Consider the following 72,089-nt stretch of genomic DNA (forward strand, 5'->3'; position numbering starts at 1 on the left):
GTGTTGGACTAGTAACCAGCAGGTAGCCTAGTGGTTAGAGTGTTGGACTAGTAACCAGCAGGTAGCCTAGTGGTTAGAGTGTTGGACTAGTAACCAGCAGGTATCCTAGTGGTTAGAGTGTTGGACTAGTAACCAGCAGGTAGCCTAGTGGTTAGTGTTGGACTAGTAACCAGCAGGTAGCCTAGTGGTTAGAGTGTTGGACTAGTAACCAGCAGGTAGCCTAGTGGTTAGTGTTGGACTAGTAACCAGCAGGTAGCCTAGTGGTTAGTGTTGCACTAGTAACCAGCAGGTAGCCTAGTGGTTAGTGTTGGACTAGTAACCAGCAGGTAGCCTAGTGGTTAGAGTGTTGGACTAGTAACCAGCAGGTAGCCTAGTGGTTAGAGGGTTGGACTAGTAACCAGCAGGTAGCCTAGTGGTTAGAGTGTTGGACTAGTAACCAGTAGGTAGCCTAGTGGTTAGAGTGTTGGACTAGTAACCAGCAGGTAGCCTAGTGGTTAGAGTGTTGGACTAGTAACCAGCAGGTAGCCTAGTGGTTAGAGGGTTGGACTAGTAACCAGCAGGTAGCCTAGTGGTTAGAGGGTTGGACTAGTAACCAGCAGGTAGCCTAGTGGTTAGAGTGTTGGACTAGTAACCAGTAGGTAGCCTAGTGGTTAGAGTGTTGGACTAGTAACCAGCAGGTAGCCTAGTGGTTAGAGTGTTGGACTAGTAACCAGCAGGTAGCCTAGTGGTTAGAGCATTGGACTAGTAACCAGCAGGTAGCCTAGTGGTTAGAGTGTTGGACTAGTAACCAGCAGGTAGCCTAGTGGTTAGAGTGTTGGACTAGTAACCAGCAGGTAGCCTAGTGGTTAGAGTGTTGGACTAGTAACCAGCAGGTAGCCTAGTGGTTAGAGTGTTGGACTAGTAACCAGCAGGTAGCCTAGTGGTTAGAGACAGGTAGTCTAGTGGTTAGAGTGTTGGACTAGTAACCAGCAGGTAGCCTAGTGGTTAGAGTGTTGGACTAGTAACCAGCAGGTAGCCTAGTGGTTAGAGGGTTGGACTAGTAACCAGCAGGTAGCCTAGTGGTTAGAGGGTTGGACTAGTAACCAGCAGGTAGCCTAGTGGTTAGAGGGTTGGACTAGTAACCAGCAGGTAGCCTAGTGGTTAGAGGGTTGGACTAGTAACCAGCAGGTAGCCTAGTGGTTAGAGGGTTGGACTAGTAACCAGCAGGTAGCCTAGTGGTTAGAGGGTTGGACCAGTAACCAGCAGGTAGCCTAGTGGTTAGAGTGTTGGACTAGTAACCAGCAGGTAGCCTAGTGGTTAGAGGGTTGGACTAGTAACCAGCAGGTAGCCTAGTGGTTAGAGGGTTGGACTAGTAACCAGCAGGTAGCCTAGTGGTTAGAGTGTTGGACTAGTAACCAGCAGGTAGCCTAGTGGTTAGAGTGTTGGACTAGTAACCAGCAGGTAGCCTAGTGGTTAGAGTGTTGGACTAGTAACCAGCAGGTAGCCTAGTGGTTAGTGTTGGACTAGTAACCAGCAGGTAGCTTTGGGTTAGAGTGTTGGACTAGTAACCAGCAGGTAGCCTAGTGGTTAGAGTGTTGGACTAGTAACCAGCAGGCAGCCTAGTGGTTAGAGTGTTGGACTAGTAACCAGCAGGTAGCCTAGTGGTTAGAGTGTTGGACTAGTAACCAGCAGGTAGCCTAGTGGTTAGAGTGTTGGACTAGTAACCAGCAGGTAGCCTAGTGGTTAGAGTGTTGGACTAGTAACCAGCAGGTAGCCTAGTGGTTAGAGTGTTGTAACCAGCAGGTAGCCTAGTGGTTAGTGTTGGACTAGTAACCAGCAGGTAGCCTAGTGGTTAGAGTGTTGGACTAGTAACCAGCAGGTAGCCTAGTGGTTAGTGTTGGACTAGTAACCAGCAGGTAGCCTAGTGGTTAGTGTTGGACTAGTAACCAGCAGGTAGCCTAGTGGTTAGTGTTGGACTAGTAACCAGCAGGTAGCCTAGTGGTTAGAGTGTTGGACTAGTAACCAGTAGGTAGCCTAGTGGTTAGTGTTGGACTAGTAACCAGCAGGTAGCCTAGTGGTTAGAGTGTTGGACTAGTAACCAGTAGGTAGCCTAGTGGTTAGAGTGTTGGACTAGTAACCAGCAGGTAGCCTAGTGGTTAGTGTTGGACTAGTAACCAGCAGGTAGCCTAGTGGTTAGTGTTGGACTAGTAACCAGCAGGTAGCCTAGTGGTTAGTGTTGGACTAGTAAGCAGCAGGTAGCCTAGTGGTTAGAGTGTTGGACTAGTAACCAGTAGGTAGCCTAGTGGTTAGAGTGTTGGACTAGTAACCAGCAGGTAGCCTAGTGGTTAGAGTGTTGGACTAGTAACCAGCAGGTAGCCTAGTGGTTAGTGTTGGACTAGTAACCAGCAGGTAGCCTAGTGGTTAGAGTGTTGGACTAGTAACCAGTAGGTAGCCTAGTGGTTAGAGTGTTGGACTAGTAACCAGCAGGTAGTCTAGTGGTTAGAGTGTTGGACTAGTAACCAGCAGGTAGCCTAGTGGTTAGAGTGTTGGACTAGTAACCAGCAGGTAGCCTAGTGGTTAGAGTGTTGGACTAGTAACCAGCAGGTAGCCTAGTGGTTAGAGTGTTGGAATAGTAACCAGCAGGTAGCCTAGTGGTTAGAGTGTTGGACTAGTAACCAGCAGGTAGCCTAGTGGTTAGAGTGTTGGACTAGTAACCAGCAGGGTAGCCTAGTGGTTAGAGTGTTGGACTAGTAACCGAAAGGTTGCAAGTTTGAATCCCCGAGCTGACAAGATACAAATCTGTCGTTCTGCCCCTGAACAATGCAGTTAACCCACTGTTAAGAATTTATTCTTAACTGACTTGCCTAGTTAAATAAAGGTAAAATAAATACATTTATTGAAAACTTATTCAGTTCTGTGGTGTAGTTACTCAGATCGCCACTAGAGGGAGGCGGGCCTCAGCTAAATCGTACACAGACGTCAAATCAACAGCAGCAGGGTTGAGAATCTCTCAGCTCTAGAGGCAAACCGTTTTAGAAGACCTGTGAGGATTAAAAAGGATTTCAGGTCTGCAACACAACACACACACACTCACTCACTCTCTCTCTCTCTGTAGGCTGCTGAGGGGAGAACGTCTCATAATAATGTCCTGATTGGAGAGAATGGCATTAAAGACCTGGACACCATGTGTTTGATGTATTTGATACCGTTCCACTATGCCGCTCCAGCCATTACCACCAGCCCGTCCTCCCCAATTAAGGTGCCACCAACCTCCCGTGACACGCACATCAGGCCTCCGCTCCCGAGTGGCGCAGCGGTATATCCCTTTCATACAAAAATAGACCAAAATCCCACTAATTTGCCTGCTTTTTGTATGTAGAATTCTATACTATACTGTAGTATACCGCCATCATGTGTAGTACTTACTATAGAATGTTATAGTACACTGTAGAATACTATAGTAAATACTAATGTATTATCCGCAAAAACACTACACTTTTTAAACTATGGTAAACACCACACTATTTAATTTACATATACCACTCCCCTTTTCCTTAACCAATGTATGCCACCCATGTGAGAAACATACATGCCAAGTAGAGACGATGTATTGAGTTCCCTGCAGATTATAGTAAAAAGCAGAAGTTCATAACTCTTTGTTCAGACCTATCTAACTACCTATCTAAAGTCTAACTAACTACCTATCTAATGTCTATCTAACTACCTATCTAACTACCTATCTAATGTCTAACTAACTACCTATCTAACTACCTATCTAATGTCTATCTATCTACCCATCTAATGTCTATCTAACTACCTATCTAATGTCTATCTAACTACCTATCTAACTACCTATCTAATGTCTAACTAACTACCTATCTAACTACCTATCTAATGTCTATCTAACTACCTATCTAACTACCTATCTAATGTCTAACTAACTACCTATCTAACTACCTATCTAATGTCTATCTATCTACCCATCTAATGTCTATCTAACTACCTATCTAATGTCTATCTAACTACCTATCTAACTACCTATCTAACTACCTATCTAATGTCTAACTAACTACCTATCTAATGTCTATCTAACTACCTATCTAATGTCTAACTAACTACCTATCTAATGTCTAACTACCTACCTATCTAATGTCTATCTAACTACCTATCTAATGTCTAACTACCTATCTAATGTCTAACTAACTACCTATCTAATGTCTATCTAACTACCTATCTAATGTCTATCGAACTACCTATCTAATGTCTAACTAACTACCTATCTAATGTCTAACTACCTACCTATCTAATGTCTATCTAACTAACTATCTAACGTCTAACTAACTACCTATCGAATGTTTAACTACCTATCTAACGTCTAACTAACTACCTATCTAATGTCTAACTAACTACCTATCTAATGTCTATCTAACTACCTATCTAATGTCTAACTAACTACCTATCTAATGTCTAACTACCTATCTATCTAATGTCTAACTAACTATCTATCTAATGTCTAACTAACTACCTATCTATCTAATGTCTATCTAACTACCTATCTAATGTCTAACTAACTACCTATCTAATGTCTAACTAACTACCTATCTAATGTCTAACTAACTACCTATCTAATGTCTAACTAACTACCTATCTAATGTCTAACTAACTACCTATCGAATGTCTAACTACCTACCTATCTAATGTTTAACTACCTATCTAACGTCTAACTAACTACCTATCTAATGTCTAACTACCTACCTATCTAATGTCTAACTACCTATCGAATGTCTAACTAACTACCTATCTAATGTCTAACTAACTAACTACCTATCTAATGTCTAACTAACTACCTACCTATCTAATGTCTAACTTACTACCTATCTAATGTCTAACTACCTACCTATCTAATGTCTAACTACCTACCTATCTAATGTCTATCGAACTACCTATCTAATGTCTAACTAACTACCTATCTAATGTCTAACTAACTACCTATCTAATGTCTAACTACCTACCTATCTAGTGTCTAACTAACTAACTACCTATCTAATGTCTAACTAACTACCTACCTATCTAATGTCTAACTTACTACCTATCTAATGTCTAACTACCTACCTATCTAATGTCTAACTACCTACCTATCTAATGTCTAACTAACTACCTATCTAATGTCTAACTAACTACCTATCTAATGTCTATCTAACTACCTGTCTAATGTCTATCTAACTACCTACCTATCTAGTGTCTAACTAACTACCTATCTAATGTCTAACCAACTATCTATCTAATGTCTAACTAACTAACTACCTATCTAATGTCTAACTAACTACCTACCTATCTAATGTCTAACTTACTACCTATCTAATGTCTAACTACCTACCTATCTAATGTCTAACTACCTACCTATCTAATGTCTAACTAACTACCTATCTAATGTCTAACTAACTACCTATCTAATGTCTAACTAACTACCTATCTAATGTCTAACTACCTACCTATCTAATGTCTAACTAACTACCTGTCTAATGTCTATCTAACTACCTACCTATCTAGTGTCTAACTAACTACCTATCTAATGTCTAACCAACTATCTATCTAATGTCTAACTAACTACCTATCTAATGTCTAACTAACTACCTATCTAATGTCTAACTAACTACCTACCTATCTAATGTCTAACTAATTACCTATCTAATGTCTAACTAACTACCTATCTAATGTCTAACTAACTACCTATCTAATGTCTAACTAACTACCTATCTAATGTCTAACTAACTACCTACCTATCTAATGTCTAACTAATTACCTACCTACCTAACTAATGTCTACCTAACTACCTACCTACCTACCTACCTACCTACCTACCTACCTACCTACCTACCTACCTACCTACCCAACTAATGTCTCATTAACTACCTATCTAATGTCTAACTAACTACCTCTATAATGTCTATCTAACTACCTATCTAATGTCTAACTATCTATCTAATGTCTAACTACCTACCTATCTAATGTCTAACTAATTACCTACCTAATGTCTAACTAACTATCTACCTACCTAACTAATGTCTACCTAACTACCTACCTACCTACCTGCCTACCCAACTAATATCTACCCATCTACCTACCTAACTAATGTCTACCTAACTACCTACCTACCTACCTACCTACCTACCTATCTACCTCACTAATGTCTACCTACCTACCTACTTACCTACCTACCAACCTAACTACCTAACTAATACCTACCTACCTACCTAACTAACTACCTAACTAATGTCTACCTACCTACCTACCTACTTACCTACCTACCTGCCTACCTAACTAATGTCTACCTACCTACCTACCTACCTACCTACCTACCTAACTAACGAACTACCTACCTAACTAATGTCTACCTACCTAATGTAACAGGGTTATATTGGTGGTTCCCCTTGCCACTTTATTGTTAAGCCAATGGGTTTTTGGTTTGAGTTTGTCTTGCCTTCACCTACTCAACATGGCATCTTATTGGCTGGTTTGCGTAGCCTGCTTACGAGGGGGGATGTTCCAGTTAGAATCGTCCCAGTGAACAAGCACCAAATCAGCGATAAGTTGTTGGTTGCAAAGCACTGTACGTCAAAAGTGATTTTTATACTCCCACGTGATGATTTAAATGTACAATTTATATCAATTTGTTTTTAAATGTTATTCGAACATCACACATAAGATGCAGCATTTTTGATGGTGCATATTTGTTATGCATTTTGTTGTAGAGAATTCCAGGTAATACTAGCTAGTAAATGATATAACTTTTGTGTTACTTGTTTATTTGCAATTCTAATGTATATCTGATATAAGTAGGGTGAGTTTTACAAGTGTACTAGATATAGGTTAGATTTTGACGTGAGGTTAAAAAAAAAAAAATACTTTTTTTTGCTATTTACATTTTTATTGGTGTGTTGATTTCCCATTGTTAAAATGGAAGGTGTTGGGAGAGGTTGGGGTTTCCTGTCATTTAATCTGTCACCATCTGTTGGGAGGGGTTCAGACAAAATTCCAGTTGCTTCTACACCTATGTCCAAACTGGAGGGTTTTGTTGATAGTTTACCCATAGTTTACCCATGGACATGGGTGTGCATGAAAGAGTTTTGCCAAATAGAGGGAGTGGGGAGGTCTCCATGGATTTCATAGCAGACATAGTACAGCAGATTGGTCATTCCATTGGGGAGAACATTATCTCCTGTTTGGAGTCGAAGGCAAATGTTGGACATGTTGGGGACAATGTTATGGGGAGTGTATGCAGCTCGAGGGGTATGGATGTGTCAGGACTGAACCTGGTATTGAAGTCTGATATCAGGGAACCGGTGTACTTTCGGGGGGAAGGCTCTGAAAAGTGCACAGTGCATGAGTGGGAGGATATGGTCATGGTTTACATGCGTAAGAGGGGCGTGTCTGTGATGGACCAGGCAGTTGAGGTTATGGGCAGGCTTATGGGAAGGGCCCGCGATGTTGTTAAAGTTGGCATATGCAGCAATCCCTCCATTGATTTATCTAAAGGCCCGAGTCCCATCTTTGACATACTGAAACAACATTTTAGTGACACTGTTCTTTCAAGCATGCCCCTCGCCGTCTTTTATGCCACATTACCTCTGACTGATGAACAACCATTCGACTATTGGCTCAGACTGAACAGGGCTATGGAGGTTGCTGAAGATTGTCTAAAGAGACAGGAAAAAAGTGTTGAAGACCCATCTCGTGAGCTCACAGTCATGTTCATCAGACATTGCCCTAATGCTGAACTGTCGCTTATCTTTAAGTGCAAGCCATTACAGCAGTGGACTGCTGCAGATGTTCATGAGAGGCTGGATGAATACAGGAGGGAGCGGAGGTACTCTCACTTATCGAAGTTGACCCCAGCCATCGCAACAATGAAGCAGGAAGTTGGTGCTGTCATGCCGATCACCATGCCCGCTGTGAGGCCCCACATGGAAGTACCCAATACATTGCCTTCCCCAGCCCAGACTATTCAGGGCTCAGCTGAGCCGATGGAACGTATCCTTGCAATGCTGGAGCGTGTGCTGGAGCAGAGGCCACAACAGTCTGACCATAAGTTCCATAAAGGGAATAGGAGCAAAGTGAAGTCTAATGGGCCATGTAACGTGTGCGGGGATGCTGGACATGATACTTACTTTCACTGCAGGGCCAATCACCTCTGCTTTCTTTGTCATGTAGCTGGCCACGCACGCTCTCAGTGCCCCAAGGCCACAGCTCTGAGCACAGCTGGTGGAGTCCCTACAGTAATCACTGCTCAGCTCCCGGAAAACTAGTATGCCTGCATGTAGAAGGGGAGAGTGTTGGGCCTTTTGTAGAGTCCCCATCAGTGAGAGCTGTTGATTTGGAGTCTGTATATAAAAGTGTTTGTGACGAAATGGAGACTGAGAAGAGTATCATAATGCAGAACACACAGAGACTTTCCCCGTATGATGATTTATTCTATGCCAAGGTGTTAATAGGAGGAGAAGTGGAAGTGAGAGCTATGCTTGACAGTGGGTCCATGGCTTGTACCTTGAGCTCTAGGGTCTTACCTGAACTGTTGCATGCAGGAGTGTTGAAAAGTCCAAAATTGAGTCCTACAGAGGTAGTCTTTGTTGGTTGTGGTGGGTTGAAGACGAGGCCTTTGGGAGTATGTGAGCTGGAGATGTAGAGTTGCCGTGCCTACACTGGTGGTTGAGGGCCAGTGTGATGACCTGATCTTGAGCAGCAATCTCCTAAAGCACTTGATTCGCCACCTGAAGAAGGATGGAGATCTCTGGAAGAGGGTTTATACTCCTGTGTGTGACGGGGGTGAGGAGAGCAAGCTAATCGATATGATGGCTAATGTGGAGAGATGGAGAGACAGTGAAGTACCTGACAAAGTTGGAACTGTGAGACTAAAAGGGGCTGTGACTCTAGAGCCTATGCAGGAGCACTTAGTCTGGGGCAGACTACGAAACACAGAATCTTTCAGCGGGCAGTGCTGTTGTCATTGAGCCCAGCAGTTCAAGGTCAACACCAAGGTCAATACTGGTAGGGAGGACAGTAGCTTTATTGCGGGGGGATGGGTGGCTCCATGTTAGAGTGATAAACCCTTCTCAGAAGACAGTGACATTGAGATGAAACGCCACTCTAGCCGATGTCATTCCTTGCATGGCTCTAGAGGATTTTGACTGTTCGTGTGTGAATGATGATTCACCAGCAGCTTTACAGCAGCAAGTGCAGAGAACGGCTGATATACTCACTGACTGCCAAGATGACTTGACACTGACTGACGGTTCCAGCCAACTTCACGATACTGACGGACCTGACAGTTCAAGCGATCCTGAGGTCTTACGTGACTTAGGGTTGACTGATATTGATGTCTCCTCCTGTCAAGCGTCTCCTGCTGGTAAGAAGAAACTCATCCAGCTCATAGCTGAGTACCAGTCTATTTTTTCCAGGCACAAGTTGGATTGTGGAAAAGCTTCCGGATGTCTTCACCGCATTCAACTGAATGATGAGAAACCCTTTCGGATGCCCTACCGACGCCTTTCACCAAATCATTATGAGATGCTCAAACAAGCATTGAATGAGATGGAAGAACGTGATATCATAAGGAAGTCTAGTAGTGACTTCGCCTCTCCCCTTGTCCTTGTATGGAAGAAGTCTGGAGACCTGAGACTCTGTGCTGATTTTCGTTTGCTCAATGCTCGCACCATCAAAGACGCCCACCCACTCCCTCACCAGGCTGACGTGCTGGTTGCTTTAGGTGGAAATGCCTTTTTCTCAACAATGGACCTTACCTCTAGCTACTACAATGTGGAAGTGCATGAGGATGACCGGAGATTCACAGCTTTTACGTCACCATTTGGATTGTACGAATACAATCGTATGCCACAGGGGTTATGTAATAGTCCTGCAACCTTTATGAGGATGATGCTAAACATATTTGGGGATCAGAACTTTCTTAGCCTGCTGTGTTACCTTGACGATGTCTTGGTCTATGCGCCCACTGAAGATTTGGCTATACAGCGTCTGGAAATGGTTTTTGAGCATCTCAAGGCTCACAACCTGAAGTTGGCGCCAAAAAAGTGTAACTTTCTGCAGAGGTCTGTGAAGTTTCTGGGGCATTAGTGCGGATGGTGTAGCTACAGACCCCGAGAAGGTGAGGGCCATTACAGGAGTAACAGAAGCGGATCTGATGGAAGATGGCACTGACATTCCATCTCAGAAGAAATTGAGGTCATTCCTTGGATGGTGGTGTATTACCAACAGTTCATTGAAGGTTGCTTGACCATCCCAAAGCCTCTCGTTGGATTGACTACTGGACACAAGGCTCCACGCTGGAAAAAGAAGCGATGCTCACCTGTCAGGAAGTTGACGGCTGCCGACTGGACAACAGAATGCAGACGGGCCTTATTCCAGCTAAAGCAAGCCTTACTGGACCAGGTTTTGTTGGCCCACCCCAACTTCGACAAACCCTTTCTACTCTCGGTGGATGCATCCAGCAATGGCTTAGGTGCTGTGCTATCTCAGGTGCAGGAACCGGGAGCTACAGCGAGACCTATAGCCTTCGCGAGCAAGTCCCTCAGTTATGCGCAGTCGAGGTATCCTGCGCACAGGCTCGAGTTCTTTGCCATGAAATGGGTTATCTGTGACAAGTTCCACCACTGGCTACGGGGACAGCAGTTCACGGTATGGATGGATAATAATCCCTGGACATACATTCTGACCAAAGCAAAGCTTGATGCTTGTGAACATAGCTGGTAACTAAGGGACTGTTGGTCTATCTGTAAATAAGTGGTAACTAAGGGGCTGTTAGTCTATCTGTAAATAAGTGGTAACTAAGGGGCTGTTAGTCTATCTGTAAATAAGTGGTAACTAAGGGACTATTGGTCTGTCTGTAACGTAACACATCGTATGTCTGAAATGGGTAATAAATTAGTTTCTCACACCGTCATGACTTCACCATGATCATCCCATCATCATCATCATCATCATGACTTCAGCCCAAATAGTGCACTACTTTAAGACAAGAGCCCTATGGGTGGTGCACTATCAAGGCAGAAGACCATTTGGGAAAGCAGCCATTAGTTTCCTCCTAGTCTCGTGTCCATCTCTGATGACATCACAGGAAGTGTGTTTTAATGGAGTCGTGGGCGTCTGCAGTGATGTGGAGTTGTAAATCTCCCAGAGTTCAACAACGTATTGCCTTACACAAACACACACACACACACGAATACATACACACTGACAGGGCTCTGTGAGGAATCGACTTCCTGACTGGCTGAGAGGGCTTCAAAGAGCTGAAAGTCCTTAAATAATCTACTGTTCACTAACACACTTTAGGGAAGGGCAGCTGTGTGTGTTTAGGGAAGGGCAGCTGTGTGTGTTTTGCCAAAAGGCCTGACTCCCTACTCCAAAGAGAATGAACTGACAGATACAGTACTGGTTCTGGGTTAGTGGGTAGAGGAAGACTTGAGAATACCTCTCCTAGCCCTCTCCTCTCCCCTGGGCCCCTCCTCTATTCTAGCCCTCTCCTCTCTCCTAGCCCTCTCCTCTCTCCTAGCCCTCTCCTCTCTCATAACCCTCTCCTCTCTCCTACCCTCTCCTCTCTCCTAGCCCTCTCCTCTCTCCTAGCCCCCTCTCTCCTAACCCTCTCCTCTCTCCTAGCCCTCTCCTCTCTACTAACCCTCTCCTCTCTCCTAACCCTCTCCTCTCTCCTCTCTCCTAACCCTCTCCTCTCTCCTAGCCCTCTCTTCTCTCCTAACCTTCTCCTTTCTCCTAACCCTCTCCTCTCTCCTAGCCCCTCTCCTCTCCTAGCCCTCTCCTCTCTCATAACCCTCTCCTCTCTCCTCTCCTACCCTCTCCTCTCTCCTAGCCCTCTCCTCTCTCCTAGCCCTCTCCTCTCTCCTAACCCTCTCCTCTCTCCTAGCCCTCTCCTCTCTACTAACCCTCTCCTCTCCTAACCCCTCCTCTCTCCTCCCTCTCCTAACCCTCCCCCCTCTCCTAGCCCTCTCTCTCTCCTAACCTTCTCCCCTCTCCTAGCCCTCTCCTCTCCCCTGGGCCCCTCCTCTATTCTAGCCCTCTCCTCTCTCCTAGCCCTCTCCTCTCTCCTAGCCCTCTCCTCTCTCATAACCCTCTCCCTCTCTCCTCTCTCCCCTCTCCTACCCTCTCCTCTCTCCTAGCCCTCTCCTCTCTCCTAGCCCTCTCCTCTCTCCTAACCCTCTCCTCTCTCCTAGCCCTCTCCTCTCTACTAACCCTCTCCTCTCTCCTAACCCTCTCCTCTCTCCTCTCTTCTAACCCTCTCCTCTCTCCTAGCCCTCCTTCTCTCCTAACCTTCTCCTCTCTCCTAACCCTCTCCTCTCTCCTAGCCCTCTCCTCTCTCCTAGCCCTAACCCTCTCTCCCTCTCCTCTCTCCTAGCCCTAACCCTCTCCTCTCTCCTAAACCTCTCCTCTCTCCAAACCCTCTCCTCTCTCCTAACCCTCTCCTCTCTCATGTCTCCTCTCTCCTAGCCCTAACCCTCTCCTCTCTCCTCTCTCCTCTCTCCTCTCTCGTAGCCCTCTCATCAATCCTCTCTCCTCCGTCCTAGCCCTCTCCTCTCTCCTAGCCCCAACCCTCTCATCTTTCTTCTCTCCAACCCCCCCTCTCTCCTAGCCCTCTCCTCTCTCCTAACCCTCTCCTCTCTCCTAGCCCTCTCCTCTCTCCTCCCTCCTAACCCTCTCCTCTCTCCTCCCTCCTATAACACTCTCCTCTCCTCTCCTAGCCCTAACCCTCTCTCCTAGTCCTCTCCTCTCTCCTAGCCCCAACCCTCTCCTCTCTCCTCTCTCCTAGCCCCAACCCTCTCCTCTCTCCTAACCCTCTCCTCACTCCTAAACCTCTCCTCTCTCCAAACCCTCTCCTCTCTCCTAACCCTTTCCTCTCTCATGTCTCCTCTCTCCTAGCCCTAACCCTTTCCTCTCTCCTCTCTCCTAGCCCTCTCCTCTCTCCTCCCTCCTAGCCCTCTCCTCTCTCATAGCCCCAACCCTCTCATCTTTCCTCTCTCCTAGCCCTCTCCTCTCTCCTAGCCCTCTCCTCTCTCCTCCCTCCTAACCCTCTCCTCTCTCCTCTCTCCTCCCTCCTAACACTCTCCTCTGCCCTCTCTCCTAGCCCTAACCCTCTCCTCTCTCCTAGTCCTCTCCTCTCTCCTAGCCCCAACCCTCTCCTCTCTCATAACCCTCTCCTCACTCCTAAACCTCTCCTCTCTCCAAACCCTCTCCTCTCTCCTAACCCTCTCCTCTCTCATGTCTCCTCTCTCCTAGCCCTAACCCTCTCTTCTCTCCTCTCTCCTCTCTCCTAACCCGCTCCTCTCTCCTAGCCCTAACCCTTTCCTCTCTCCTCCCTCCTAGCCCTCTCCTTTCTCCTCCCTCCTAACCCTCTCCTCTCTCCTCTCTCCTAGCCCTCTCCTCTCTCCTCCCTCCTAAAACTCTCCTCTCTCCTCCCTCCTATCCCTAACCCTCTCCTCTCTCCCAAACCTCTCCTCTCTCCAAACCCTCTCCTCTCTCCTAACCCTCTCCTCTCTCCTCTCTCCTAACCCTCTCCTCCTTCCTAGCCAAGCTAGGGGACCTGCCTTATCCCTAAAAAACTTCCTCTCCCCTACGTCCATCCATCTCCCCCACTCCCACTTCTACCTCTCCTCAACTCCCTACACTCTCCCTACCTCCCTCCACCTACCTCTCCCACATCTCCTTACCCCCTCACCTCCCTCAACTCCCTCCACTCTCCCTACCTCCCTCCACCTACTTCCCCCACATCTCCTTACCCCATCACCTCCCTCCACCTACACATAGATATAATACAGGGATAGAACACAGAGATAGATAACAGGGATAGAACACAGAGATATAACACAGGGATATAACACAGGGATAGAACACAGTGATAGAACACAGTGATAGAACACAGTGATAGAACACAGGGATAGAACACAGAGATATAACACAGAGATATATAACAGGGAGAGAACACAGAGATAGATAACAGGGAGAGAACACAGAGATAGATAACAGGGAGAGAACACAGAGATAGATAACAGGGATAGAACACAGAGATAGAACACAGTGATAGATAACAGGGAGAGAACACAGAGATAGAACACAGTGATAGAACACAGTGATAGAACACAGTGATAGAACACAGAGATAGATAACAGGGATAGAACACAGTGATAGAACACAGGGATAGAACACAGTGATAGAACACAGGGATAGAACACAGGGATAGAACACAGGGATAGAACACAGGGATAGAACACAGGGATAGAACACAGAGATAGAACACAGTGATAGAACACAGGGATAGAACACAGGGATAGAACACAGGGATAGAACACAGTGATAGAACACAGTGATAGAACACAGGGATAGAACACAGGGATAGAACACAGTGATAGAACACAGGGATAGAACACAGGGATAGAACACAGAGATAGAACACAGTGATAGAACACAGGGATAGAACACAGGGATAGAACACAGTGATAGAACACAGAGATATAACACAGAGATATATAACAGGGAGAGAACACAGAGATAGATAACAGGGAGAGAACACAGAGATAGATAACAGGGAGAGAACACAGAGATAGATAACAGGGATAGAACACAGAGATAGAACACAGTGATAGATAACAGGGAGAGAACACAGAGATAGAACACAGTGATAGAACACAGAGATATAACACAGGGATAGAACACAGAGATATAACACAGGGATAGAACACAGAGTTAGATAACCGGGATAGAACACAGTGATAGAACACAGTGATAGAACACAGGGATAGAACACTGAGATAGAACACAGTGATAGAACACAGAGATAGATAACAGGGATAGAACACAGGGATAGAACACAGTGATAGAACACAGAGATAGAACACAGTGATAGAACACAGAGATAGATAACAGGGATAGAACACAGGGATAGAACACAGTGATAGAACACAGGGATAGAACACAGGGATAGAACACAGAGATATAACACAGTGATAGAACACAGGGATAGAACACAGTGATAGAACACAGTGATAGAACACAGTGATAGAACACAGAATTAGATAACCGGGATAGAACACAGTGATAGAACACAGAGATATAACACAGGGATAGAACACAGTGATAGATAACAGGGATAGAACACAGTGATAGATAACAGGGATAGAACACAGGGATAGAACACAGAGATATAACACAGGGATAGAACACAGTGATAGAACACAGAGATATAACACAGGGATAGAACACAGTGATAGAACACAGAGATAGAACACAGTGATAGAACACAGGGATAGAACACAGGGATAGAACACAGAGATAGAACACAGGGATAGAACACAGGGATAGAACACAGGGATAGAACACAGTGATAGAACACAGTGATAGAACACAGGGATAGAACACAGTGATAGAACACAGAGATAGATAACAGGGATAGAACACAGAGATATAACACAGGGATAGAACACATAGTTAGATAACCGGGATAGAACACAGTGATAGAACACAGTGATAGAACACAGGGACAGAACACAGGGATAGAACACAGAGATAGAACACAGTGATAGAACACAGAGATAGAACACAGAGATAGAACACAGTGATAGAACACAGAGATAGATAACAGGGATAGAACACAGGGATAGAACACAGTGATAGAACACAGGGATAGAACACAGGGATAGAACACAGAGATATAACACAGTGATATTACACAGAGATAGAGAACACAGTGATAGAACACAGAGATAGATAACAGGGAGAGAACACAGAGATATAACACAGGGATAGAACACAGAGATAGAACACAGTGATAGAACACAGGGATAGAACACAGAGATAGAACACAGAGATATAACACAGGGATAGAACACAGGGATAGATAACAGGGATAGATAACAGGAGAGAACACAGGGATAGATAACAGGGATAGAACACAGAGATATAACACAGAGATCGAACACAGGGATAGAACACAGAGATATAACACAGGGATAGAACACAGTGATAGATAACAGGGATAGAACACAGTGATAGATAACAGGGATAGAACACAGGGATAGAACACAGAGATATAACACAGGATAGAACACAGAGTTAGATAACAGGGATAGAACACAGTGATAGAACACAGAGATAGATAACAGGGAGAGAACACAGTGATAGAACACAGAGATAGATAACAGGGAGAGAACACAGAGATATAACACAGGGATAGAACACAGTGATAGAACACAGAGATATAACACAGGGATAGAACACAGTGATAGAACACAGAGATAGAACACAGTGATAGAACACAGGGATAGAACACAGGGATAGAACACAGAGATAGAACACAGGGATAGAACACAGGGATAGAACACAGTGATAGAACACAGTGATAGAACACAGGGATAGAACACAGTGATAGAACACAGAGATAGATAACAGGGAGAGAACACAGAGATATAACACAGGGATAGAACACAGTGATAGAACACAGAGATATAACACAGGGATAGAACACAGAGATAGAACACAGTGATAGAACACAGAGATAGATAACAGGGATAGAACACAGGGATAGAACACAGTGATAGAACACAGGGATAGAACACAGGGATAGAACACAGAGATATAACACAGTGATAGAACACAGGGATAGAACACAGTGATAGAACACAGTGATAGAACACAGTGATAGAACACAGAGTTAGATAACCGGGATAGAACACAGTGATAGAACACAGAGATATAACACAGGGATAGAACACAGTGATAGATAACAGGGATAGAACACAGTGATAGATAACAGGGATAGAACACAGGGATAGAACACAGAGATATAACACAGGGATAGAACACAGTGATAGAACACAGAGATATAACACAGGGATAGAACACAGTGATAGAACACAGAGATAGAACACAGTGATAGAACACAGGGATAGAACACAGGGATAGAACACAGAGATAGAACACAGGGATAGAACACAGGGATAGAACACAGTGATAGAACACAGTGATAGAACACAGGGATAGAACACAGTGATAGAACACAGAGATAGATAACAGGGATAGAACACAGAGATATAACACAGGGATAGAACACATAGTTAGATAACCGGGATAGAACACAGTGATAGAACACAGTGATAGAACACAGGGACAGAACACAGGGATAGAACACAGAGATAGAACACAGTGATAGAACACAGAGATAGAACACAGTGATAGAACACAGAGATAGAACACAGTGATAGAACACAGAGATAGATAACAGGGATAGAACACAGGGATAGAACACAGTGATAGAACACAGGGATAGAACACAGGGATAGAACACAGAGATATAACACAGTGATATAACACAGAGATAGAGAACACAGTGATAGAACACAGAGATAGATAACAGGGAGAGAACACAGAGATATAACACAGGGATAGAACACAGAGATAGAACACAGTGATAGATAACAGGGATAGAACACAGAGATAGAACACAGAGATATAACACAGGGATAGAACACAGGGATAGATAACAGGGATAGATAACAGGGAGAGAACACAGGGATAGATAACAGGGATAGAACACAGAGATATAACACAGAGATCGAACACAGGGATAGAACACAGAGATATAACACAGGGATAGAACACAGTGATAGATAACAGGGATAGAACACAGTGATAGATAACAGGGATAGAACACAGGGATAGAACACAGAGATATAACACAGGATAGAACACAGAGTTAGATAACAGGGATAGAACACAGTGATAGAACACAGAGATAGATAACAGGGAGAGAACACAGTGATAGAACACAGAGATAGATAACAGGGAGAGAACACAGAGATATAACACAGGGATAGAACACAGTGATAGAACACAGAGATATAACACAGGGATAGAACACAGTGATAGAACACAGAGATAGAACACAGTGATAGAACACAGGGATAGAACACAGGGATAGAACACAGTGATAGAACACAGGGATAGAACACAGTGATAGAACACAGAGATAGAACACAGGAGAGAACACAGAGATAGATAACAGGGAGAGAACACAGAGATATAACACAGAGATAGATAACAGGGAGAGAACACAGAGATAGATAACAGGGATAGAACACAGAGATAGAACACAGTGATAGATAACAGGGAGAGAACACAGAGATAGAACACAGTGATAGAACACAGTGATAGAACACAGTGATAGAACACAGAGATAGATAACACAGGGATAGAACACAGAGATATAACACAGGGATAGAACACATAGTTAGATAACCGGGATAGAACACAGTGATAGAACACAGTGATAGAACACAGGGATAGAACACAGGGATAGAACACAGAGATAGAACACAGTGATAGAACACAGAGATAGATAACAGGGATAGAACACAGGGATAGAACACAGTGATAGAACACAGAGATAGAACACAGTGATAGAACACAGAGATAGAACACAGTGATAGAACACAGGATAGAACACAGTGATAGAACACAGGGATAGAACACAGGGATAGAACACAGAGATAGAACACAGGGATAGAACACAGGGATAGAACACAGTGATAGAACACAGTGATAGAACACAGTGATAGAACACAGAGATAGATAACAGGGATAGAACACATAACAGGGAGAGAACACAGAGATATAACACAGGGATAGAACACAGTGATAGAACACAGAGATATAACACAGGGATAGAACACAGTGATAGAACACAGGATAGAACACAGTGATAGAACACAGGGATAGAACACAGGGATAGAACACAGAGATAGAACACAGGGATAGAACACAGGGATAGATAGAACACAGTGATAGAACACAGGGATAGAACACAGTGATAGAACACAGAGATAGATAACAGGGAGAGAACACAGAGATAGAACACAGGGATAGAACACAGTGATAGAACACAGAGATATAACACAGGGATAGAACACAGAGATAGAACACAGGATAGAACACAGAGATAGAACACAGGGATAGAACACAGGGATAGAACACAGTGATAGAACACAGATAGAACACAGGGATAGAACACAGAGATATAACACAGTGATAGAACACAGGGATAGAACACAGTGATAGAACACAGATAGATAGATAGAACACAGAGTTAGATAACCAGGGATAGAACACAGTGATAGAACACAGAGATAGATAACAGGGATAGAACACAGAACACAGGATAGAACACAGGGATCAGAAACACAGAGATAACACAGGGATAGAACACAGGGATAGAACACAGTAACACAGGGATAGAACACAGAGATAGAACACAGGGATAGAACACAGTGATAGAACACAGAGATAGAACACAGGGATAGAACACAGGGATAGAACACAGAGATAGAACACAGGGATAGAACACAGGGATAGAACACAGTGATAGAACACAGTGATAGAACACAGGGATAGAACACAGTGATAGAACACAGAGATAGATAACAGGGATAGAACACAGAGATATAACACAGGGATAGAACACATAGTTAGATAACCGGGATAGAACACAGTGATAGAACACAGTGATAGAACACAGGGACAGAACACAGGGATAGAACACAGAGATAGAACACAGAGATAGAACACAGTGATAGAACACAGAGATAGAACACAGTGATAGAACACAGAGATAGATAACAGGGATAGAACACAGGGATAGAACACAGTGATAGAACACAGGGATAGAACACAGGGATAGAACACAGAGATATAACACAGTGATATAACACAGAGATAGAGAACACAGTGATAGAACACAGAGATAGATAACAGGGAGAGAACACAGAGATATAACACAGGGATAGAACACAGAGATAGAACACAGTGATAGATAACAGGGATAGAACACAGAGATAGAACACAGAGATATAACACAGGGATAGAACACAGGGATAGATAACAGGGATAGATAACAGGGAGAGAACACAGGGATAGATAACAGGGATAGAACACAGAGATATAACACAGAGATCGAACACAGGGATAGAACACAGAGATATAACACAGGGATAGAACACAGTGATAGATAACAGGGATAGAACACAGTGATAGATAACAGGGATAGAACACAGGGATAGAACACAGAGATATAACACAGGATAGAACACAGAGTTAGATAACAGGGATAGAACACAGTGATAGAACACAGAGATAGATAACAGGGAGAGAACACAGTGATAGAACACAGAGATAGATAACAGGGAGAGAACACAGAGATATAACACAGGGATAGAACACAGTGATAGAACACAGAGATATAACACAGGGATAGAACACAGTGATAGAACACAGAGATAGAACACAGTGATAGAACACAGGGATAGAACACAGGGATAGAACACAGAGATAGAACACAGGGATAGAACACAGGGATAGAACACAGTGATAGAACACAGGGATAGAACACAGTGATAGAACACAGAGATAGATAACAGGGAGAGAACACAGAGATAGATAACAGGGAGAGAACACAGAGATATAACACAGAGATAGATAACAGGGAGAGAACACAGAGATAGATAACAGGGATAGAACACAGAGATAGAACACAGTGATAGATAACAGGGAGAGAACACAGAGATAGAACACAGTGATAGAACACAGTGATAGAACACAGTGATAGAACACAGAGATAGATAACAGGGATAGAACACAGAGATATAACACAGGGATAGAACACATAGTTAGATAACCGGGATAGAACACAGTGATAGAACACAGTGATAGAACACAGGGATAGAACACAGGGATAGAACACAGAGATAGAACACAGTGATAGAACACAGAGATAGATAACAGGGATAGAACACAGGGATAGAACACAGTGATAGAACACAGAGATAGAACACAGTGATAGAACACAGAGATAGATAACAGGGATAGAACACAGTGATAGAACACAGTGATAGAACACAGTGATAGATAACAGGGATAGAACACAGAGATAGAACACAGAGATATAACACAGGGATAGAACACAGGGATAGATAACAGGGATAGATAACAGGGATAGAACACAGGGATATAACACAGAGATATAACACAGGGATAGAACACTGAGATATAACACAGGGATATAACACAGTGATAGAACAAAGTATATATATGATTTGGGATGCTGAGAAAATCACCAGGGATGGATGCCTTTCCCTTAGAATTCTATTCAACATTTTGGTGACTAAGTAGCCCCCCTCCCCCATTCACACAGAGGACAACACACACCACTCAATTCAGTGCTTCTAGTTCCACGTATCAAACTGTCAGTTATATTAAAACCAGGAAAATCTGGGGAGTCCCCTGCACATCATAGACCCATATGTTTATAATAAATTGTGATAATAAAATGATAACAAAGCTCATAAGTAATACTATGGCATAAGTCTTACCAGACTCTAGACAAATCAAAGTCTTCTCATGACTTTTTGATAAAGAAAAAAAAACACTTCTGTGAGTGGAATGTTTACTGTGAGTGGAATGTTTACTGTGACTGGAATGTTTACTGTGAGTGGAATGTTTACTGTGAGTGGAATGTTTACTGTGAGTGGAATGTTTACTGTGAGTGGAATGTTTACTGTGAGTGGAATGTTTACTGTGACTGGAATGTTTACTGTGAGTGGAATGTTTACTGTGAGTGGAATGTTTACTGTGACTGGAATGTTTACTGTGAGTGGAATGTTTACTGTGACTGGAATGTTTACTGTGACTGGAATGTTTAATGTGACTGGAATGTTTACTGTGAATTTGTTATGTTTATTATCTACTTCACCTGCTTTGGCAATGTAAACATATGTTTCCCATGACAATAAAGACCAATTGAAAAGGTTATTGAAATAAGTAGGAGAGAGGAGGAGACAGTAGGAGAGGAGTGGGGGGAGAGAGGAGAGAGTAGGAGAGGAGAGGGGAGGGGGGAGTGGAGAGGAGAGAGATAGGAGAGTAGAAAAGAGTAGGAGAGGGGATGAGAGAGTAGGAGAGAGTTAGAAAGAAGGAGAGAGACAGTAGAAGAGGGGAGGAGAGAGTAGGAGAGGGGAAGAGAGAGTAGGAGAGGGGAAGAGAGAGTAGGAGAGGGGAATAGAGTGTAGGAGAGGGAAGAGAGAGTAGGAGAGGGGAAGAGAGAGTAGGAGAGGGGAAGAGAGTGTAGGGAGGAGAGAGTAGGAGAGGGGAAGAGAGAGTAGAACAGGAAGAAGAGAGTAGGAGAGGGGAGAGAGAGAGAGTAGGAGAAGGAGAGGGGGAGAGAGTAGGAGAGGGGAGGAGGAGAGGGGTAGGAGAGGGGAAGAGAGAGTAGGAGAGGGAAGAGAGAGTAGGAGAGGGAAGAGAGAGTAGGAGAGGGGAAGAGAGAGTAGGAGAGTAGGGAAGAGAGAGTAGAGAGGGGAAGAGAGAGTAGGAGAGGGGGGAAGAGAGAGTAGAACAGGAAGAGAGTAGGAGAGGGAAGAGAGAGAGGGAAGGGGAGGAGAGTAGGAAAAGGGAGGAGAGAGTAGGAAGAGAGGGAGGAGAGAGGAGGAGAGGGGAAGAGAGAGTAGAAGAGAGACAGTAGAAAAGGGGAGGAGGAAGTAGAAAAGGGGAGGAGAGAGTAGAACAGGAGGAGAGAGTAGGAGAGGGAGGAGAGAGTAGAAGAGAGACAGTAGAAAAGGGGAGGAGGGAGTAGAAAAGGGGAGGAGAGAGTAGAACAGGAAGAGAGAGTAGGAGAGGGAGGAGAGAGTAGAAGAGAGACAGTAGAAAAGGGGAGGAGAGAGTAGTGGGCTGGTGTGGGGGTCTGGAGGAAAATAATGGGCTGGTGTGGGGGTCTAGAGGAAAATAATGGGCTGGTGTGGGGGTCTGGAGGAAAATAATGGGCTGGTGTGGGGGTCTAGAGGAAAATAATGGGCTGGTGTGGGGGTCTGGAGGAAAATAATGGGCTGGTGTGGGGGTCTGGAGAAAAATAATGGGCAGGTGTGGGGGTCTGGAGAAAAATAATGGGCAGGTGTGGGGGTCGAGAGAAAATAATGGGCTGGTGGGGGGTCTGGAGGAAAATAACCCAATCAGTCAAACTAACACATCTTCATGTCTCAGCCAAGGTTACTCATTACATAACCTTGCAAAAGGCCTGAACCCGCAACCTTACATGAATGATTCGCTACATGCGGTTTTTAGCCTGGTAATAATGATGAAGCTACTTATCACATGGATAGATCACCAAACCAACTCTGTTTATATGGGATGGACAGATGGATAGATCACCAAACCAACTATGTTTAAGTGGGATGAACAGATGGATAGATCACCAAACCAACTCTGTTTAAATGGGATGGACAGATGGATAGATCACCAAACCAACTCTGTTTAAATGGGATGGACAGATGGATAGATCACTAAACCAACTCTGTTTAAATGGGATGGACAGATGGATAGATCACCAAACCAACTCTGTTTAAATGGGATGGACAGATGGATAGATCACCAAACCAACTCTGTTTAAATGGGATGGACAGATGGATAGATCACCAAACCAATTATGTTTAAATGGGATGGACAGATGGATAGATCACCAAACCAACTCTGTTTAAATGGGATGGACAGATGGATAGATCACCAAACCAACTCTGTTTAAATGGGATGGATAGATCACCAAACCAACTCTGTTTAAATGGGATGGACAGATGGATAGATCACCAAACCAACTCTGTTTAAATGGGATGGACAGATGGATAGATCACCAAACCAACTCTGTTTAAATGGGATGGACAGATGGATAGATCACCAAACCAACTATGTTTAAATGGGATGGACAGATGGATAGATCGTTTTTATTCTTCCGTCACCTGCTGAATTAAAACCTCATATGGTCCTACTTCTGAAAAAGTTAATCGGGACAGAGATGCTGAAGTGGACCGGGACAGAGATGCTGAAGTGGGCCGGGACAGAGATGCTGAAGTGGACTAGGACAGAGATGCTGAACCATTAGCCGGAACCCAGAGAAATTAGATTTTTCCAGACCTGGGAAGAGCTCGGCCCATATGAAGCCCCCCATATGAAATCTGGGTTAGGCCTGGGTTAGGATGGTTTACAGATGGTCTCGGTTAGGCCTGGGTTAGGTTGGTTTACAGATGGTCTGGGTTAGGTTGGTTTACAGATGGTCTGGGTTAGGCCTGGATTAGGTTGGTTTACAGATGGTCTGGGTTAGGTTGGTTTACAGATGGTCTGGGTTAGGCCTGGATTAGGTTGGTTTACAGATGGTCTGGGTGAGGTTGGTTTACAGATGGTCTGGGTTAGGTCTGGGTTAGGATGGTTTACAGATGGTCTGGGTTAGGATGGTTTACAGATGGTCTGGGTTAGGATGGTTTACAGATGGTCTGGGTGAGGTTGGTTTACAGATGGTCTGGGTTAGGATGATTTACAGATGGTCTGGGTTAGGTTGGTTTACAGATGTCTGGGTTAGGTTGGTTTACAGATGGTCTGGGTTAGGTTGGATTACAGATGGTCTGTGTTAGGCCTGGGTTAGGATGGTTTAAAATTGGTCTGGGTTAGGTTGGTTTACAGTTGGTCTGGGTTAGGCCTGGGTTAAGATGGTTTAAAGTTGGTCTGGGTTAGGCCTGGGTTAGGTTGGTTTACAGATGTCTGGGTAAGGTTGGTTTACAGATGGTCTGGGCTAGGTTGGTTTACAGTTGGTCTGGGTTAGGCCTGGGTTAGGTTGGTTTACAACGGAATTCCTTTATTTCTTTCCACTCTTGCCTAATGTAGGACCTGGATCGTAGTGTGTACTGTGTCAGTCCTGAATCATAATGACTATGTCAGTCCTGAATCATAATGACTGTGTCAGTCCTGAATCATAATGACTGTGTCAGTCCTGAATCATAATGACTATGTCAGTCCTGAATCATAATGACTGTGTCAGTCCTGAATCATAATGACTATGTCAGTCCTGAATCATAATGACTATGTCAGTCCTGAATCATAATGACTATGTCAGTCCTGAATCATAATGACTATGTCAGTCCTGAATCATAATGACTATGTCAGTCCTGAATCATAATGACTATGTCAGTCCTGAATCATAATGACTATGTCAGTCCTGAATCATAATGACTATGTCAGTCCTGAATCATAATGACTATGTCAGTCCTGAATCATAATGACTATGTCAGTCCTGAATCATAATGTCTGTGTCAGTCCTGAATCATAATGACTATGTCAGTCCTGAATCATAATGTCTGTGTCAGTCCTGAATCATAATGACTATGTCAGTCCTGAATCATAATGACTATGTCAGTCCTGAATCATAATGACTATGTCAGTCCTGAATCATAATGACTATGTCAGTCCTGAATCATAATGACTATGTCAGTCCTGAATCATAATGTCTGTGTCAGTCCTGAATCATAATGTCTGTGTCAGTCCTGAATCATAATGTCTGTGTCAGTCCTGAATCATAATGTCTGTGTCAGTCCTGAATCATAATGTCTGTGTCAGTCCTGAATCATAATGTCTGTGTCAGTCCTGAATCATAATGTCTGTGTCAGTCCTGAATCATAATGACTATGTCAGTGTTACGGATACAGTTATCCTGTGTGTGTGTTTCTTTTCTCTCCTTGTCCCCTCACAGGTGAAAATCATCACTCCCCAATCAGTCAACAATCAATCATCAATCAGAAGACACACCTCCTCCTGTTTCCTACCCTATCACAGTTCCTTTCCCTTGGTTTAAAAACCCCATCAGTTGTTTGCTCTAGAGCTCAATCTCTCTGTAAATGCCATGTATGTAGATCTCTGTGTTTCACTCTCTCTTTGTGTCTTAACCTCTCTTTTGTTTGAGCACCTCCATATCACTTTGTCATCACCTGTGAGTGTTGTCTTTGGTTATGGTGTTTGTTTGATTGCTGGTGGGAAAAGGGGGAAACAAGACAAGTCGCCCATGGGCATACACTACCCGTAGGTGAACTTTGTTAAATACACTAGTTAGAACTGGGCGGACCACCCACTGTATTTTTGGTTAGTTAGTTAGCTGTTGTTAAAGTAGGCTAGTCTAGCTTAGGGGTGTGTTTGTATATTTATTGTTTCTTTCCTTGGGTCCAGCTCAGCCCCTTTTCCTGTCCCCCCCCATTACCGTGTGTTTATAAATAAACCTGGAGTTTGACGGTAGATTTCTGTTGTCGTGGTTATTTCGTTCACACTTTTACTTTGTCACAATAATAATTTGCATGAGATGTTACGGGTCTCATTACCATCCCCCCCTAGACTGTCGGGCCAAAAGGGATTCGTAACAGTCAGTCCTGTAAGGTAAGTTGCATACACCTGGTCTAGGTTGATTGGCTTCCATCTTCCTATCTGCCCTCCAATCAGCAGCTAGCAGGAAGTCAGCTCAGCTCTGCTCATCTTAAAATAAAAACTCCTCATTTTCCTCAAATACCCATTTAGTGCTGTGTCAGGCTGCTCTGTGTGTCAGGTTGCTGTATCAGGCTGCTCTGTGTGTCAGGATGCTGTATCAGGCTGCTGTGTGTCAGACTGCTGTGTGTCAGACTGCTGTGTGTCAGACTGCTGTATCAGGCTGCTGGTATCAGGCTGCTGTGTGTCAGACTGCTGTGTGTCAGACTGCTGTGTGTCAGACTGCTGTATCAGGCTGCTGTGTGTCAGACTGCTGTGTGCCGGTGCCAGTTCAACGATCTGTCATTGCTGTTTGGCGCCAGTGGAGCTGCTATCTGCAGGTCTGTGTAGTGAAGCCAACTATGTGCTACAGCTTCCATAGCAGATGAATAGCCCATAGAGACCGGCTGGACCCGGCCTAGACTGGATAGGGGGGAGGGAGGGACTCGGCACTCCATTTGCTGGATCCATGTGTTACTCTCCTATTTGACACACTCCTTAAAGCAGCTTTCCAGATGTTGCCAGCATTGTCTTTGATCAGAGGGAATGTACTGAAACTGTAAATGGGATACAATACTATCCAAGACTGTAAAATGACCAGTGCCCTATAGAACCCTATTCCCTACATAGTGGACTAGTCTTGACCAGGGCCCTCTGGGAAAATAATAGAGATTAGCTCTACAATAAGTCGCAGCAGGATTCAGTATTATTCTGGTCTTAGTTCTCATGTGGTCTGTTACCAGTAGTATTCTGGTCTTAGTTCTCATGTGGTCTGTTACCAGTAGTATTCTGGTCTTAGTTCTCATGTGGTCTGTTACCAGTAGTATTCTGGTCTTAGTTCTCATGTGGTCTGTTACCAGTAGTATTCTGGTCTTAGTTCTCATGTAGTCTGTTACCAGTAGTATTCTGGTCTTAGTTCTCATGTGGTCTGTTACCAATATTCTACTCAGTCTCCTCTCTCCATTACACGACCACTTTTCCAGTCCTGTAGTTCAGCTCTAACTGTGGTTATCATGTGGTCATCAGCCCATTACCAGATTATCCCTTAGAGTTATTTAAGCATGGATTTCACTTCCATATGCCCAACTCTACTATGGTATATTACTATGGTATTGTCCTGCTCCCAACTCTACTATGGTATTGTCCTGCTCCCAACTCTAGTACGGTATTGTCCTGCTCCCAACTCTAGTACGGTATTGTCCTGCTCTCAACCACAACATTACTCTCCTGCTCCCAACTCTAGTACGGTATTCTCGTGCTCCCACCTCTAGTACAGTATATGCCAACACTATTTTCCCACTCTCTGTTCTCCAGCTACCAACTCTACTACAGTATATGCCGACACTATTTTCTGTTCTCCAGCTCTCAGCTCTGATGTCGTCTGTGGCCCATTACTAGATTATCCCTCAGGTGGCCCATGGCGGTTGGTTCTCCCAGAATCCTCAGCTGTGGTGTGAGTCGGAGGCACACAGAGGAGACGGGGCACATGTTGCTGTTTATTTCCATTCTGTCATGTGTGAATGTGATTACAGGTCTCTAAGTCAATATTTATCTTCTGTGGACGCGTCGCCATGTTTTTTTCCCCGGGGAGAGAGGCTGGGCCACCCATTGCCACCCCAACATCACACACCATTTTATAAGAGTTGTACGGTTGTCTCACAGTCGTTGATGGTGAATAACAGTTTTTAGGGATTTCTTTGACCTCAAAGGGCCGATAACCAAAGATATAGGATACTAAAGAAAATGGCTCATGGTCCTAGTAATGGATAGAGAGGAAAGAGACATGGCGGATATTACATGTGCCGTTTAGCAGACGTTTTTATCCAAGCGACTTAGTCATGGGTGCATACATTTTATGTTACAAGCGCCATGCTCTACCATCTGAGCTACAAAGTACCATAGTACGTCTAAACCAAACAGTTCCTGTGTGTGTGTGGACTTAACTTTATAGACTTATAACCCTATACACAACTGTTAGCTGATCGCTAGACAATCATCAGTGATCAATTTGACCAACTTCCTTAAACCACCCGACCCTCGCATCCAACAACCACGGATTATACAGAGATCCAGGGGTGACTACCTGGGACACCACACCTGTTGTCTGTTCTCCTGTTTACCTGTTGTCTGTTCTCCTCCTGTTTACCTGTTGTCCTCCTGTTTACCTATTGTCCTCCTGTTTACCTGTTGTCCTCCTGTTTACCTGTTGTCCTCCTGTTTACCTGTTGTATTTCTACCAATGGAGGCTCCTTGGGAGGAGATGGTGTTACGGAGCTGGTTCAAGTCTGCAGGCTCAGTCGTGGCTAGTTCGTACTATCACGTTTCAGGTAAGACCCAAATGCAGAATGTGTTGAAGTAACAATGTTTATTACAGCAACGGGCAGGCAAACGACAGGTCAAGGCAGGCAGAGTGGTCAGGCAGGCTGGCTCAGTCTTGACAGGCAAGGGTCAAAATCAGGAGGATGGGAAAAGCAGGAGCCGAGACAAATACGCTGGTTGACTTGACAAACAAGATGAACTGGCAACAAACAAACAGAGAGCACAGGTATAAATACCCAGGAGATAATGGGGAAGATGGGCGACACCTGGAGGGGGTGGAGAAAAATGTCTGAGTGTTGGAGTGTTCCCCTGGCTAAAAACACAATGTTGCCGTCTGGTTTAATTTATGTGAGGAATTTTTAATTATTTAGACTTATTAATACTTAAGTATGAAAAGTAAATGTAATTGCTAAAATATACTTAAGTATATTTAAAACCAAGAGTAAAAGTATACAAACATAAGTAGTTTTTTACTTGGTGACTTTCACTTTTACTTGAGCCATTTTATATTAAGGTATCTTTACTTTCACTCAAGTTCGACAATTGGTACTTTTTTTCTCACGAGGATCACATTTAATTATCTGTAAAGTTCTGTCTGTATTCGTGTGAGGCTGTCGGTTGGCCGAGCTAACTGGTTGTTTATGATAACCTCCCCTATTTCCTGTAGTTAAGGTTGTTTGACATTAGAACCCTATGCTCAGCCTGCGCCTTGCTTTGTCTATGGGGTTCTGGTCTAATGTAGTGCACTACATAGGGAATAGAGCTCTGGTCTAATGTAGTGCACTATATAGGGAATAGGGCTCTGGTCTATAGTAGTGCACTATTTAGGGAATAGGTCTATAGTAGTGCACTATTTAGGGAATAGGGCTCTGGTCTAATGTAGTGCACTATATAGGGAATAGGGCTCTGGTCTAAAGTAGTGCACTATATAGGGAATAGGGTGCCCTTTGGGATGGTTTTTCTCAGGGTTATGTGGTTCCATTACATTGTGTTTCTAGTTCACTTTTTAGCAGCCACATTCTGCAGCAGTAATGTCACTTTTTCCCCCAAAACAGTCACACACACTAATTAATCTCAGACAAATTATTTTTTTAATATCGTACCTCTATACAGACTATACCGCAGCCAAATCAGTCTGGACGGGTTGAGATGGAACATAGAATTCACCAGATCCCAGTCTGGAATAGGGATTAACACCAGTACACTTCACAATTCTCCCAAAAAATTAATTGACAAGACCTGGGAAATTACAACATTTTCCGCCAATGTGACACTAATGCAAAAATCAGCAATATACACAATGCACAGCAGCAGATTGTTAAAAAATAAAAAGCACATTATCTATTGTCGCATGGAAGCCTTTAGCCTAGCATATTTACTTCACACAAAGTTGTGAATCAATATATAGCACACACCGGTGCAATGTCTGCTTCCAGCTCACTCTCAAACACATAGATCTTCTGAACGCAGCTCACTCTCTAGATCCCAATCACCTGAATTCTGATCACCTGTTCACACACCTGTATGTCATCATCACACACTATTTAGTTCAGTTCTTTGCACCTCATCATTGTGAGGTATTGTTTGTTTTGTGACACACTTCTATTCGTAGCTCTGTCGGTTCCCGTAATCTAAATCCTACAGTGTTTGATAGTTTTTGCCCGCCTCACTAACGACACCTTTTACCTATTCCCTGCCTGTACTTTAGCCTATTGGATTTCCTGTTATCAACCTATTGCCTGATCTCTCGGACGACGTCACTAGCCTTTTCCCTGCCTGTACTGTTGCCTTTTTGGACCCCCTGTGTATGACCTTCTGCCCCTGGACCCAGCTACTAGCCTCCTCCTGTGTATGACCTTCTGCCCCTGGACCCAGCTACTAGCCTCCTCCTGTGTATGACCTTCTGCCCCTGGACCCAGCTACTAGCCTCCTCCTGTGTATGACCTTCTGCCCCTGGACCCAGCTACTAGCCTCCTCCTGTGTATGACCTTCTGCCTGCCCCTGGACCCAGCTACCTGCCTCCTCCTGTGGTCCTTCACAAATAACCACCTACTGAGCCCTGTGCTTGAAACCAGCTCTCTGTCTCCCGTTGTGTTCATTACAGCTGGGCTCTGTCCCGGGCTCTGTCCCGGGCTCTGTCCCGGGCTCTGTCCCGGGCTCTGTCCCGGGCTCTGTCCCGGGCTCTGTCCCGGGCTCTGTCCCGGGCTCTGTCCCGGGCTCTGTCCCGGGCTGAACCAGGTGAGCTAAATCATGAGGTCCGACATGACAGAAAATAAATAAGCCCGAACCAGAAAAAAAGGCTTTCTATAAAACAGCTATATGGATTTAAACTAGTGTTGATAACAACGCGGCGGAGGTGGGAAGACACGCAAACTGCCATTGGGACTAGAAAAAGCACAGAGAAACTCCCCTTAGTTATGATCGGCCATCAGACAACCAATGTTCCTTAGAGGACTCTTATCACGTAGTGTCCTGCATTAAAGAACGATGTTTGTACGCCGCTTAGGAAGAACCTTTAAACAGCAGTGCTTGTGTGAAAATGTACTTGTCTAATGGAGCTGTATCGACCCTCTGGGAGAATAAACTTGGTTAAGCTTTCTTTGTGTCCTTTTTAATCCTTGTCATATGAAGAGAAATCCCTATCGGTGCTCATCGGCCATTGGACATAAACATTGCGTAAGTTGGAAATCGCAAATTCAACACAGTGGTTTGAAAGAATAAAGTGGCTACCTGCTATTCAGTGGAGTGGGTGTGTGGTCCAAGTCTGGGTTTAAGGGTCTGTTTTGCATTCAACATTGGCCATGCTGTCAATCCAGAATAAAGTGGCTACCTGCTAGCATTGCAAATCCTGCTATTCAGTGGAGTGGGTGTGTGTGGTCCAAGTCTGGGTTTAAGGGTCTGTTTTGCATTCAACATTGGCCATGCTGTCAATCCAGAATAAAGTGGCTACCTGCTAGCATTGCAAATCCTGCCATTCAGTGGAGTGGGTGTGTGGTCCAAGTCTGGGTTTAAGGGTCTGTTTTGCATTCAACATTGGCCATGCTGTCAATCCAGAATAAAGTGGCTACCTGCTAGCATTGCAAATCCTGCTATTCAGTGGAGTGGGTGTGTGTGGTCCAAGTCTGGGTTTAAGGGTCTGTTTTGCATTCAACATTGGCCATGCTGTCAATCCAGAATAAAGTGGCTACCTGCTAGCATTGCAAATCCTGCCATTCAGTGGAGTGGGTGTGTGGTCCAAGTCTGGGTTTAAGGGTCTGTTTTGCATTCAACATTGGCCATGCTGTCAATCCAGCATGACTTCTGCCGCTCTCAAAACAACTGGGAACTCTGAACTGGGAAATCTCAGACTTCAGTGAGTTCAAGACAACTGGGAACTCAGAAAAAAAACTATCCAACTCGGAATTGCAAGTCGAACTCTGGCCTTTTTCTAGAGCTCCGACCTGAAGATCAATGACGACATCATGATTTGACTTTGTTTTCTTTCAGAGTTCCCAGTTGTCTTGAAAGCACCATAAATCAAGAGAATGCCAGACTTTGATGTCAAAGTTTGATAACACAATTTGCCCACAAAGGACTGGCACTACACTGTTCTGTTCAAGTGAGCACAACAAGGTGAGTCCAATGTCTTGTATGCTGCTGCATAAATTATGTATTATACCAAGGAGATATGTATACTGTATCTAAGAAAGTAATACTAAGTGTATGTTGTGTAGTAAGCTATTAGTAGCCCATGTGCCTCATCCTAATGTCTTTATTTAACTGGGCAAGTCAGTTAAGAACCAATTCTTATTTATAAGAATCACGGCCGGATGTGATACAGCCTGGATTCAAACCAGGGACTGTAGTGACGCCTCTTTCACTGAGATGCAGTGCTTTAGACTGCCGCGCCACTCGGGAGCCCAATGATTCTAATCCGCTCGTCCTCCCCTTATGTTCGTACAGCTCAACTGTCAGTGGAAACCACATGTGGTGTCGGCCAAATTAGCTGTTTCTTTAAAAGGCAGTACATGAGGCTGAATGAACCGTTTGCTGCCAGACAAGGCTCCGCTGATATCCAGGTGTAGCAGTGGTAAGTTGTTGGGACAGATTGATGTAGGCCCTAACCGTTTGCTGCCAGACAAGACTGCTGATAGCCAGGTGTAGCAGTGGTAAGGTGTTGGGACAGATTGATGTAGGCCCTAACCGTTTGCTGCCAGACAAGGCTCTGCTGATAGCCAGGTGTAGCAGTGGTAAGTTGTTGGGACAGATTGATGTAGGCCCTAACCGTTTGCTGCCAGACAAGGCTCTGCTGATAGACAGGTGTAGCAGTGGTAAGTTGTTGGGACAGATTGATGTAGGCCCTAACCGTTTGCTGCCAGACAAGGCTCTGCTGATATCCAGGTGTAGCAGTGGTAAGTTGTTGGGACAGATTGATGTAGGCCCTAACAGTTTGCTGCCAGACAAGGCTCTGCTGATAGACAGGTGTAGCAGTGGTAAGTTGTTGGGACAGATTGATGTTAACCGTTTGCTGCCAGACAAGGCTCCGCTGATAGCCAGGTGTAGCAGTGGTAAGTTGTTGGGACAGATTGATGTAGGCCCTAACCGTTTGCTGCCAGACAAGACTGCTGATAGCCAGGTGAAGCAGTGGTAAGGTGTTGGGACAGATTGATGTAGAATCCCAACCGTTTGCTGCCAGACAAGGCTGCTGATAGCCAGGTTTAGCAGTGGTAAGTTGTTGGGACAGATTGATGTAGGCTAACCGTTTGCTGCCAGACAAGGCTCTGCTGATAGACAGGTGTAGCAGTGGTAAGTTGTTGGGACAGATTGATGTAGGCCCTAACCTTTGCTGCCAGACAAGGCTCCGTGATATCCAGGTGTAGCAGTGGTAAGTTGTTGGGACAGATTGATGTAGGCCCTAACCGTTTGCTGCCAGACAAGGCACCCCTGATATCCAGGTGTAGCAGTGGTAAGTTGTTGGGACAGATTGATGTAGGCCCTAACCGTTTGCTGCCAGACAAGACTGCTGATAGCCAGGTGTAGCAGTGGTAAGGTGTTGGGACAGATTGATGTAGGCCCTAACCGTTTGCTGCCAGACAAGGCTCCCTGATAGCCAGGTGTAGCAGTGGTAAGTTGTTGGGACAGATTGATGTAGGCCCTAACCGTTTGCTGCCAGACAAGGCTCTGCTGATAGACAGGTGTAGCAGTGGTAAGTTGTTGGGACAGATTGATGTAGGCCCTAACCGTTTGCTGCCAGACAAGGCTCCGCTGATATCCAGGTGTAGCAGTGGTAAGTTGTTGGGACAGATTGATGTAGGCCCTAACCGTTTGCTGCCAGACAAGGCTCCGCTGATATCCAGGTGTAGCAGTGGTAAGTTGTTGGGACAGATTGATGTAGGCCCTAACCGTTTGCTGCCAGACAAGACTGCTGATAGCCAGGTGTAGCAGTGGTAAGGTGTTGGGACAGATTGATGTAGGCCCTAACCGTTTGCTGCCAGACAAGGCTCCGCTGATAGCCAGGTGTAGCAGTGGTAAGTTGTTGGGACAGATTGATGTAGGCCCTAACCGTTTGCTGCCAGACAAGGCTCTGCTGATAGACAGGTGTAGCAGTGGTAAGTTGTTGGGACAGATTGATGTAGGCCCTAACCGTTTGCTGCCAGACAAGGCTCTGCTGATAGACAGGTGTAGCAGTGGTAAGTTGTTGGGACAGATTGATGTAGGCCCTAACCGTTTGCTGCCAGACAAGGCTCTGCTGATAGACAGGTGTAGCAGTGGTAAGTTGTTGGGACTGGTTTTGGAACAGTTTTATGTAGGCCCTAACAGTTTGTGGGCACCAGTTGTTGCCATTATAGTGCAGTTAATGTTTAGTGTTGTATGCCAGTAAAGGCACGAATCATGTTTTTGTTGCCTTACCAAGATTTACATGCTGAAATCGCCACTGAATTAGAACTATTGATAATTTGTCTAATCCAAATGTAGAATCACAGTCCTTAATGCTTCACGTTGGTGCTATCACTTTAAGATCCTCAACTTAGCACACACTGATACTGGCTGTATATTCACAGTATATTCATCTTATATTTATAGCATTAACTTTTTCATTACTGCCCCCACTTGTGGTAATGACAGATCAGTATCTCAATGTAAATTACTATAGATTTAGCAGTGTGCAGACCTCCACAATCAACCTGACACCCCAAATAAGCCATTTTGGACCAGCCTAAATCAATTACGGTTGACGACCCCTCTCCCTTACGGCCCTCATTCTTTTGGCGTTTCTTAATTTTCTTCACCTGAGCAGCCACTGTCCATTATGTCTCGTCCATTTTCCTACCAGCAGCATGAGAGAAGTTTGGCCTGGGTCTCTCTCCATACTCACTCCACGTGGACTCATGTCACACTCCTGAGAGAGAAGGCAGTTGATAGTCTACTGGATGCTGTGAACAGGTTGCTGGCTCGGACTCAGGTTTCAGGAGGTGAAGGACCATAGTGAAAGCTATTGTCGCCATTACTTCAGCCGGTAAGAGGGGGTGAGGTCCTGACCGTCTAGCAGACCCAATCTGGTGACGTCCTGACCGTCTAGCAGACCCAATCTGGTGACGTCCTGACCGTCTAGCAGACCCAATCTGGTGACGTCCTGACCGTCTAGCAGACCCAATCTGGTGACGTCCTGACCGTCTAGCAGACCCAATCTGGTGACGCCCTGACCGTCTAGCAGACCCAATCTGGTGACGCCCTGACCGCCTAGCAGACCCAATCTGGTGACGCCCTGACCGTCTAGCAGACCCAATCTGGTGACGCCCTGACCGCCTAGCAGACCCAATCTGGTGACGCCCTGACCGTCTAGCAGACCCAATCTGGTGACGCCCTGACCGTCTAGCAGACCCAATCTGGTGACGCCCTGACCGTCTAGCAGACCCAATCTGGTGACGCCCTGACCGTCTAGCAGACCCAATCTGGTGACGCCCTGACCGTCTAGCAGACCCAATCTGGTGACGCCCTGACCGTCTAGCAGACCCAATCTGGTGACGCCCTGACCGTCTAGCAGACCCAATCTGGTGACGCCCTGACCGCCTAGCAGACCCAATCTGGTGACGCCCTGACCGTCTAGCAGACCCAATCTGGTGACGCCCTGACCGCCTAGCAGACCCAATCTGGTGACGCCCTGACCGCCTAGCAGACCCAATCTGGTGACGCCCTGACCGTCTAGCAGACCCAATCTGGTGACGCCCTGACCGTCCAGCAGACCCAATCTGGTGACGCCCTGACCGTCCAGCAGACCCAATCTGGTGACGTCCTGACCGTCCAGCAGACCCAATCTGGTGACGTCCTGACCGTCCAGCGCTCTCCCTCTATCCTTCTCGTGGTCTGAATCACACATATGACTATTGCTAAATGATCAACTTCAACCTAATCATTAGTGTTTAAGTAGCCCATTTAAATCACACCCAATGTCTCCAGTCTTTCTAGGGTGATCGGGCCTCCCCAGAAAGTCAGAACAGAGATCAGGCCTCACCAGAAAGTCAGAACAGAGATCAGTGAACCATATTAAGTGAGGATTTCTTTCGCTTTTCTTTCCGTGTACCTCAGACATTATTTACAGATATTTCAAACATACAAAACATTTTGTGCACCAGGATTACATTGGGTTTTTCAGTAAATGTCTTATCAAGAGGATGTACATGTGTGCCAACTAAACTGATACTGAACTGATAGATACTTCAGAAATTTTCATTTGAGTCTTTCAAGGTTCATACTTTCTAACCTGTGGAAAAACCCACTCAAACCAAAATTAAAAGACCCCACAAAATATATCAAACAAATTATTAACATCACAGGTGGGTTGTGTGTGGATGCTAAAAACAAACAAATTGCGAGGCCGTAGTTATTTTTGGAGCTCCCTTAAGAGCCAGATTCGGATCCCTTTGAACTAACTGTTCCCCCAAGGCACCTGTCTCAGAAGCATTTCAAAGGGAGAGATGCAGAATAATCAGAAAACAGACATTCCATACATCCTGGAAGAAAGAAAATAAACCTCTCAAGCTACAAATTCTTAATATTAATCAGGTTTATTGCATCTTGGGCAGGAAGTCTTCATTAAAACCATGAGTATACAGAATTATACTTCAGACACATCAGATGATACAGTTTCACGTTAGTACATATTCTGCTTATCTAAAGTCAACAACCCCAGAGACCCTCTCTTAAAATCCTATCATTTTGACCTGTTGCAGTGACACAGTTCTGTACTAACTGACATCAACTAGTCAAAATGAATGAAACCTATGAAACCTGTTTAGCAACTCTGCTAGGACCTTCAAAAATGTTGGTGCTTATCAGCTCAATATTCGGTACTAAAAACATTTACTTGTATCTACAGTTCCACGTAATGGAGTCAGTCCTTGTGGCTTTAGGGGTTCTTCAATCTGAATACACTAAATGTTCCTTTTCTTTCATTTTGATCATCTCCTAAGTTCTGTTTGCATTATGGACTCTCACGTGGAATATCGTCGTGGTCAACATCACTGCTTTGTTCTCTCTGTCGTGTTATTCTGCCTGCATGCTGAGCACGGGCAGCACCTGGAGAACCTCTGCCTGCATGCTGAGCACGGGCAGCACCTGGAGAACCTCTGTCTGCATGCTGAGCACGGGCAGCACCTGGAGAACCTCTGCCTGCATGCTGAGCACGGGCAGCACCTGGAGAACCTCTGCCTGCATGCTGAGCACGGGCAGCACCTGGAGAACCTCTGCCTGCATGCTGAGCACGGGCAGCACCTGGAGAACCTCTGCCTGCATGCTGAGCACGGGCAGCACCTGGAGAACCTCTGCCTGGAGAACCTCTGCTCAACATTGATGCTAGTAACCACTGACAAGATACTGGAACTGATCATGATTCTGTCAGCCCGTGGTTTTGCATAAGTAGAATATCTTTATAAACCAAGATGAAAGCTCTTTCTGAATCATGGCTTCAAAAGAGCAATCTTTTGACAAAGGTTAGCTATCACCCTCACTCTGTTCAAAAAATGTATTCACATTAAGGGAAGGCTGTTTTGACTCGTACAATGACTTTACTAGAGGCATTCTTCTTATGGATTTCTACAGAGTTTTTAGGGTTGGGGAATAAACTTCGTATTCATTTCTCTTTAATCATGATCTCACGATTTTACGATTTTATTATGGACACTCACATGTTCACCGTGTTGGTAAAGTATTCCCAAACTACGTAGATACTTAATGTAGACTACAGATGATTAGGTTGTTATAGTAGATATTCAATGTAGACTACAGATGATTAGGTTGTTATAGTAGATACTTAATGTAGACTACAGATGATTAGGTTGTTATAGTAGATACTTAATGTAGACTACAGATGATTAGGTTGTTATAGTAGATACTTAATGTAGACTACAGATGATTAGGTTGTTATAGTAGATATTTAATGTAGACTACAGATGATTAGTTTGTTATAGTAGATACTTAATGTAGACTATAGATTAGGTTGTTATAGTAGATACTTAATGTAGACTACAGATGATTAGGTTGTTATAGTAGATATTTAATGTAGACAATAGATGATTAGTTTGCTATAGTAGATACTTAATGTAGACTACAGATTATTATTCTAATCAGTGTTCTATTCTAATGGAGCTGGAGGAGATGGATTCATCAATAAGTGCATTGATGATGTCCCCACAGTGACGATATGTACATACCCCAACCAGAATCCATGGATTACAGGCATCATCCGCACTGAGCTAAAGGGTAGAGCTGCCATTTTCAAGGAGTGGGATCTCACCGGGAAGCTTATAATAAATCCCGCTATGCCCTCCAATGAGGCAAAGTGTCAATACAGGACTAAGATTGAATCATACTACACCGGCTCCGACGCTCATCGGATGTGGCAGGGCTTGCAAACTACTACAGGCTACAAAGGGAAGCACAGACGCAAGCTGCCCAGTGACACAAACCTACCAGAGTTAAATTACTTCAATGCTCGCTTCAAGGGAAGCAACACTGAAGCATACATGAGCACATCAGCTGTTCTGGACAACTGTGAGATCACGCTCTCCATAGCCGATGTGAGTCAGCATTCACAAGGCGGATTACCAGGACGTGTACTCTGAGCATGCTCTGACCAACTGGCAAGTGTCTTCACTGTCCCTGACTGAGTCTGTAATACCAACATGTTTCAAGCAGACCACCATAGTCCCTGTGCTCAAGAACACCAAGGTAACCTACCTAAATGATTACAGACCCGTAGCACTCATGTCTAAAGCAATGAAGTGCTTTGAAAGGTTAGTCATGGCTCCCATCACAACACCATTATTCCAGAGATCCTAGACCCACTCCAATTTGCATACCGCCCCAAAAATCCACAGATGATGCAGTCTCTATTGCACTCCAAACTGCCCTTTCCCACCTGGACAAAAGGAACACCCACGTGAGAATGCTATTCATTGACTACAGTTCAGCATTCAACACCATAGTGGCCTCAAAGCTCATCACTAAGCTAAGAACCCTGGGACTAACACCTCCCTCTGCAACTGGATCCTGGACTTCCTGACAGGCGGCCCCCAGGTGGCGAGGGTAGGTAATCAAATCAAATCAAAATCAAATCAAATTTATTTATATAGCCCTTCGTACATCAGCTGATATCTCAAAGTGCTGTACAGAAACCCAGCCTAAAACCCCAAACAGCAAGCAATGCAGGTGTAGAAGCAAGGTGGCTAGGAAAAACTCCCTAGAAAGGCCAAAACCTAGGAAGAAACCTAGAGAGGAACCAGGCTATGTGGGGTGGCCAGTCCTCTTCTGGCTGTGCCGGGTGGAGATTATAACAGAACATGGCCAAGATGTTCAAATGTTCATAAATGACCAGCATGGTCGAATAATAATAAGGCAGAACAGTTGAAACTGGAGCAGCAGCACAGTCAGGTGGAAGTTGAAACTGGAGCAGCAGCATGGCCAGGTGAACTGGGGACAGCAAGGAGTCATCATGTCAGGTAGTCCTGGGGCATGGTCCTAGGGCTCAGGTCAGTTGAAACTGGAACAGCAGCATGGCCAGGTGGACTGGGGACAGCAAGGAGTCATCATGTCAGGTAGTCCTGGAGCTCAGGTCCTAGGGCTCAGGTCCTCCGAGAGAGAGAAAGAAAGAGAGAAGGAGAGAATTAGAGAACGCACACTTAGATTCACACAGGACACCGAATAGGACAGGAGAAGTACTCCAGATATAACAAACTGACCCCAGCCCCCGACACATAAACTACTGCAGCATAAATACTGGAGGCTGAGACAGGAGGGGTCAGGAGACACTGTGGCCCCATCCGAGGTCACCCCGGACAGGGCCAAACAGGAAGGATATAACCCCACCCACTTTGCCAAAGCACAGCCCCCACACCACTAGAGGGATATCTTCAACCACCAACTTACCATCCTGAGACAAGGCTGAGTATAGCCCACAAAGATCTCCGCCACGGCACAACCCAAGGGGGGCGCCAACCCAGACAGGATGACCACAACAGTGAATCAACCCACTCAGGTGACGCACCCCCTCCAGGGACGGCATGAGAGAGCCCCAGTAAGCCAGTGACCCAGCCCCTGTAATAGGGTTAGAGGCAGAGAATCCCAGTGGAAAGAGGGGAACCGGCCAGGCAGAGACAGCAAGGGCGGTTCGTTGCTCCAGAGCCTTTCCGTTCACCTTCCCACTCCTGGGCCAGACTACACTCAATCATATGACCCACTGAAGAGATGAGTCTTCAGTAAAGACTTAAAGGTTGAGACCGAGTTTGCGTCTCTGACATGGGTAGGCAGACCGTTCCATAAAAATGGAGCTCTATAGGAGAAAGCCCTGCCTCCAGCTGTTTGCTTAGAAATTCTAGGGACAATTAGGAGGCCTGCGTCTTGTCACCGTAGCGTACGTGTAGGTATGTACGGCAGGACCAAATCAGAGAGATAGGTAGGAGCAAGCCCATGTAATGCTTTGTAGGTTAGCAGTAAAACCTTGAAATCAGCGCTTGCTTTGACAGGAAGCCAGTGTAGAGAGGCTAGCACTGGAGTAATATGATCACATTTTTTGGTTCTAGTCAGGATTCTAGCAGCCGTATTTAGCACTAACTGAAGTTTATTTAGTGCTTTATCCGGGTAGCCGGAAAATAGAGCATTGCAGTAGTCTAACCTAGAAGTGACAAAAGCATGGATTAATTTTTCTGCATCATTTTTGGACAGAAAGTTTCTGATTTTTGCAATGTTACGTAGATGGAAAAAAGATGTCCTTGAAATGGTCTTGATATGTTCTTCAAAAGAGAGATCAGGGTCCAGAGTAACGCCGAGGTCCTTCACAGTTTTATTTGAGACGACTGTACAACCATTAAGATTAATTGTCAGATTCAACAGAAGATCTCTTTGTTTCTTGGGACCTAGAACAAGCATCTCTGTTTTGTCCGAGTTTAATAGTAGAAAGTTTGCAGCCATCCACTTCCTTATGTCTGAAACACATGCGTCTAGCGAGGGCAATTTTGGGGCTTCACCATGTTTCATTGAAATGTACAGCTGTGTGTCATCCGCATAGCAGTGAAAATTTACATTATGTTTTCGAATAACATCCCCAAGAGGTAAAATATATAGTGAGAACAATAGTGGTCCTAAAACGGAACCTTGAGGAACACCGAAATGTATAGTTGCTTTGTCAGAGGACAAACCATTCACAGAGACAAACTGATATCTTTCCGACAGATAAGATCTAAACCAGGCCAGAACATGTCCGTGTAGACCAATTTGGGTTTCCAATCTCTCCAAAAGAATGTGGTGATCGATGGTATCAAAAGCGGCACTAAGGTCTAGGAGCACGAGGACAGATGCAGAGCCTCGGTCCGATGCCATTAAAATGTCATTTACCACCTTCACAAGTGCCGTCTCAGTGCTATGATGTGGTCTAAAACCAGACTGAAGCATTTCGTATACATTGTTTGTCTTCAGGAAGGCAGTGAGTTGCTGAATAACAGCCTTCTCTAAAATTTTTGAGAGGAATGGAAGATTCGATATAGGCCGATAGTTTTTTATATTTTCTGGGTCAAGGTTTGGCTTTTTCAAGAGAGGCTTTATTACTGCCACTTTTAGTGAGTTTGGTACACATCCAGTGGATAGAGAGACGTTTATTATGTTCAACATAGGAGGGCCAAGCACAGGAAGCAGCTCTTTCAGTAGTTTAGTTGGAATAGGGTCCAGTATGCAGCTTGAAGGTTTAGAGGCCATGATTATTTTCATCATTGTGTCAAGAGATATAGTACTAAAACACTTGAGCGTCTCTCTTGATCCTAGGTCCTGGCAGAGTTGTGCAGACTCAGGACAACTGAGGTTTGGAGGAATACGCAGGTTTAAAGAGGAGTCCGTAATTTGCTTTCTAATAATCATAATCTTTTCCTCAAAGAAGTTCATGAATTTATCACTGCTAAAGTGAAAGTCATCCTCTCTTGGGGAATGCTGCTTTTTAGTCAGCTTTGCGACAGTATCAAAAAGAATTTTGGATTGTTCTTATTTTCCTCAATTAAGTTAGAAAAATAGGATGATCGAGCAGCAGTAAGGGCTCTTCGGTACTGCACGGTACTGTCTTTCCAAGCTAGTCGGAAGACTTCCAGTTTGGTGTGGCACCATTTCCGTTCCAATTTTCTGGAAGCTTGCTTCAGAGCTCGGGTATTTTCTGTGTACCAGGGAGCTAGTTTCTTATGAGAATTTTTTTTAGTTTTTAGGGGTGCAACTGCATCTAGGGTATTGCGCAAGGTTAAATTGAGATCCTCAGTTAGGTGGTTAACTGATTTTTGTCCTCTGGCGTCCTTGGGTAGGCAGAGGGAGTCTGGAAGGGCATCAAGGAATCTTTGTTGTCTGTGAATTTATAGCACGACTTAATAACATTCGCCACGCTGATCCTCAACAAAGGGGCCCCTCAGGGGTGCATGCTCAGTACCTTCCTGTACTCCCTGTTCACTCATGACTGCATGGCCAGGCACGACTCCAGCACCATCATTTAAGTTTGCAGATGACACAACAGTGATTGGCCTGATCACCGACAACGACGGTCAGAGACCTGGCCGTGTGGTGCCAGGACAACAATCTCTCCCTCAACGTGATCAAGACAAAGGAGATGATTGTGGACTACAGGAAAAGGAGGACCGAGCATGACCCCATTCTCATCGACGGGGCTGTAGTGGAGCAGGTTGAGAGCTTAAAGTTCCTTGGCGTCCACATCACCAACAAACAAGCACACTAAGACAGTTGTGAGAAGGGCACGACAAAACCTATTCCCCCTCAGGAGACTGAAAATATTTGTCATGGGTCCTCAGATCCCTTAAAAGGTTTTACAGCTGCACCATCAAGAGCATCCGAACCCGTTGCATCCCTGCCTGGTATGGCAACTGCTCGGCCCCCTCGACTGCAAGGTACTACAGAGGAAGTACGTACAGCTAGGTACATCACCGGGGACAACCTTCCTACCAACCAGGACCTCTATACCTGGCGGTGTCAGAGGAAGGACCAAATATTTGTCAAAGACTCCAGCCACCCTAGTCATAGATTGTTCTCTCTGCTACCGCACTGCAAGTGGTACCGGAGCACCAAGTCTAGGTCCAACAGGCTTCTAAACAGCTTCTACCTTTGAGCCATAAGACTACTGAACATCTAATCAATTGACAACCCAGACTATTTGCCACCTTAAAAAGCATGCCCCATTCAAAACAATGTAGAACTAGGAATACACATAGTCCTTGGTTCACTCCAGACCTGACTGCCCTTGACCAGCACAAAAATATCCTGTGGCGTTCTGCATTAGCATCGAATAGCCCCCGTGATGTGCAACTTTTCAAGGAAGTTAGGAAACAAATATACACAGGCTGTTAGGAAAGCTAAGAATAGCTTTTTCAAAAAGAAATGTGCCTCTTGTAGTACAAACTCAGAAAAGTTCTGGGACACTGTAAAGTCCATGGAGAATAAGAGCACCTTCTCCCAGCTGCTCACTGCTCTGAGGCTAGGAAACAGTGTTCCCACCGATAAATCCACTATAATTGAGAATTTCAATAGGCATTCTCTACGGTTGGCCATGCTTTTCACCTGGCTACCCCAACCCCGGTCAACTGCCCGGCACCCTCCACAGCAACCCGCCAAAGCCCCCACCATTTCTCCTTCACCCAATTCCAGACAGCTGATGTTCTGAAAGAGCTGCAAAATATGGACCCTACAAATAAGCCGGGCTAGACAATCTGGAACCTCTCTTTCTAAAATTATCTGCCAAAATTGTTGCAACCCCTATTACTAGCCTGTTCAACCTCTTTCTCGTATCATCTGAGATTCCCAAAGATTGGAAAGCTGCCGCGGTCATCCCCCTCTTCAAAGGGGGGTGACACTCTAGACCCAAACTGCTACAGACCTATATCTATCCTACTCTGTCTTTCTAAGGTCTTCGAAAGCCAAGTTAACAAATAGATCACCGACCATTTCAAATCCCACCATACCTTCTCCGCTATGCAATCTGGTTTCCGAGCTGGTCATGGGTGCACCTCAGCCACTGCCATCGATAAGAGGCATTACTTTATTCATCGTATTCATCGACCTGGCCAAGGCTTTTGACTCTGTCAATCACCGCATTCTTATTGGCAGACTAGACAGCCTTGGTTTCTCAAATTATTGCCTCGCCTGGTTCACCAACTAATTCTCAGAGAGTTCAGTGTGTCAAATTGGAGGGCCTGTTGTCCGGACCTCTGGCAGTTCCTATAGGGGTTCCATAGGGTTCAATTCTTGGGTTGACTCTCTTCTCTGTATACATCAATGATGTCACTCTTGCTGCTGGTGATGTCACTCTTGCTGCTGGTGATTCTCTGATCCACCTCTACACAGACGACACCATTCTGTATACTTCTGGCCCCTCTTTGGACACTGTGTTAACTGACCTCCAGACGAGCTTCAATGCCATACAGCTCTTCTTCCGTCGCCTCCAACTGCTCTTAAATGCAAGTAAAACTAAATGCATGCTATTCAATCGATCACTGCCCACACCTGCTCGCCCGTCCAGCATCACTACTCTGGACAGTTCTGACTTAGAATACGTGGACAACTACAAATACCTAGGTGTCTGGTTAAATTGTAAACTCTCCTTGCAGACTCACATTAAGCATCTCCAATCCAAAATTATTGGAGACGGCATCCCCAGACGGCATCCCCAGCCACGCCCTCAGAGCATGCGCAGACCAGCTGGCCGGTGTGTTTACGGACATATTCAATCAATCCCTATACCAGTCTGCTGTTCCCACATGCTTCAAGAGGGCCACCATTGTTCCTGTTCCCAAGAAAGCTAAGGTAACTGAGCTAAACGACTACCGCCCCGTAGCACTCACTTCCGTCATCATGAAGTGCTTTGAGAGACTAGTCAAGGACCATATCACCTCCACCCTACCTGACACCCTAGACCCACTCCAATTTGCTTACCACCCAAATAGGTCCACAGACGATGCAATCTCAACCACACTGCACACTGCCCTAACCCATCTGGACAAGAGGAATACCTATGTGAGAATGCTGTTCATCGACTACAGCTCGGCATTCAACACCATAGTACCCTCCAAGCTCGTCATCAAGCTCGAGACCCTGGGCCTCGACCCCGCCCTGTGCAACTGGGTACTGGACTTCCTGACGGGCCGCCCCCAGGTGGTGAGGGTAGGCAACAACATCTCCTCCCCGCTGATCCTCAACACTGGGGCCCCACAAGGGTGTGTTCTGAGCCCTCTCCTGTACTCCCTGTTCACCCACGACTGCGTGGCCACGCACGCCTCCAACTCAATCATCAAGTTTGTGGACAACACAACAGTGGTAGGCTTGATTACCAACAACGACGAGACGGCCTACAGGGAGGAGGTGTGGGCCCTCGGAGTGTGGTGTCAGGAAAATAACCTCACACTCAACGTCAACAAAACTAAGGAGATGATTGTGGACTTCAGGAAACAGCAGAGGGAACACCCCCCTATCCACATCGATGGAACAGTAGTGGAGAGGGTAGCAAGTTTTAAGTTCCTCGGCATACACATCACAGACAAACTGAATTGGTCCACTCACACAGACAGCATCGTGAAGAAGGCGCAGCAGCGCCTCTTCAACCTCAGGAGGCTGAAGAAATTCGGCTTGTCACCAAAAGCACTCACAAACTTCTACAGATGCACAATCGAGAGCATCCTGGCGGGCTGTATCACCGCCTGGTACGGCAACTGCTCCGCCCTCAACCGTAAGGCTCTCCAGAGGGTAGTGAGGTCTGCACAACGCATCACCGGGGGCAAACTACCTGACCTCCAGGACACCTACACCACCCGATGTTACAGGAAGGCCATAAAGATCATCAAGGACATCAACCACCCGAGCCACTGCCTGTTCACCCCGCTATCATCCAGAAGGCGAGGTCAGTACAGGTGCATCAAAGCTGGGACCGAGAGACTGAAAAACAGCTTCTATCTCAAGGCCATCAGACTGTTAAACAGCCACCACTAACATTGAGTGGCTGCTGCCAACACACTGACACTGACACTGACTCAACTCCAGCCACTTTAATAATGGGAATTGATGGGAAATGATGTAAATATATCACTAGCCACTTTAAACAATGCTACCTTATATAATGTTACTTACCCTACATTATTCATCTCATATGCATACGTATATACTGTACTCTATATCATCGACTGCATCCTTATGTAATACATGTAACACTAGCCACTTTAACTATGCCACTTTGTTTACATACTCATCTCATATGTATATACTGTACTCGATATCAGCTACTGTATCTTGCCTATGCTGCTCTGTACCATCACTCATTCACATATTCTTATGTACATATTCTTTATCCCCTTACACTGTGTATAAGACAGTAGTTTTGGAATTGTTAGTTAGATTACTTGTTGGTTATTACTGCATTGTCGGAACTAGAAGCACAAGCATTTCGCTACACTCACATTAACATCTGCTAACCATGTGTATGTGACAAATAAAATTTTATTTGATTTGAAATCTAGAATCGGCTTCCTATATCGCAACAAAGCATCCTTCACTCATGCTGCCAAACATACCCTCTTAAAACTGACCATCCTACCGATCCTCGATGTTGGTGATGTCATCTATAAAATAGCCTCCAACACTCTACTCAACAAACTGGATGCAGTCTATCACAGTGCCATCCGTTTTGTCATCAAAGCCCCATACACTACCCACCATTGCGACCTGTGTGCTCTCGTTGGTTGGCCCTCGCTATATACTCGTTGCCAAACCCACTGGCTCCAGGTCATCTATAAGTCTTTGCTAGGTTAAGCCCCACCTTATCTCAGCTCACTGGTCACCATAGCAGCACCCACCCGTAGCATGCACTCCAGCAGGTATATCTCACTGGTCACCCCCAAAACCAATTCTTCCTTTGGTCGCCTTTCCTTCCAGTTCTCTGTTGCCAACGACTGGATTGAATTGCAAAAATCTCTGAAGCTGGAGACTCATATCTCCCTCACTAGATTTAAGCACCAGCTGTCAGAGCAGCTCGCAGATCACTGCACCTGTACATAGATGGGCTGTTTACAGATGGGCTATCTACCTCATCCCCATACTGTATTTATTTATTTATTTATCTTGCTCCTTTGCACCCCAGTATCTCTACTTGCATATTCATCTTCTGCACATCTACCATTCCAGTGTTTAATTGCTATATTGTAATTACTTCGCCAGTATGGCCTATTTATTGCCTTAACTCCCTTATCTTACCTCATTTGCACTCACTGTATATAGACTTTTTGTTTTATTTTTTCTACTGTATTATTGACTGTATGTTTTGTTTATTCCATGTGTTACTCTGTGTTGTTGTATGTGTCGAATTGCTATGCTTTATCTTGGCCAGGTTGCAAATGAGAACTTGTTAACCTACCCGGTTAAGTAAAGGTGAAATAAAAAATAATTAAAAAACACTAGAATAGAGAGAATTACTCCATACTTACACACTAACACTAGAAAATATGTAATGGTACAATCCTTCATTTCCTTTGTCTGGCGCCAATGTTGAAAGCCTTAAGAGACAGGGCTCTGTTCAAAAGTAGTGCACTATATAGGGAATGAAAGAAGAATAGAAGAAACCTATAGAGTCAGAAACGGAATGGTGTTTCCATTCCCCAGGAGGCAGGAGTGATCCTATAATGCCACCCTACTTCCTGTCTAGACGCGTGTAATTTCCTGCTTCAGAGGGCAAACTTGTTTTAATTTCAGAAAGAGAGAGAGAGAGAGAGAGAGACAGGGAGTGAAGGAGAGACAGAGAGAGTGAAAGTAGAGAGAGAGAGAGAGAGTGAAGGAGAGACAGAGAGAGTGAAAGTAGAGAGAGACAGAGTAAGAGGGAAAGTAAAGGAGGGAGAGAGAAATAAATCAAATCAAATCAAATCAAATTTATTTATATAGCCCTTCGTACATCAGCTGATATCTCAAAGTGCTGTACAGAAACCCAGACTAAAACCCCAAACAGCAAGCAATGCAGGTGTAGAAGCACGGTGGCTAGGAAAAACTCCCTAGAAAGGCCAAAACCTAGGAAGAAACCTAGAGAGGAACCAGGCTATGTGGGGTGGCCAGTCCTCTTTTGGCTGTGCCGGGTGGAGATTATAACAGAACATGACCAAGATGTTCAAATGTTCATAAATGACCAGCATGGTCGTATAATAATAAGGCAGAACAGTTGAAACTGGAGCAGCAGCACGGTCAGGTGGACTGGGGACAGCAAGGAGTCATCATGTCAGGTACTCCTGGGGCATGGTCCTAGGGCTCAGGTCCTCCGAGAGAGAGAAAGAAAGAGAGAAGGAGAGAATTAGAGAACGCACACTTAGATTCACACAGGACACCGAATAGGACAGGAGAAGTACTTCTGCAGCATAAATACTGGAGGGTGAGACAGGAGGGGTCAGGAGACATTTGGCCCCGTCCGAGGACACCCCCGGACAGGGCCAAACAGGAAGGATATAACCCCACCCACTGTGCCAAAGCACAGCCCTTCCAGGGACGGCATGAGAGAGCCCCAGTAAGCCAGTGACTCAGCCCCTGTAATAGGGTTAGAGGCAGAGAATCCCAGTGGAAAGAGAGGAACCGGCCAGGCAGAGACAGCAAGGGCGGTTCGTTGCTCCAGAGCCTTTCCGTTCACCTTCCCACTCCTGGGCCAGACTATACTCAATCATATGACCTACTGAAGAGATGAGTCTTCAGTAAAGACTTAAAGGTTGAGACCGAGTTTGCGTCTCTGACATGGGTAGGCAGACCGTTCCATAAAAATGGAGTTCTATAGGAGAAAGCCCTGCCTCCAGCTGTTTGCTTAGAAATTCTAGGGACAATTAGGAGGCCTGTGTCTTGTGACCGTAGCGTACGTGTAGGTATGTACGGCAGGACCAAATCAGAGGGATAGGTAGGAGCAAGCCCATGTAATGCTTTGTAGGTTAGCAGTAAAACCTTGAAATCAGCCCTTGCTTTGACAGGAAGCCAGTGTAGGGAGGCTAGCACTGGAGTAATATGATCACATTTTTTGGTTCTAGTCAGGATTCTAGCAGCCGTATTTAGCACTAACTGAAGTTTATTTAGTGCTTTATCCGGGTAGCCAGAAAGTAGAGCATTGCAGTAGTCTAACCTAGAAGTGACAAAAGCATGGATTAATTTTTCTGCATCATTTTTGGACAGAAAGTTTCTGATTTTTGCAATGTTACGTAGATGAAAAAAGCTGTCCTTGAAATGGTCTTGATATGTTCTTCAAAAGAGAGATCAGGGTCCAGGGTAACGCCGAGGTCCTTCACAGTTTTATTTGAGACGACTGTACAACCATTAAGATTAATTGTCAGATTCAACAGAAGATCTCTTTGTTTCTTGGGACCTAGAACAAGCATCTCTGTTTTGTCCGAGTTTAAAAGTAGAACGTTTGCAGCCATCCACTTCCTTATGTCTGAAACACATGCTTCTAGCAAGGGCAATTTTGGGGCTTCACCATGTTTCATTGAAATGTACAGCTGTGTGTCATCTGCATAGCAAAGTTAACATTATGTTTTCGAATAACATCCCCAAGAGGTAAAATATATAGTGAAAACAATAGTGGTCGTAAAACGGAACCTTGAGGAACACCGAAATGTACAGTTGATTTGTCAGAGGACAAACCATTCACAGAGACAAACTGATATCTTTCCGACAGATAAGATCTAAACCAGGCCAGAACTTGTCCGTGTAGACCAATTTGGGTTTCCAATCTCTCCAAAAGAATGTGGTGATCGATGGTATCAAAAGCAGCACTAAGGTCTAGGAGCATGAGGACAGATGCAGAGCCTCAGTCCGATGCCATTAAAATGTCATTTACCACCTTCACAAGTGCCGTCTCAGTGCTATGATGGCGTCTAAAACCAGACTGAAGCATTTCGTATACATTGTTTGTCTTCAGGAAGGCAGTAAGTTGCTGCGCAACAGCCTTTTCTAAAAATTTTGAGAGGAATGGAAGATTCGATATAGGCTGATAGTTTTTTATATTTTCTGGGTCAAGGTTTGGCTTTTTCAAGAGAGGGTTTATTACTGCCACTTTTAGTGAGTTTGGTACACATCCAGTGGATAGAGAGCCGTTTATTATGTTCAACATAGGAGGGCCAAGCACAGGAAGCAGCTCTTTCAGTAGTTTAGTTGGAATAGGGTCCAGTATGCAGCTTGAAGTTTTAGAGGCCATGATTATTTTCATCATTGTGTCAAGAGATATAGTACTAAAACACTTGAGCGTCTCTCTTGATCCTAGGTCCTGGGAGAGTTGTGCAGACTCAGGACAACTGAAGGAATACGCAGATTCAAAGAGGAGTCTGTAATTTGCTTTCTAATAATCATAATCTTTTCCTCAAAGAAGTTCATGAATTTATCACTGCTGAAGTGAAAGTCATCCTCTCTTGGGGAATGCTGCTTTTTAGTCAGCTTTGCGACAGTATCAAAAAGGAATTGTTCTTATTTTCCTCAATTAAGTTAGAAAAATAGGATGATCGAGCAGCAGTAAGGGCTCTTCGGTACTGTCTTTCCAAGCTAGTCGGAAGACTTCCAGTTTGTTGTGGCGCCATTTCCGTTCCAATTTTCTGTAAGCTTGCTTCAGAGCAAAGACAAGTTGGTAAAGAAAAGTTAGGTTGATTCAAGTAGTCATGGACAACAATGGTAGCTTTTAACTGTGGTTCAGTTGGTCAGTTGGAAAGTGCCCTGGTTAGTTGGTCAGTTGGAAGGTGCCCTGGTCAGTGGGTCAGTTGGAAGGTGCCCTGGTCAGTGGGTCAGTTGGAAGGTGCCCAGGTTAGTTGTTCATTTGGTCAGTTGGAAGGTGTCCTAATTAGTTGATCACTAGGTCAGGTGGAAGATGTTCTGGTGAGTTGGAAGTTGTCCTGGTTAGTTGGTCAGTTGGAAGGTGCCTTGATTAGTTGGTCAGTTGGAAGGTGCCCTGGTTAGTTGGTATATTGGAAAGTGCCCTGGTTAATTGGTGAGTTGGTCAGTTGGTATAGTTGGACCATGTCCTGGTTAGTTGGTCAGTTGGAAGGTGCCCTGGTTAGTTGGTCAGTTGGAAGGTGCTCTGGTTAGTTGATCAGTTGGAAGGTGCCCTGGTAAATTGGTGAGTTGGTCAGTTGGTATAGTTGGACCATGTCCTGGTTAGTTGGTCAGAAGGTCAGTTGGAAGGTGCCCTGGTTAGTTGGTCAGTAGGTCAGTTGGACGGTGTCCTGGATAGTTGATCAGTTGGAACGTGCTCTGGTCGGTTGATCAGATGGAAGGTGCCCTGGTTAGTTGATCAGTTGGAAGGTGCCCTAATTTGTTGATCAGTTGGTCAGTTGGAAGGTGCCCTGGTTAGTTGGTCAGTTGGAAGGTGCCCTGGTTAGTTGATCAGTTGGTCAGTTGGAAGGTGCCCTGGTTTGTTGATCAGTTGGTCAGTTGGAAGGTGCCCTGGTTAGTTGGTCAGTAGGTCAGTTGGACGGTGTCCTGGATAGTTGATCAGTTGGAACGTGCTCTGGTCGGTTGATCAGTTGGAAGATGCCCTAATTTGTTGATCAGTTGGTCAGTTGGAAGGTGCCCTGGTTAGTTGGTCAGTTGGAAGGTGCCCTGGTTAGTTGGTATATTGGAAAGTGCCCTGGTTAATTGGTGAGTTGGTCAGTTGGTATAGTTGGACCATGTCCTGGTTAGTTGGTCAGTTGGAAGGTGCCCTGGTTAGTTGGTCAGTTGGAAGGTGCTCTGGTTAGTTGATCAGTTGGAAGGTGCCCTGGTAAATTGGTGAGTTGGTCAGTTGGTATAGTTGGACCATGTCCTGGTTAGTTGGTCAGAAGGTCAGTTGGAAGGTGCCCTGGTTAGTTGGTCAGTAGGTCAGTTGGACGGTGTCCTGGATAGTTGATCAGTTGGAACGTGCTCTGGTCGGTTGATCAGATGGAAGGTGCCCTGGTTAGTTGATCAGTTGGAAGGTGCCCTAATTTGTTGATCAGTTGGTCAGTTGGAAGGTGCCCTGGTTAGTTGGTCAGTTGGAAGGTGCCCTGGTTAGTTGGTCAGTTGGAAGGTGCCCTGGTTAGTTGGTCAGTTGGAAGGTGCCCTGGTTAGTTGATCAGTTGGTCAGTTGGAAGGTGCCCTGGTTTGTTGATCAGTTGGTCAGTTGGAAGGTGCCCTGGTTAGTTGGTCAGTAGGTCAGTTGGACGGTGTCCTGGATAGTTGATCAGTTGGAACGTGCTCTGGTCGGTTGATCAGTTGGAAGATGCCCTAATTTGTTGATCAGTTGGTCAGTTGGAAGGTGCCCTGGTTAGTTGGTCAGTTGGAAGGTGCCCTGGTTAGTTGGTATATTGGAAAGTGCCCTGGTTAATTGGTGAGTTGGTCAGTTGGTATAGTTGGACCATGTCCTGGTTAGTTGGTCAGTTGGAAGGTGCCCTGGTTAGTTGGTCAGTTGGAAGGTGCTCTGGTTAGTTGATCAGTTGGAAGGTGCCCTGGTAAATTGGTGAGTTGGTCAGTTGGTATAGTTGGACCATGTCCTGGTTAGTTGGTCAGAAGGTCAGTTGGAAGGTGCCCTGGTTAGTTGGTCAGTAGGTCAGTTGGACGGTGTCCTGGATAGTTGATCAGTTGGAACGTGCTCTGGTCGGTTGATCAGATGGAAGGTGCCCTGGTTAGTTGATCAGTTGGAAGGTGCCCTAATTTGTTGATCAGTTGGTCAGTTGGAAGGTGCCCTGGTTAGTTGGTCAGTTGGAAGGTGCCCTGGTTAGTTGGTCAGTTGGAAGGTGCCCTGGTTAGTTGGTCAGTTGGAAGGTGCCCTGGTTAGTTGATCAGTTGGTCAGTTGGAAGGTGCCCTGGTTTGTTGATCAGTTGGTCAGTTGGAAGGTGCCCTGGTTAGTTGGTCAGTAGGTCAGTTGGACGGTGTCCTGGATAGTTGATCAGTTGGAACGTGCTCTGGTCGGTTGATCAGTTGGAAGGTGCCCTAATTTGTTGATCAGTTGGTCAGTTGGAAGGTGCCCTGGTTAGTTGGTCAGTTGGAAGGTGCCCTGGTTAGTTGGTCAGTTGGAAGGTGCCCTGGTTAGTTGATCAGTTGGTCAGTTGGAAGGTGCCCTGGTTTGTTGATCAGTTGGTCAGTTGGAAGGTGCCCTGGTTAGTTGGTCAGTTGGCCAGTTGGAAGGTGTCCTACTTAGTTGGTCAGTTGGAAGGTGTCCTGGTTAGTTGGTCAGTTGGAAGGTGACCTGGTTAGTTGATCAGTTGGTCAGTTGGAAGGTGCCCTGGTTAGTCGGTAAGTTGGTTCAGTTGGAAGGTGCCCTGGTTAATTGATCAGTTGTTCAGTTGGAAGGTGTCCTGGTTAATTGATCAGTTGTTCAGTTGGAAGGTGTCCTGGTTAATTGATCAGTTGTTCAGTTGGAAGGTGCCCTGGTTAATTGATCAGTTGTTCAGTTGGAAGGTGCCCTGGGTATTTGGTTAGTTGGTCGGTTGGAAGGTTCCCTGGTTAATTGATCAGTTGTTCAGTTGGAAGGTGCCCTGGTTAATTGATCAGTTGTTCAGTTGGAAGGTGTCCTGGATAGTTTGTTAGTTGGTACAGTTGGAAGGTCCCTGGTTACTTGGTCAGTAAGTCAGTTGGAAGGTGCCCTGGTTAGTTGGTCAGTTGCAAGGGGCCCTGGTCAGTTTGTGAGTTGGTTCAGTTGGAAGGTGCCCTGGGTATTTGGTTAGTTGGTCAGTTGGAAGATGTCCTGGTTAGTTTGGCTGTTGGTTCAGTTGGAAGGTGCCCTGGGTATTAGGTGAGTTGGTTAGTTGGAAGGTGCCCTGGGTATTTGGTGAGTTGGTTAGTTGGAAGGTGCCCTGGGTATTTGGTTAGTTGGTCAGTTGGAAGGGGCCCTGGTTAGTTAGTCAGTTGGAATGTGAACTTGTTAGTTTGTGAGTTGGAAGGTGCCCTGCTTAGTTGGTATTGTTGGACAGTGTCCTGGTTAGTTGGTCAGTTGGAATGTGCCCTGGTTAGGTGGTCAGTTGGAAGGTGCCCTGGTTAGTTGGTCAGTTGGAAGGTGCCCTGGTTAGTTGGTCAGTTGGAAGGTGCCTTGATTAGTTGGTCAGTTGGAAGGTGCCCTGGTTAGTTGGTTAGTTGGTCTATTGGTGTAGTTGGACTGTGTCCTGGTCAGTTGGAAGGTGCCCTGGTTAGTTGGTCAGTTGGAAGGTGCCCTGGTTAGTTGGTCAGTTGGAAGGTGCCCTGGTTAGTTGATCAGTTGGTCAGTTGGAAGGTGTCCTAATTAGTTGATCACTAGGTCAGGTGGAAGATGTTCTGGTGAGTTGGAAGTTGTCCTGGTTAGTTGGTCAGTTGGAAGGTGCCTTGGTTAGTTGGTATATTGGAAAGTGCCCTGGTTAATTGGTGAGTTGGTCAGTTGGTATAGTTGGACCATGTCCTGGTTAGTTGGTCAGTTGGAAGGTGCCCTGGTTAGTTGGTCAGTTGGAAGGTGCTCTGGTTAGTTGATCAGTTGGAAGGTGCCCTGGTAAATTGGTGAGTTGGTCAGTTGGTATAGTTGGACCATGTCCTGGTTAGTTGGTCAGAAGGTCAGTTGGAAGGTGCCCTGGTTAGTTGGTCAGTAGGTCAGTTGGACGGTGTCCTGGATAGTTGATCAGTTGGAACGTGCTCTGGTCGGTTGATCAGATGGAAGGTGCCCTGGTTAGTTGATCAGTTGGAAGGTGCCCTAATTTGTTGATCAGTTGGTCAGTTGGAAGGTGCCCTGGTTAGTTGGTCAGTTGGAAGGTGCCCTGGTTAGTTGGTCAGTTGGAAGGTGCCCTGGTTAGTTGGTCAGTTGGAAGGTGCCCTGGTTAGTTGATCAGTTGGTCAGTTGGAAGGTGCCCTGGTTTGTTGATCAGTTGGTCAGTTGGAAGGTGCCCTGGTTAGTTGGTCAGTAGGTCAGTTGGACGGTGTCCTGGATAGTTGATCAGTTGGAACGTGCTCTGGTCGGTTGATCAGTTGGAAGGTGCCCTAATTTGTTGATCAGTTGGTCAGTTGGAAGGTGCCCTGGTTAGTTGGTCAGTTGGAAGGTGCCCTGGTTAGTTGGTCAGTTGGAAGGTGCCCTGGTTAGTTGATCAGTTGGTCAGTTGGAAGGTGCCCTGGTTTGTTGATCAGTTGGTCAGTTGGAAGGTGCCCTGGTTAGTTGGTCAGTTGGCCAGTTGGAAGGTGTCCTACTTAGTTGGTCAGTTGGAAGGTGTCCTGGTTAGTTGGTCAGTTGGAAGGTGACCTGGTTAGTTGATCAGTTGGTCAGTTGGAAGGTGCCCTGGTTAGTCGGTAAGTTGGTTCAGTTGGAAGGTGCCCTGGTTAATTGATCAGTTGTTCAGTTGGAAGGTGTCCTGGTTAATTGATCAGTTGTTCAGTTGGAAGGTGTCCTGGTTAATTGATCAGTTGTTCAGTTGGAAGGTGCCCTGGTTAATTGATCAGTTGTTCAGTTGGAAGGTGCCCTGGGTATTTGGTTAGTTGTTCGGTTGGAAGGTGCCCTGGTTAATTGATCAGTTGTTCAGTTGGAACGTGCCCTGGTTAATTGATCAGTTGTTCAGTTGGAAGGTGTCCTGGATAGTTTGTCAGTTGGTACAGTTGGAAGGTCCCTGGTTACTTGGTCAGTAAGTCAGTTGGAAGGTGCCCTGGTTAGTTGGTCAGTTGCAAGGGGCCCTGGTCAGTTTGTGAGTTGGTTTAGTTGGAAGGTGCCCTGGGTATTTGGTTAGTTGGTCAGTTGGAAGATGTCCTGGTTAGTTTGGCTGTTGGTTCAGTTGGAAGGTGCCCTGGGTATTAGGTGAGTTGGTTAGTTGGAAGGTGCCCTGGGTATTTGGTGAGTTGGTTAGTTGGAAGGTGCCCTGGGTATTTGGTTAGTTGGTCAGTTGGAAGGGGCCCTGGTTAGTTAGTCAGTTGGAATGTGAACTTGTTAGTTTGTGAGTTGGAAGGTGCCCTGCTTAGTTGGTATTGTTGGACAATGTCCTGGTTAGTTGGTCAGTTGGAATGTGCCCTCATTAGGTGGTCAGTTGGAAGGTGCCCTGGTTAGTTGGTCAGTTGGTAGGTGCCCTGGTTAGTTGATCAGTTGGAAGGTGCCCTGGTTAGTTGGTCAGTTGGAAGGTGCCTTGATTAGTTGGTCAGTTGGAAGGTGCCCTGGTTAGTTGGTTAGTTGGTCTATTGGTGTAGTTGGACTGTGTCCTGGTCAGTTGGAAGGTGCCCTGGTTAGTTGGTCAGTTGGTCAGTTGGAAGGTGCCCTGGTCAGTTGATTAGTTGGAAGGTGCCCTGGTCAGTTGGTCAGTTGGAAGGTGCCCTGGTTAGTTGGTTAGTTGGAAGGTGCCCTGGTTAGTTGGCCAGTTGGTCAGTTGGAAGGTGCCCTGGTTAGTTGGTCAATTGGAAGGTGCCTTGATTAGTTGGTCAGTTGGAAGGTGCCCTGGTTAGTTGGTTAGTTGGTCTATTGGTTTAGTTGGACTGTGTCCTGGTCAGTTGGAAGGTGCCCTGGTTAGTTGGTCAGTTGGAAGGTGCCCTGGTTAGTTGATAACTTGGTCAGTTGGAACGTGTCCTAGTTAGTTGGTCAGTTGAAAGATGCCCTGGTTATTTGGTCAGTTGGAAGGTGCCCTGGTTATTTGGTCAGTTGCAAGTGGCCCTGGGTATTTGGTGAGTTGATTAGTGTGAAGGTGATCTGGGTATTTGGTTAGTTGGTCAGTTGGAAGATGTCCTGGTTAGTTGGGATGTTGGTTCAGTTGGAAGGTGCCCTAGGTATTTGGTTAGTTGGTCAGTTGGAAGGGGCCCTGGTTAGTTAGTCAGTTTGTATAGTTGGACCGTGTCCTGGTTAGTTGGTCAGTTGGAAGGTGAACTGGTTAGTTTGTGAGTTGGAAGGTGCCCTGGTTAGTTGGTATTGTTGGACCGTGTCCTGGTTAGTTGGTCAGTTGGAATGTGCCCTGGTTAGTTGGTCAGTTGGAAGGTGCCCTGGTTAGTTGATCAGATGGAAGGTGCCCTGGTTAGTTGGTCAGTTGGAAGGTGCCTTGATTAGTTGGTCAGTTGGAAGGTGCCCTGGTTAGTTGGTTAGTTGGTCTATTGGTGTAGTTGGACTGTGTCCTGGTCAGTTGGAAGGTGCCCTGGTTAGTTGGTCAGTTGGTCAGTTGGAAGGTGCCCTGGTTAGTTGATTAGTTGGAAGGTGCCCTTGACAGTTGATTAGTTGGAAGGTGCCCTGGTTAGTTGGTCAGTTGGAAGGTGCCCTGGTTGGAAGAGTTGGTCAGTTGGAAGGTGCCCTGGTCAGTTGGTCAGTTGGAAGGTGCCCTGGTCAGTTGGTCAGTTGGAAGGTGACCTGGTTCAGTTGGTCAGTTGGAAGGTGCCCTGGTCAGTTGGTCAGTTGGAAGTTGCCCTGGTCAGTTGGTCAGTTGGAAGGTGCCCTGGTTAGTTGATTAGTTGGAAGGTGCCCTGGTTAGTTGGCCAGTTGGTCAGTTGGAAGGTGCCCTGATTAGTTGGTTAGTTGGAAGGTGCCCTGGTTAGTTGGCCAGTTGGTCAGTTGGAAGGTGCCCTGGTTAGTTGGTCAGTTGGAAGGTGCCTTGATTAGTTGGTCAGTTGGAAGGTGCCCTGGTTGGTCAGTTGGTTAGTTGGTCTATTGGTTTAGTTGGACTGTGTCCTGGTCAGTTGGAAGGTGCCCTGGTTAGTTGGTCAGTTGGAAGGTGCCCTGGTTAGTTGATCAGTTGGTCAGTTGGAACGTGTCCTGGTTAGTTGGTCAGTTGAAAGATGCCCTGGTTATTTGGTCAGTTGGAAGGTGCCCTGGTTATTTGGTCAGTTGCAAGGTGGCCCTGGGTATTTGGTGAGTTGGATTAGTGTGAAGGTGATCTGGGTATTTGGTTAGTTGGTCAGTTGGAAGATGTCCTGGTTAGTTGGGATGTTGGTTCAGTTGGAAGGTGCCCTAGGTATTTGGTTAGTTGGTCAGTTGGAAGGGGCCCTGGTTAGTTAGTCAGTTTGTCAGTTGGAAGGTGTCCTGGTTAGTTGGTCAGTTGGAAGGTGAACTGGTTAGTTTGTGAGTTGGAAGGTGCCCTGGTTAGTTGGTATTGTTGGACCGTGTCCTGGTTAGTTGGTCAGTTGGAATGTGCCCTGGTTAGTTGGTCAGTTGGAAGGTGCCCTGGTTAGTTGATCAGATGGAAGGTGCCCTGGTTAGTTGGTCAGTTGGAAGGTGCCTTGATTAGTTGGTCAGTTGGAAGGTGCCCTGGTTAGTTGGTCAGTTGGAATGTGCCCTGGTTAGTTGGTCAGTTGAAAGATGCCCTGGTTATTTGGTCAGTTGGAAGGTGCCCTGGTTATTTGGTCAGTTGCAAGTGGCCCTGGGTATTTGGTGAGTTGATTAGTGTGAAGGTGATCTGGGTATTTGGTTAGTTGGTCAGTTGGAAGATGTCCTGGTTAGTTGGGATGTTGGTTCAGTTGGAAGGTGCCCTAGGTATTTGGTTAGTTGGTCAGTTGGAAGGGGCCCTGGTTAGTTAGTCAGTTTGTATAGTTGGACCGTGTCCTGGTTAGTTGGTCAGTTGGAAGGTGAACTGGTTAGTTTGTGAGTTGGAAGGTGCCCTGGTTAGTTGGTATTGTTGGACCGTGTCCTGGTTAGTTGGTCAGTTGGAATGTGCCCTGGTTAGTTGGTCAGTTGGAAGGTGCCCTGGTTAGTTGATCAGATGGAAGGTGCCCTGGTTAGTTGGTCAGTTGGAAGGTGCCTTGATTAGTTGGTCAGTTGGAAGGTGCCCTGGTTAGTTGGTTAGTTGGTCTATTGGTGTAGTTGGACTGTGTCCTGGTCAGTTGGAAGGTGCCCTGGTTAGTTGGTCAGTTGGTCAGTTGGAAGGTGCCCTGGTTAGTTGATTAGTTGGAAGGTGCCCTCGACAGTTGATTAGTTGGAAGGTGCCCTGGTTAGTTGGTCAGTTGGAAGGTGCCCTGGTTAGTTGGTCAGTTGGAAGGTGCCCTGGTCAGTTGGTCAGTTGGAAGGTGCCCTGGTCAGTTGGTCAGTTGGAAGGTGACCTGGTCAGTTGGTCAGTTGGAAGGTGCCCTGGTCAGTTGGTCAGTTGGAAGTTGCCCTGGTCAGTTGGTCAGTTGGAAGGTGCCCTGGTTAGTTGATTAGTTGGAAGGTGCCCTGGTTAGTTGGCCAGTTGGTCAGTTGGAAGGTGCCCTGATTAGTTGGTTAGTTGGAAGGTGCCCTGGTTAGTTGATGAGTAGGTCAGTTGGAAGTTGCCCTGGTTAGTTGGTCAGTTGGAATGTGTTCTGGTTAGTTGGTAAGTTGGTCTGTTGGTTTAGTTGGACGGTGTCCTGGTTAGTTGGTCAGTTGGATGGTGCCCTGGTTAGTTGGTGAGTTGGTCAGTTGGAAGGTGCCCTGGTTAGTTGGTCAGTTGGATGGTGCCCTGGTTAGTTGGTGAGTTGGTCAGTTGGAAGGTGCCCTGGTTAGTTGGTCAGTTGGAAGGTGCCCTGGTTAGTTGGTCTGTTGGTACATTTGGAAGGTGCTCTGGTTAGTTGGTCAGTTGGAAGGTGTCTTGGTTAGTTGATAAGTTGGTCAGTTGGTACAGTTGGAAGATGCCCTGTTTAGTTGGTCAGTTGGTACATTTGGAAGGTGCCCTGGTTAGTTGGTCAGTTGGTACATTTGGAAGGTGCCCTGGTCAGTTGGAAGGTGCCCTGGTTAGTTGGTCAGTTGGTACATTTGGAAGGTGCCCTGGTTAGTTGGTCAGTTGGAAGGTGCCCTGGTCAGAAGGTCATATGGAAGGTGTCCTGGTTAGTTGGTACACTTGGTCAGTTGGAAGGTGCCCTGGTTAGTTGGTGAGTTGGAATGTGTCCTGGTTAGTTGATAAGTTGGCCAGTTGGAAGGTGCCCTGTTTAGTTGGTCAGTTGGTACATTTGGAAGGTGCCCTGGTTAGTTGGTCAGTTGGAAGGTGCCCTGGTTAGTTGGTCAGTTGGAAGGTGCCCTGGTTAGTTGGTCAGTTGGTACATTTGGAAGGTGCCTGGTTAGTTGGTCAGTTGGAATGTGTCCTGGTTAGTTGATAAGTTGGCCAGTTGGAAGGTGCCCTGTTTAGTTGGTCAGTTGGTACATTTGGAAGGTGCCCTGGTTAGTTGGTCAGTTGGAAGGTGTCTTGGTTAGTTGATAAGTTGGTCAGTTGGTACAGTTGGAAGGTGCCCTGATTAGTTGGTCAGTTGGTACAGTTGGAAGGTGCCCTGTTTAGTTGGTCAGTTGGTACATTTGGAAGGTGCCCTGGTTAGTTGGTCAGTTGGAAGGTGCCCTGGTTAGTTGGTCAGTTGGAAGGTGCCCTGGTTAGTTGGTCAGTTGGTACATTTGGAAGGTGCCTGGTTAGTTGGTCAGTTGGAAGGTGCCCTGGTTAGTTGGTCAGTTGGAAGGTGCCCTGGTCAGAAGGTCATTTGGAAGGTGTCCTGGTTAGTTGGTACACTTGGTCAGTTGGAGGGTGCCCTGGTTAGTTGGTGAGTTGGTTTATGGTATAGTTGGCCCGTGTCCTGGTTAGTTGGTCAGTTGGAAGGTGCCCTGGTCAGTAGGTCATATGGAAGGTGTCCTGGTTAGTTGGTACACTTGGTCAGTTGGAAGGTGCCCTGGTGATTTGGTGAGTTGGTTTATGGTATAGTTGGTCCATGTCCTGGTTAGATGGTGAGTTGGTACAGTTGGTCCGTGTCCTGGTTAGTTGGTCAGTTGGAAGGTGCCCTGGTTAGTTGGTGAGTTGGTTTATGGTATAGTTGGTCCGTGTCCTGGTTAGTTGGTTTATGGTATAGTTGGTCCGTGTCCTAGTTGGTTGGTGAGTTGGTACAGTTGGTCCGTATCCTGGTTCTTTGGTAATAGTTGGAAGGTGCCCTGGTTATTTGGTTAGTTGGTCAGTTGGAAGACGTCCTTGTTAGATTGTAAATTGGTCTGTTGGTACAGTTGGAAGGTGTACGGGTTAGTTGGTATTGTTAGACCGTGTCCTGGTCAGTTGGTATAGATGGCAGGTGCCCTGGTTAGTTGGTCAGTTGGAAGTTGTCCTCGTTAGTTGTTCAGTTGGAAGGTGCCCTGGTTATTTGGTCAGTTGGAAGCTGCCCTGGTTATTTGGTCAATTGGAAGCTGCCCTGGTTATTTGGTCAGTTGGAAGGTGCCGTGGTTAGTTGGAAGGTGCCCTGGTTAGTTGGTCAGTTGGAAGGTGCCCTGGTTAGTTGGTCAGGTGGAAGGTGCCCTGGTTAGTTGGTCAGTTGGAAGGTACCCTGGTTAGTTGGTCAGTTGGAAGGTGCCCTGGTTAGTTGGTCAGTTGGAAGGTGCCCTGGTTAGATGGTGAGTTGGACGGTGCCCTGGTTAGTTGGTGAGTTGGTCAGTTGCAAGGTGTCCATCCTGGTTAGTTGGTCAGTTGGTCAGTTTGAAGTTGTCCTGGTTAGTTGGTCAGTTGGATAGTGCCCTTGTTAATTTGTCAGTTGGAATGTGTCCTGGTGTGTTGGTCACTTGGTCAGTAAGAAGGTGTCCTGGTTCGTTGGTTATTTTGAAGGTGTCCTGGTTAGTTGGTCAGTAGGTCAGTTGGAAGGTGCCCTGGTTAGTTGGTCAGTTGGAAGGTGTCCTGGTTAGTTTGGCAGTTGGTGAGTTGGAAGGTGTCCTTGGCAGTTGGTCAGTTGGTGCAATTAGAAGGTGTCCTGGTTAGTTTTACAGGTAGTCAGTTGGTACTTGAAGGTGTCCTAGTTTGCAGGTTGTTAAACTAGAAGTTGCCGTTCCCGGACAAGTTTCTCCTCTCTGACTCTGTCAGTACTTGGAATGGCTGGACTGGTCTAGGTCCTTTATATGACTCTGGCATCGTTTGGTATGGCTGAGCTAGTCTGGGTGTCTTCTCTAGCATCGTTTGGAATGGCTGGACTGGCTATCCTCCCTGGCTCTGGCATAATTTGGTATGGCCTTGCTAAGCCCCTTCCCTGTGAAACAGAAAGTGGAGTGGGGGGTTGGCCTGAGAGAGAACAGAGTAGGGTAACTGATAGAGGTGATGCAGTAGGGATCAGTCCTCTGATCCCTGACCTTTGACCCTGTGGGACCCAGTGGGACCCAGTGGGACAACAATAGAGGTAGAATGAGGTCTCTGGATGTTCTTCAAATTGGGTTGCCTATGATTTGTAAATGGCTTTTAAGCATTATCACTGCCATCTAGTGGCCACACAAGATTTTGAGTCAGGACTCCAGCAATACAGGTGGCGCTGAATAACCAATTTCAACCAAAATAATGAGTAAATTGACCACTTTAAAATGGAGATTGCTGTCACAGAGGCCATTAGGGCACAGAAAATAGACAACACATGATCTACTCCACTGGTTGGGCATATGTCTTATTTTAATGCTGCTGCTGTTGTGCTACTCACAGGGAAAGCTCTAACAGGGAGGTGTGTGTGTGTGTGTGTGTGTGTGTGTGTGTGTGTGTGTGTGTGTGTGTGTGTGTGTGTGTGTGTGTGTGTGTGTGTGTGTGTGTGTGTGTGTGTGTGTGTGTGTGTGTGTGTGTGTGTGTGTGTGTGTGTGTGTGTGTCCTCTGATGTCCTAGGAGAGGCACCCTGAGAACAGAGGGAAATGAGAAGGAAGATGGCTGGCTGTTGCTCAGCAACCAGCTTCTCATGTAACTGTACTAAAACAACAAGATTATAACTGTAAGATATTCATCTACCCTCTGCCATGGTAACATTGATCTGGATCTATCCACTTACTAAAATTAGACATAAACCAATGAATAACACTCCTACAAACATGTACGCTTCATTGGATAGATAGAATCCAGACCTGTGACTGTGATAAGTATCTGTGACTTTTCAAACTGTTGTAAACTGAAAAAACAACAATAGTATAGTTTGTATACTGCACTTTAAGATTTTGACTGTGCTTTTATTTAGAATGTGTTCCAGATGGAACCAGATCGTCTGGACTGATTTACTGACTTCATACCAGCGATTAAGTAGCGGCACAAGAAGAGCTACAGCATGTTGGGGTGGAAATTGGTCATGATATGAGCCTAAGATGGCCTCTGTTTCTGATAATCCTTCTCTGTCTGTGAAGCCACTCCACACGGCTCCAACAGGCTTCAGTTTCTAGCGTCACATCTGTGTTAAAATTATCAAAGGCCATGGTTCACCACGTCTCATATTTTCCATGACTGCATTCTTCATCTCAGGGGGGGTTGCTTTTTTCTGCTCTCATAACCTCACTCTCTCTCTCGCTCTCTCGCTCTCTCTTGCTCTCTCACACAAATTAGAGCTGCAAATTAAAGCTGCAAGCAGCCATGCCGGGGTTCAAGCTGTGGGCCCGCTGTGCCACCATCAGGACAAACTGAACCCATCACTCTAGGAGGAGCTACCTCAGTACTGTTTACCCCGCTTGGCAAACATCAGAACTCAACATCCAACAAGGCATGCAATATTATGCTTTTGAGGTATTTTGGACCATTTTCAATGACATTGACTACTTTAAACGTCTTATTGTCCAAGAGCACTGGACCGATTGGCACCACATTTGGTACGTAGCATCTATCATTTTCCCAAACTATATCGCGATCATTCAGTACCAGTCAAAGGTTTGGACACACCTACTCATTCCAGGGGTTTTCTTTATTTTTAATATTTTCTTCATCGTAGGGTTAGTGAAGACATCACAACTATGAAATACCACGATTTGAACACTGTAAATACATATCAACACTTAACTTCTATTTCCTGCTGAATATCTGACCGCTTCTCTATACTACCGATTTTACATGGTTTGTGTGTTTTATTTACGACACATTTGAAATGTGTTCTTTTTGTCAAAGTGCCATCTTGAGAGTCTAAGATCTCCAATTAGCTGCTCAGTGTAGTTAGATGAAGTCATCACTCTAGCAAACGGGCCGGTTGTGTGCGTTCAACGCAGCTTTATCTTCCAAGCTAGTTTTTCTGGCTACACTTGAAACTGCTTTTATAGTTGACTAGGCAAACTTAGAATATTTTTCGAAACCTTGTCTTAGAATTATTAAGTTACCATCACACCAAACTGCAGAGGTGGTTGAAGTTACCATCACACCAAACTGCGGAGGTGGTTGAAGTTACCATCACACCAAACTGCGGTAGTGGTTGAAGTTACCATCACACCAAACTGCGGTAGTGGTTGAAGTTACCATCACGCCAAACTGTGGTAGTGGTTGAAGTTACCATCACACCAAACTACAGAGGTGGTTGAAGTTACCATCACGCCAAACTGCGGTAGTGGTTGAAGTTACCATCACGCCAAACTGTGGTAGTGGTTGAAGTTACCATCACACCAAACTGCAGAGGTGGTTGAAGTTACCATCACACCAAACTGCGGTAGTGGTTGAAGTTACCATCACGCCAAACTGTGGTAGTGGTTGAAGTTACCATCACACCAAACTGCAGAGGTGGTTGAAGTTACCATCACGCCAAACTGCGGTAGTGGTTGAAGTTACCATCACGCCAAACTGTGGTAGTGGTTGAAGTTACCATCACACCAAACTGCAGAGGTGGTTGAAGTTACCATCACACCAAACTGCAGAGGTGGTTGAAGTTACCATCACGCCAAACTGCGGTAGTGGTTGAAGTTACCATCACGCCAAACTGCGGTAGTGGTTGAAGTTACCATCACCCCAAACTGTGGTAGTGGTGTCACTACTACGCGGACCCTGCCGGCTGATGTGTTACAGGCCATCTACTGTATGTTGCTGTTCCTGCCATGAGAACAAACTTTTCGACCTGATCGGTGGAAGCATGAAATGTTTCTGGAGGTTTACTAGCTCCCTAACTATTTCCTCCCCTGGCGTTCTAAAGCATTCTAAAGCCTAGTGATTCCCATTTAAACCTCTTCTTCTCCAGAACTGCTCGATCTATGATCGGCTATGATGATGAACTATTGCCACCAAATTTGGTATTCAGCTTCTATGGATGATCATCTTCAAATGCAATATGTTCCTTGACTCTTGCTCAAACAATACGGCCGCAATAAGCCAATAGGCTTGCATTACATTTTTCCCTGGCAGCTTCATTAAATAGCACCCGCAAAACACCAGTCTCAATGTCAACAGTGAAGAGACGATTCTGGCCTTCTAGGCAGAGTTCCTCTGTCCAGTCTCAATGTCAACAGTGCAGAGGAGACTCTGGGATGCTGGCCTTCTCGGCAGAGTTCCTCTGTCCAGTCTCAACGTCAACAGTGAAGAGACGACTCTGGGATTCTGGCCTTCTAGGCAGAGTTCCTCTGTCCAGTCTCAATGTCAACAGTGAAGAGACAACTCTGGGATTCTGGCCTTCTAGGCAGAGTTCCTCTGTCCAGTCTCAATGTCAACAGTGAAGAGACGACTCTGGGATTCTGGCCTTCTAGGCAGAGTTCCTCTGTCTAGTGTCAGTGTTCTGTTGCCCATCTTAATCTTTTATTTTTATTGGCCAATCTGAGATATGGCTTTTTATTTGCAACTCTGCCTAGAAGGCCAGCATCCCGGAGTCACCTCTTCACTGTTGATGTTGAGACTGGTGTTTTGCGGGTACTGTTTAATGAAGCTGCCAGTTAAGAACTTGTGAGGCGTCTGTTTCTCAAACTAGACACTCTAATGTACTTATCCTCTTCCTCAGTTGTGCACCGGGGCCTCCCACTCCTCTTTCTATTTTGGTTAGGGCCAGTTTGCGCTATTCTCTGAAGGGAGTAGTACACAGCATTGTACGAGATCTTCAATTCCTTTGACATTTCTTGCATGGAATAGCCTTCATTTCTCAGAACAAGAATAGACCGACAAGTTTCAGAACAAAGTGCTTTGTTTCTGGCCATTTTGAGCCTGTAATTGAACCCACAAATGCTGACGCTCCATATTTTTTTCACCTTTATTTAACCAGGTAGGCTAGTTGAGAAAGTTATCATTTACAACTGCAACATGGCCAAGATAAAGCAAAGCGGTGCGCCACAAACAACAACACAGAGTTACACATAACAAACGTACAGTCAATAACACAATAGAAAAATCAATATACAGTGTGTGCAAATTAGGTAAGTTAAGGGAGGTAAGGCAATAATTAGGCCATGGTGGTGAAATAATTACAATTTAGCAATGAAACACTGGAGTGAGAGATGTGCAGAAGATGAATGTGCAAGTAGAGATACTGGGGTGCAAAGGAGCAAAAAATAAATACAAGTATGGGGATGAGGTAGTTGGATGGGCTGTTTACAGATGGGCTATGTACAGGTGCAGTGACCTGTGAGCTGCTCTGCCAGCTAGTGCTTATAGTTAGAGAGGGAGATATGAGTCTCCAGCTTCAAAGATTTTTGCAATTCGTTCCAGTCATTGGCAGCAGAGAACTGTAAGGAAAGGCGGCCAAAGGAGGAATTGGCTTTGGGGGTGACCAGTGAGATATACCAGCTGGAGCGCGTGCTACGGGTGGGTGCTGTTATGGTGACCAGTGTTAACTAGCAAAGACTTATAGATGACCTGGAGCCAGTGGGTTTTGCGACGAATATGAACGAGAGCGTACAGGTCACAGTGGTGGGTAGTATATGGGGCTTTGGTGACAAAATAGATGGCACTGTGATAGACTGCATCCAATTTGCTGAGTAGAGTGTTGGTTTCTATTTTGTAAATTACATCGCCAAAGTCAAGGATCGGTAGGATAGTCAGTTTTACAAGGGTATGTTTAGCAACGTGAGTGAAGGATGCTTTGATGCGAAATAGGAAGCCGATTCTGGATTTAACATTGTATTGGAGATGCTTAACGTGAGTCTGGAAGGAGAGTTTACAATCTAACCAGACACCTAGGTATTTGTAGTTGTCCACAAGTTCTAAGTCAGAACCGTCCAGAGTAGTGATGCTGGACGGGTGGGCAACTGCGGGTAGCGATCAGTTGAAGAGGATGAATTTAGTTTTACTTGCATTTAAGAGCAGTTGGAGGCCACGGAAGGAGAGTTGTATGGCATTGAAGCTCATCTGGAGGTTAGTTAACACAGTGTCCAAAGAAGTGCCAGATGTATACAGAATGGTGTTGTCTGCGTAGAGGTGAATTAGAGAATCACCAGCAGCAAGAGCGACATCATTGATATATACAGAGAAAATAGTTGGCCCAAGAATTGAACCCTATGGCACACCCATAGAGTCTGCCAGAGGTCCGGACAACAGGCCCTCCGATTTGACACACTGAACTCTCTCTGAGAAGTAGTTGGTGAACCAGGCGAGGCAGTCATTTGAGAAGCCAAGGCTGTTGAGTCTGCCGATAAGAATGTGGTGATTGAGAGAGTCGAAAAGCCTTGGCCAGGTCGATGAATACAGCTGCACAGTATTGTCTCTTATCGATGGCGGTTTTGATAATGTTTAGGACCTTGAGCGTGGCTGAGGTGCACCAGCTCGGAAAATAGATTGCATAGCAGAGAAGTTAAGGTGGGATTCGAAATGGACAGATCTGTTTGTTAACTTGGCTTTCGAAGACCTTAGAAAGGCAGGGTAGGATAGATATAGGTCTGTATCTGTTTTGTTCTAGAGTGTCTCCCCCATTGAAGAGGGGGATGACAGAGGTAGATTTCCAATCTTTGGGGATCTTAGACGATACAAATGAGAGATTGAACAGGCTAGTAATAGGGGTAGCAACAATGGCGGCAGATCATTTTAGAAAGAGAGGGTCCAGATTGTCTATCCCGGTTGATTTGTCGGGTCCAGATTTTGCAGCTCTTTCAGAACATCGGCTATCTGGATTTGGGTGAAGGAGAAATGGGGAGGTTTGGGCAAGTTTCTGAGGGGGGTGCAGGGCTGTTGACTGGGGTACGGTTAGCCAGGAGGAAAGCATGGCCAGCCGTAGAAAAAAATGCTTATTGAAATTCTCAATTATCGTGGATTATCGGTGGTGACAGTGTTTCCTAGCCTCAGCGCAGTGGGCAGCTGGGAGGAGGTGCTCTTGTTCTCCATGGACTTTAACAGTGTCCCAGAACTTTTTAACTAGTCTAAAGAAGGCCAGTTTTATTGCTACTTTAATCAGTAGAACATTTTTCAGCTGTGAAAACAACATTTCAAAAGGGTTTTCTAATGATCAGTTAGCCTTTTAAAATGATACATTTGGATTAGCTAACACAATGTGCCATTGGAACACAGGAGTGACCACTGTGCCACTTAGACCACTGTGCCACTTGATTACCAACAACGACGAGACAGCAGGGAGCAGGTGAGGGCCCTCGGAGTGTGGTGTCAGGAAAATAAAACTTAAATTGCTCGGTGTACAGATGCCGGACAAACTGAAATGGTCCACCCACACAGCAAGGTGAAAAAGGCGCAACAGCCTCAGGAGGCTGAAGAAATTTGGGTTGTCACCAAAAACATTCACAAACTTTTACAGATGCACAATCGAGAGCATCCTGTCGGGCTGTATCACTGCCTGGTACGGCAACTGCTCCGCCCACAACCATAAGGCTCTCCAGAGGGAAGTGAGGTCTGCACAACGCATCACCGGGGGCAAACTACCTGCCCTCCAGGACACCTACACCACCCGATGTCACAGGAAGGCCAAAAAGATCATCAAGGACAACAACCACCCGAGCCACTGCCTGTTCACCCCGCTATCAACCCGCATCAAAGCTGGGACCGAGAGACTGAAAAACAGCTTCTGTCTCAAGACCATCAGACTGTTAAACAGCCATCAATAACGTAGAGTGGCTGCTGCCAACATACTGACTCAAATCTCTAGCCACTTTAATAATGGAACAAATGATGCAATATATTTATCACTTCCACTTCCACAATATTTACATACCCTACATTACTCATCTCATATGTATATACTGTACTCTATGCCATCTACTGCATCTTGCCTATGCTGCTCTGTACCATCACTCATCCATATATTTATATGTACATATTCTTATTCATTCCTTTACACTTGTGTGTTTAAGGTAGTAGTTGTGAAATTGTTAGGTTAGATTACTTGTTAGATATTACTGCATTGTCGAAACTAGAAGCACAAGCATTTCACTACACTCACAGTAACATCTGCTAAACATGTGTATGTGACCAATAAAATTTTATTTTATTTTATTTGATCCGGACGACTGTGTGATCACGCTCTCCGTAGCCGACGTGAGTAAACAGGTTAATGTTGACAAGGCCTCTGGGCCAGACGGATTACCAGGAAGGTTGGTCCGGGCATATGCTGACCATCTGGCAGATGTCTTCACTGACATTATCAACCTCTCCCTGTCTGAGTCTGTAATACCAACATGTTCAAGCAGACCACAATAGTCCCTGGGCCCAAGAACACAAAGGTAACCTGCCTAAATGACAACAGACCTGTAACACTCATGTCTGTAGCCATGAAGTGCTTTGAATGGCTGATAATGGCTCACATCAACACCATTATCCCAGAAACCCTAGACCCACTCCAATTTGCATACCGCCCAAACAGATCCACAGATGATGCATCTCTATTACACTCCACACTGCCCTTTCCCACCTGGACAAAAGGAACACCTATGTGAGAATGCTATTCATTGACTTCAGCTCAGCGTTCAACACCATAGTGCCCTCAAAGCTCCTCACTAAGCTAAGGACCCTGGGACTAAACACCTCCCTCTGCAGCTGAATCCTGGACTTCCTGACCGGCCACCCCTAGGTGGTAAGGGTAGGTAACAACACATATGCCACGCTGATCCTCAACACTGGAGTCCCTCAGGGGTGTGTGCTTAGTCCCTTCCTGTACTCCCTGTTCACCCACGACTGCACGGCCAGGCATGTCTCCAACACCATCATTAAGTTTGCAGACAACACAACAGTGGTAGGCTTGATTACTGATCACTGACAACGATGAGACAGCCTATAGGGAGGAGGTGTGTGTGTCCATCCCCCCCGGCCAAACCCCTCTTTTACGCTTAAGCTCTGTTTATCATCTAAATTATCATCTAAACTAATCCTACATGTACATATTACCTCAAATAGCCCGACTAACCACCATGTGCCCCCGCACATTGACCGGTACCACCTGTATTTAGCCTCGCTCCTGTTATTTTTTACAGTTTTTTTTATTTCTCTACTTATCTATTGTTTACCTAATACCTATTTTTTTACTTCAAAACTGCACTGTTGGTTAAGGGCTTGTAAGGAAGCATTTCACTGTAAGGTTGTATTTGGCGCAAGTGACAAACGTTGATTTGATTTGAGGTTAGGATCATTAACGTAGCAGGTTTATATTTAGGGCGTAGCAGGTTAGGACAAAGCAGGATAGGATGTTAAAGTAGAAGGTTAGGATTTGCAGGTTAGGGTTAAAGTAGCAGGTTAGGATCGTTAACGTAGCAGGTTAGGAGTTAAAGTAGCAGGATCATTAACGTAGCAGGTTAGGATCGTTAAAGTAGCAGGATAGGATCGTTAACGTAGCAGGTTAGGATCGTTAAAGTAGCAGGTTAGGATCGTTAACGTAGCAGGTTAGGATCGTTAACGTAGCAGGTTAGGATCGTTAACGTAGCAGGTTAGGATCGTTAACGTAGCAGGTTAGGATCGTTAACGTAGCAGGTTAGGATCGTTAACGTAGCAGGTTAGGATCGTTAACGTAGCAGGTTAGGATCGTTAACTTAGCAGGTTAGGATCGTTAACGTAGCAGGTTAGGATCGTTAACGTAGCAGGTTAGGATCGTTAACGTAGATCTTCATGAGCTATACTCAGCCTTGTCTCAGGATAGTAAGTTGATGGTTTGAAGATATCCCTCTAGTGGTGTGGGAGCTGTGCTTTGGCAAAGTGGGTGGGGTTTTATCCTGCCTGTTTGGCCCTGTCTGGGGTATTGTCTGACAGGACCACAGTGTCTCCTGACCCCTCCTGTCTCTGTGATTATTATTATCGGAGGACATGAGCCCTAGGACCATGCCCCAGGACTACCTGACATGATGACTCCTTGCTGTCCACAGTCCAACTGGCAGTGCTGCTGCTCCAGGTTTAACTGTTCTGCCTTATTATTATTCGACCATGCTGGTCATTTATGAACATTTGAACATCTTGGCCATGTTCTGTTATAATCTCCACCCGGCACAGCCAGAAGAGGACTGGCCACCCCTGGTTCCTCTCTAAGTTTCTTCCTAGGTTCCTGCATTTCTAGGGAGTTTTTCCTAGCCACTGTGCTTCTACATCTGCATTGCTTGCTGTTTGGGGTTTTAGGCTGGGTTTCTGTACAGCACTTTGTGACATCAGCTGATGTAAAAAGGGCTTCATAAATACATTTGATTGTTTTTTGGGATTCAAGACCCCAAAAATACATTTAAAAAAGACTGCCGTTCGGGATAGAACCATAAAAAGACTGCCGTTCGGGATAGAACCATAAAAAGACTGCCGTTCGGGATAGAACCATAAAAAGACCGAAAAGATGTGTTTTGCATAAATGCAAATAGCTAGGGTCCTGTTTTCAGACAGCAATAGCCAGGGTCCTGTTTTCAGACAGCAATAGCCAGGGTCCTGTTTTCAGACAGCAATAGCCAGGGTCCTGTTTTCAGACAGCAATAGCCAGGGTCCTGTTTTCAGACAGCAGCCAGGGTCCTGTTTTCAGACAGCCAGGGTCCTGTTTTCAGACAGCAATAGCCAGGGTCCTGTTTTCAGACAGCAATAGCCAGGGTCCTGTTTTCAGACAGCAATAGCCAGGGTCCTGTTTTCAGACAGCAATGGCCAGGGTCCTGTTTTCAGACAGCAATAGCCAGGGTCCTGTTTTCAGACAGCAATGGCCAGGGTCCTGTTTTCAGACAGCAATGGCCAGGGTCCTGTTTTCAGACAGCAATGGAACTTAAGCTTACAAGTGTTTTAACGATGCATCGTTTCTATGATGACCGAAGAACTCACATGCATTTCCAAAAGCAACACTTAGAGAGAACTTTCCATGGGGTGCGAACATCGACCTTAGGGTTTAACTTGTATGCGGTACAAATCACATTACTGTGGGAGCACCTGCTATAAGAGTATGAATTAAGGTTGTTTGAGAAGGGTTGAGTCCTAAGCGACCTGCATACACATTGTTTGAAGTACAG

The sequence above is a fragment of the Oncorhynchus tshawytscha genome, linkage group LG12, assembly GCF_018296145.1.
Source record: "Oncorhynchus tshawytscha isolate Ot180627B linkage group LG12, Otsh_v2.0, whole genome shotgun sequence".
In the NCBI taxonomy this organism is placed as follows: Eukaryota; Metazoa; Chordata; class Actinopteri; order Salmoniformes; family Salmonidae; genus Oncorhynchus; species Oncorhynchus tshawytscha.